At 43.1% G+C, this 72,089-nt stretch overlaps 1 pseudogene; it reads right to left on the reverse strand.

Annotated features, from left to right (window-relative positions):
• Positions 1–8,909: 8,909 nt before the first annotated feature.
• LOC126355328 (26S proteasome regulatory subunit 6A-A-like) lies at positions 8,910–12,178 on the reverse strand (annotated as a pseudogene).
• Positions 12,179–72,089: the final 59,911 nt, after the last annotated feature.

A 72,089-nucleotide genomic window follows, 5' to 3' on the forward strand; every position in this document is an offset into this window, starting at 1 on the left:
TTGTAGTGTCATAGAGCTGTTTAATATAAAATATAACTTTTGAGTATCTCGATATTTAATATTTTGATTTGCAAGCGAAGATACCTGCCATCAATATTTTAATTACCTTTTCTTTTGCTGAATTAAACAGTTATGCATTAATGTAAAGTATATTTCATACCATGAGACCAACTCGCCCACTTCCATCCGCTCAATATCGATGTTGACATTCTAATACTGAATATCAATCAAGTAAACAAACAAAGAGATGCTGTTGTGCTGCGATTCTTGTAAGAAAGCAAGAGGCCGACAGCGGTGACGAAACTGACACACCAAATGCGTGAGCAAAGCAGGGCGAGACGCACACGGCGCTGAATTTTCTCTGCACCGTGGGAGTAAAATGATGCGTCAGTCTACTTCCTTGGCCCTCATTCGCCGATGGAAACCAATAAAAATTAAAGTGTAAACTACTATTAATAATGGTTATCAGTCTTCACCTCCTCATTCTTGTAATCCAACGAGATTAGGGTTCATTGTTCTATCTGACAAACTGGTTCTACAAACAGTGAAATTAAACAATGCAGGGCGTCTAAAAAACAATGTCATATACTCCTGTTGTCAAAAGTAGAGGATAAGTTCCCACATACATCCAGTAAAGAATACCTATCGACACATGGGTTGTTTTACGAGAGGCGTTCAAAAAGTAATGCCAACACTTTTTTTTTCAACAGGTTTTTTCTGTTTAAGATTCCAATACTCCACATTAATTCCCACTCTTCTGGCTAAAACACCGTATTTTTCAACATCATATCCGTTAGATGCGACGGCCTTACGCCACCTGACTGGAAGGGCCTGAAAACCCCTATGGTATCACTCTACTGGCCGACATCGGAGCCAACGTCTTGCTGCGTCAGTAACCTTTTCATCATCTGCTTCCCACAGAGTGCATCCTTCATTGGGCCTGACAGACGATCCTTCGTTGCTCTTTGTGGTGTTCTGTTAGGCGGCGAAAAACAAAGCGAGTACACACTTCAGAATACCCCAACTGGTGGAGGAGCGCGTCGGCGCCACCAACAGAGAGGTCAAGTTGAGCAGCACGGTGTTTGCAGTTTGGTTGTGGTCCGTCGATCACCTCGAATGAGACTGTCCCCTACTTGCAACATTTGCAGGACTCACAGTTTTGTGCGGCCGGCCGACACGCAGGAGAATGGACAGGTTTGGACGACCTTGTTGCAATGATGACAGACGCCTCACCCAACGACCAACCGAACTTTTGTTCATTGCGAGGTCTCCGCAGACACTCTGCAAGCGCATATGAATAATCGTGATGCTCTTTCGCCAAAAGAAACTGAATGACCTTCCTTTGTTTGGAAGTCACCGCCGTTACAGACGGAATTATGAAGGCCACCATAACGCCACAACCTACAGGAAATTCATGAAACTATAGGGGCTGAAGCGGGAATATTCCACGATGTCCCACAACAATTTACGCACTTTTTTCAATATAAATTTGCCGACAAAAAATTGTTGCATTACTCATTCAGCACCCTCGTATTTGCGACGAATAAAGTGTAGTACTCGGTGGTGCAGGCCGTCTTACTGTTGCAGTTAATTGGTGATGTTTGAATGATTGTAGTTTGTAGGACACTGTTGGTGGCACTGGTACCAATCACAGCAGTGCAATGATCTGCTACTGCAGTCAGTAGAGTCTGTGCCGCCCATGAACTACGTTAGCAAACAAGGTTACCCATTGCGCGCAATCTCAACAAACTGTTCTGTAAACGGAGCACTGACGGTGTTTTATTCCACGAGAGAAACGGCAGACATGGTATTCTGCTACGAGACCTGTGAACTGTATGCCAAACGACATTCACAACGAGCCATTCCACCTGCAAGAACGTCCAGCAGAGACCTGCAGACACTGAAACATTCGTAGTGAGCACAGTGGACCGTGGTACGCCTTGCACAGTTCACACGGAGGAGACGGAGGAGCAGGTACTGTGACTTATAGAAGATTATCCTGAAACAAGTGTGCGAAGCATTAGAGTTGCACTAGATATCAAGCATAATCTTCCGCGTTCAGTTCTTCAAAAGCAGCTGTTTTCTCTGTATCATATGCGACGCGCTCTAGCTCTTTATCTTGCTCAACGCTACGCTGTATTACAATACTGCCACTGGTTTCTACTACAGATTGATGAAAATCTAGCCTGATTTGCGTAAAAAGATGAGGCAGCATTGACAAAAGGTAGCAGAGTAAATTACCACAACACGCACTTGATGAAAGATTCAAATCCATGAGCAGTCATGCTGATGCGACAGCAGTTTCGGTTTACTACGGAAGATGTGCAGGAATTGTCGGTGACAGACTCATAGGACCATGCATTTTGTTAAACAGATTCACAAGTGCTGTGTATCACCTATTTTTGTAGGTTGAGTCACCACCGATTTGAAGAAAGGCACCATTGCAGAGAGACCAAAACTACGGTTTACGCTCCGATAGCGCATCACCCCATTTTCTACGAAGCGCTCAATAGTATCTCACCGCAACGTTTCATGGACGCCGGCCGCGGTGGTCTAGCGGTTCTAGGCGCTCAGTCCGGAACCGCGCGACTGCTACGGTCGCAGATTCGAATCCTGCCTCGGGCATGGATGTGTGTGATGTCCTTAGGTTAGTTAGGTTTAAGTAGTTCTAAGTTCTAGGGGACTGATGACCTCAGAAGTCCCATAGTGCTAAAGCCATTTTTTGTTTCATTGACGATGGATTGTACGAGGAGGTCCAGCTGCATGGACTCCCCCTTCATCGGACCTGAATCCGTTCCATTTCTGGCTTCGGGCACACTTGAAGATATTGGGGTGAGTCCAAGCCACTAACAGTATGTATACATTACAAGGGCGCGTTACTAGTGCACAGATGCCAGGTGTGTTTAAGATAGGTTGTGGTTCACAGCGAACAAGGGGTGAAGGACGTGAATCAATAAATGGTAACAACATGTACCACTGCCTATACTATCTTCTGTGTAAAATATACATGAGGATGAGCAGACAAACTGGCCTATATCATAATAGATATTGGCTTGCAGGCATATCATTAGAAATATGTTTCTTCTAGAATGAGATTTTCACTCTGCACCGCAGTGTGCGCTGAACGATGGATTGTACGAGGAGGTTCGGTTGCATGGACTCCCCCTTTATCGGACCTGAATTCGTTGCATTTGTGATTCTGCTGACGTTTGAAGACATTGAGGTATGTCGAAGTTATCAACACTGCAGCGCACGCTCCGCTGCAGAATGAAAATCTCGTTCTGGAAACATCCCCCAGGCCGTGGCTGAACCATGTCTCCACAGTATCCTTTCTTGCAAGAGTAGTAGTTGTGCGAAGTTCGCAGAAGAGCTTCTGTGAAGTTTGGAAGGTATTGTCACAACTGAAAATGTGAGGACCGGCTGTGAGTCGTGCTTGGGTAGCTCAGTCGGTAGAGGACTTGCCCGGGAAAGGACGAAGTCCTGAGTTCGAATCTCGGTCTGGCACACAGCTTTATTCATCTTTCTTCTCGTTTTGTCTGCTATTACCTCCTGTAGGAACTCGTGTATTTTCAAACGCAGCACTTATCATAAGTAAATACAGGGTACTGAGAATGACACTTGCAACAGTCCCCGGAATAGTATAAATTTCTTTATTTCCGTCTACGATCACAAAAATTCTAGGTCTTTAGACAATTGGTTTTGGTCACGAATGATCATCTTCAGGTCTGCAGCAAAACATGGGAAAGAATACAAATACTACTAGTCGATTGTTTACCTCTTATAACAATAAAATAGACCATAATGAAAAGTATTATTGACATACATACGGAAATTATGTGCTTTAAATATGACGAGACATACCGGTTTTAAAAACATGTCCTAACGTATGGAGCCAAAGGATGAACAGGAAATTAACTAGCATTGTCAAACGTATTAGAGATTTAGTGTATAGTAGGCCACAATTTCGACGGAGTCATCTTGTTAACAGCGCAAATGTTCATAAAAAACTGCTGTACAGTAGCCACGAAATGTTCGTGTCTTAAGCTGGCTAGATGTCGCTAATGTAGGCCTGCGCATATTCATCAATGATAAAACGGTAAGCTGTGGAATAAAAAGAATAATTCAATAGCTAAAGCATATAGTGGTCTCACCAGGTGTATGATTCTTTACAATAATAATTAAATAAATTAAAAACACGACTAAAGTTAGATTGTTAAAAAGGAAACAGTTTGTGACAACAATTCTGATACGGTATTGTGGCTAATTTTATACAAAAATATAGTGACATACATAAGAACAAGTTTACGTAGTCAGCAGATAAATATAGAAATGATACAATAAAAAGAGGATGAAGCCAAACTGATGAACCAACAGGCTGCAGTAAGTAATCAGCGCCCTCTGTTTGCGTGACCACCAGAAGGCCGCATAGGCAAGAAGTGGTCAGAGGAACTGAACCTCAACAAGCCCCGTCGTACAGGGCCGTTCCAAGAAAAGAATGATAAAACACCGTACCACTCAATTAATAAGATTATTTGGTTAATGAAATATATTATATAACCGGAGAAGAGGCAAAGAAACGAGAGACTAACACGTTCAACACAAGGAAACGAAGTAACTGCATAAAGCACATTTACCAATACGAGGTAAGTACAAAGGTAAGGTATGTATAACATAGGCGTTCAGTGACTGAAGTAGAACATTAGAAACCAATGCAAAGTAGGCATGGGGTATAAAATCGCCTTGCCCATTGAGCAGATACGTTGTCTATTGGTTTTTCGTTTCATAAATGTCAACCATTTCTGAGAAGCTGATAGCATGGCCTTTCTGCAGCCTCTTAAGAATTCTCTTATTATTCTCACTGTTCGGTATAGTACGGCCGGTTTTTGATAAATGCAATCGCAAAGCAATTTTGTTAAGCGGCTGCAAATGCTCCTTAAAACTTACCTTAAAATATCACCCTGTTTAGCCGATATAACATTTATCAGTTATTGCAATCAAACTTTTATACGCCTGAACCATTAATTTTGTCGTACGTCCTTTTCAGTTTATGTTTTACTTGCAATTTTAGGGTTATCCTGATCTCTAATGACCATGTCACAGTGGCAACACCGGTTCCCGTCTGATCGCCGGTGTTAAGCGCTGTCGCGCTGTGATAGCATTTGGGTGGGTGACCATCCGTTCTGCCGAGCGCTGTTGGCAAGCGGGGTGCACTCAGCCCTTGTGAGGCAAACTGAGGAGCTACTTGATTGAGAAGTAGCGGCTCCGGTCTCGGAAACTGACATACGGCCGGGAGAGCGGTGTGCTAACCACATGCCCCTCCATATCTGCATTCAGTGACGCCTGTGGGCTGAGGATAACACGGTGGCCGGTCGGTGATGTTGGGACTTACAAAGCCTGTTCGGATAGAGTTTAGTTTTTAATAGCCTGACTGCCCCATCTAACATAAGATTTTCAGAAACATTTCTCCATTTGCTGGGAAATAGTTTTCATTGGTTCGTTATTAGTTATAGTTTCTGTTTGAGTGCGCGTTTGACTTCTCTCTTGGAGATAGAGAATGTTTACAGCAGTCTAAGTAGTTGGAGCCCAGCCTTTCAACGGTACTGTCGGTTGTAGTATGAGCTCCGAAGGAGTTACAATTTGCAGGTTTTAGTTGTGCTACATGTTTCAAAAGTGAAGGCATTTTTATTCCGGTGTGTTTTTTTTAGAAAGTACGGATTTTTTAAGCAATTTTGTCTATGAGAAAGGACAGTAATTCCTCGTGGCATATTGAGCAGATCGGTGACCGAAAACTTGAGTGTGTTAGACACTGATAAACATAATAGTATGGTGAGCATTTTCATTTAAGAACAATCCGCGCTTAGCAGCTGTTCAGATTTCGGGAAATACCTTACGATAAACTTTGTAACGTGAATGAAAGGGTTTGTGCATGATTGTGTTAGGATTAACAGGGGTTGGCAATAAACGTGTAATTCTTGACTTCAGAATACACCGAATTTTTTCCAGTATTTCTACCTTTCATTCAAAATCAAGACCTTTTCCAGATTCTTAGAATAGTTACGTTGTATGAAGCCTGGTGCGAGTTCAGGTACGATAGGTTTCTGCTCGGCTTTCCTACCGGCGATCTGGTGCAACAAGTTCACAGGAAGGTGCAGGTAAATGGACAAAAGGAAACCGCGCCGCCGCAATGTTTCTGTTATTCGTAGACAGATTTTCCAACTATCAATTAGGACAGAAAATTCTTCCCTTGGACACCATTAAGGAACTTTGCTTAGTACAAAATAGCAATAATTATGATATAGACATTTTTATGTTTGTGCATGTAAACTGTACGTAGATCAAAAGTAACTGTTTTCGTTACATAAAGGCACAAAAGTAACGTGAGTAACAAATTTTTATTACCTGTGGAATGCAGTTTATATTCTGTAAGGATATAAAATACCCAAAAGACTTCTACTGAAGGATGTGTGGAACTATGTGCAAAACAAACAATCAAAGAATCAAAAAAAGAAGTCTTCGACTGCCAGTGCTCCTTTCACAGTTTCATTTATATTTCTTTCCCTACCAATAATACTAATAGTGCCTGTAACCTACCATTTACTATGTACTTTTTATAAACTGTACCAAAACTACAGAGCTGGTAGAGAGCAAATCTATTGCCACTTTAAGAGACAGTGAATACAAGGAAATCGTATGAGTAAAGGTACCACATTTCCTTGCTTGTACGTAGCCATGAGTGAGAATTGACGTAGCGTGTTGCCGTTGTAGAGAGCAGTACCCGCACACTCTTCATGAAAGAGGAGGAGATTAGCGTTTAACGTCCCGTCGACAACGGGGTCATTAGAGACGGGGCACAAGCATTGATTAAGGACGGACGGAGAGGGAAATCGGTCGTGCCATTCGAAAGAGCCACCCCGGCATTTTAAATAACTTAGGTAAAAAACGGAAAACCTAAATCAGGAAGGCCGGTCTCGGGTTTGAAACATCCTCCGCCTCAATACGAGTCCCACTCACTTCGTCATAGCTTAGGTTGGTCAATAGTTACATGAAGATATGCGCTCTGTGAATAAGTAACAGTAATCGGAAGTCAGCGAAAAATCTACACTAATGGCCATTAAAATCGCTACACCACGAAGATGACGTGCTACAGACGCGAAATTTAACCGACAGGAAGAAGATGCTGTGATACGCAAATGATTAGCTTTTCAGAGCATTCACACAAGGTTGGCGCCGGTGGCGACACCTACAACATGATGACATGAGGAAAGTTTCCAATTGATTTCTCATACACAAACAGCAGCTGACAGGCGTTGCCTCGTGAAATGTTGTTCTGATGCCTCGTCTAAGGAGGAGAAATGCGTACCATCACGTTTCCGACGTTGATAAAGGTCAGATTGTAGCCTATCGCGATTGCGGTTTATCGTATCGCGACACTGCTGCTCTCGTTGGTCGAGATCCAATGACTGTTAGCAGAATATGGCATCGGTGGGTTCAGGACGGTAATACGGAACGCCGTGCTGGATCAAAACGGCCTTGTTATCACTAGAGTCGAGATGACAGGCATCGTATCCGCATGGCTGTAACGGATCGTGCAGCCTCGTCTCGATCCCTGAGTCAACAGATGGGGACGTTTGCAAGACAACCACCAGCTGCACGAACAGTTCAAAAATGGCTCTGAGCACTATGGGACTCAACTGCTGTGGTCATTAGTCCCCTAGAACTTAGAACTACTTAAACCTAACTAACCTAAGGACATCACACACATCCATGCCCGAGGCAGGATTCGAACCTGCGACCGTAGCAGTCCCACGGTTCCGGACTGTGCGCGTAGAACCGCGAGACCACCGCGGCCGGCACGAACAGTTCGACGACGTTTGCAGCAGCATGGACTATCAGCTCGAAGCCAATGGCTGCGGTTACCCTTGACGCTGCATCACAGACAGGAGCGCCTGCAATGGTGTTCAAATGGTTCAAATGGCTATGAGCACAATAGGACTCAACTGCTTTGGTCATTAGTCCCCTAGAGCTTAGAACTACTTAAACGTAACTAACCTAAGGACATCACACACATCCATGCCCGAGGCAGGATTCGAACCTGCGACCGTTGCAGTCGCACGGTTCCGGACTGCTGGCCTAGAACCGCGAGACCACCGCAGCCGGCTGCGGTGGTGTACTCAACGACAAACCTGGGTGCACGAATGGCAAAACGTCATTTTTTCGGATGAATCCAGGTTCCGTTCACAGCATCATGATGGTCGCATCCGTGTTTGGCGACATCGCGGTAAACGCACATTGGAAGCTTGTATTCGTCATCGCCATGCTGGCGTATCACCTGGCGTGACGGTAAGGAGTGCCATTGGTTACACGTCTAGATCACCTCTTGTTCACATTGACGCAACTCTGAACAGTGGACTTTAAATTTCAGATGTGTTACGACCCGTGGCTCTACCCTTCATTCGATCCCTGTTAAACCCTACATTTCAGCAGGATAATGCACGACCGCATGTTGTTGATCCTGTACCGGCCTTTCTGGATACAGAAAACGTTCAACTGTTGTCCTCGCCAGCACATTATCCAGAACTCTCACCCATTGAAAACGTACGGTCAATGGTAGCCGAGCATCTGGCTCGTCACAATACGCCAATCACTACTCTTGATGAACCGTGGTACCGTGTTGAAGCTGCATGGGCAGCTGTACCTGTACACGCCAACCAAGCTCTGTTTGACTCAATGCCCAGGCGTATCAATGCCGTTATTACGGCCAGAGGTGGTTGTTCTGGGTATTGATTTTCAGGATCTATGCACCCAAATTGCGTGAAAATGTAATCACATGTCAGCTCTTGTATAATATTTTTGTCCAATGAATACACGTTTATCATCTGCATTTCTTCTTGGTGTAGCAATTTTAATGGCTAGTAGTGTATTATTGCTGGTGCTTTGTCTTTGGCAAGGAAAAATACATCACGTACAATTTTAGCGCCATCTCCAGTGAACATCTGTACGAGATGTGGCCCAGAATGCTTCAAAAAAGCGTATTTTGTCTGTGTAGCACACGCTCGTGCCAGCAGCGTCATACCTGTTCCGGATGGATCGTATAACAGAACACCTTTTGGAGGCTGTATCGCACGGTTCTCAAACCTTTCCTTGTGCGTCATTCGCAGTACCACTGCTTCAATTAACTTTTGAATTTGTATGTCAAGTCCACCTGCATCAGAATACTGTTCTGTAGGTCTTTCATCAACTTCCATTGCTTTAACTGTGGCGTCATATTCTGCAGGTAGTGTCTCAAGAATTAGGTACGAGTCCTTATTTGCACCAAGTTCCCTGGCTTCAAACGTTCTGCATCAACAAGTCCAGTAACAGGTAGGAAATAGGTCTGTCTTGTTGATATTTTTATTAGAGCACATTTTCCTTTCCTTTGTGAATCAAGGTCAGCAACTGCCCCATCTTCTTCCCCCTGATTCAGAGGATCAGAGTCTATCAGCTCTGTAAAATTTGATACAAGGTACGGAAGTGTCTTGTTATCTTTTATTTCCTCAGTATTTTCTTTAATTTTTTCACTTTGCTGTTGAAGTTCATGAGTTATATTCATCATTTCACTCTTCATTATTTTTATTTCATTATCCAAAAGCCTCGTCCTACTCACGAGTTCATCTCTTGACATGCGGAGGACCTCCTCTCCCCAGGCCTACCTACAACTGTGAACACAAAACTGTGTGGCTGATCCCGGCGGAGACTCGAGTCCTCCCTCGGGCATGGGTGTGTGTTAGGATAATTTAGGTTCAGTAGTGTGTAAACCTAGGGATTGGTGACCTTAGCAGTTGTGTCCCGTAAGGTTTCACACACGTTTGAACATTTTTGTAAAAACGCGCTTACTTACAGATGACACTTGTTAACCTATAACCGACACCGTAAATAAGCCGAAAAATCGCAAATAATAAGATATGTTTCTTAACCTATAATTACAGTGGTTTACTAGACAGGTGCGGTAACCACTGCGCCAGCAGGACCCGGTATAAGCGCAACTGCACGCACTATAGCGCCACGCCTCACGATCGATCAACTCTGCCACCGCGCTCCACCTGTCCGCACTCTCTCTCCATTATACTCACCTTCGCTGTTCAGAGATTCCGACAGTAGGTCGGGCGCATTCATGCATTCGCACCGAAGAAAGGATCCATTGCCAGCGGGGCTTATCAATTATATGAATGCGTGGATTCCGTCCGAAAGAACACACCACACAATTTCATAGCTGGGGATTCTGCGTTGCGACAGACACCACGCATACATATAATTGATAAGCCTGGCTGGGCAATGGATGCGATCTTCAGTGCGAATGCACAAATGTGTCCTCCCTCTTCTGGGAATCTCTGAGAAGCGAGCAGGAGTGTACTGGACAAGGACTGCGGAGAGGTAGCGCTAGGTGGGAGTGTAGATTGGCCGCGAGACGTGGTGATATAGTGCGTGCAGTTGCGCTACCAACGTGTCCTCGCTGGCGCAATGGTTACTGCAACTGCATACTATTCAGGAGGTCCCGGGTTCGATTCCCGGTGCGATATGTATTTTCTTTCATCGCCGTTGATTCCGCTTAATGTCCCACTGCAGCTAACAGCAGTAATTCCCCTTCAATTTACATATAATTATTTAACATATTAACTAATTTGTAATGTAATCTGACGTATGATACCGCTTTGCACACAGGGGAACCATTCTTCGGGCTTAAAGGTCCAAACCTAGATGAAACTGTGGTCTTTCACACCGGTTTTACGTATTCTGCCATCATTAAGTATTGAACTGTAAATCGAATGTCATTGTATCAAAGATAAAGGGCCGCACGGTGTGGCCGAGCGGTTCTAGGCGTTCAGTTTGGAACCGCGCGACCGCTAAGGTCCCAGGTTCGAATCCTGCCTCGGGCATGAATGTGTGTGACGTCCTTAGGCTAGTTAGGTTTAAGTAGTTCTGAGTTCTAGGGGACTGATGACCTCAGATGTTTAGCCTCATAGTGCTCAGAGCCATTTGAACCATGTCTAAAAGATAAATCATGCCGCTGTGTTACAGATGGGCGTTAAAATAACAAGGAAAGAGTGAAGGAAACTGAGCGTCATCCATTGTTAATCATGCCCCTCGAAACCTGTCGTTCTCGACAGTCCCAAATTTCTCCGGCAGTTCCCCCGGAGTCTCTGGAACCATTAAGTGGCGCTCCTATTAGAACCCAACGTCAGGGCGCGGCGAGTGGTACATTTCGTCAACTGCTCGCAACTTGGTCTCCCCGGCGCCAGTGTTCACCGAATATTGCAGTCGGCGCAGCGCCGCCCATCCGATGAACACACGGCGCAACGGAACGCGCTCCCGGAGATAAGGGAGCGGATGTTTGCAGGAAATTTATGGAGCGGAGCATTATTCGCCAAGTTATGGAACGAGGTATTACGCACGAATTTACGACCTCTCGTATTACGCTGTAATTTATGACCCGAGGTTGAGTGATTCTACCCTTTCTCAGGAGCAGACGAACAGAAGGAAGCGGGCGCAGCAGATTTATGCTTCTGTAGCTGCGTTGTTAATGCATTTCAACAAGCGGACTTTGTGTAAGCTAGGGGTTTCATCACTTGCTTGCCCCATCCGAGGCTATAGTGTCGTAACAGTGACAAAGGGGAAAGAGCGCTCTCTGAAGCAGTTGCTCTGATTTAATTAACGGAGAAACGTCAGTGTGGCTTTAGCCACTCTCGTCTCGTACGTGCAAGGTTAATGAAAAATCTAGTCCAGAATGCAAAGTGCTTCTGTTAACACTGAAACGCCCGTAAAACTAACACTGTTAAAAAAGTATTGGCGCCTGGGGCAACTTTTTTACGCTCTGGCCGCTCTCCAAAAAATGCGAGACACGCTGGGAATAAGCTTAGAGGAACAGCAGAGTGCAGAGAAGCCGAGAAAAAAACTTTTCCACCAAATATTTCAATGAATTCCACCACAGAATGTATCTTACTCTTCAAAGAGGAATGAAAGCAACAGAAACCAAAAATTAAGAAAATATTTAGATTTTCAGAAAGGGACCTAACCCGAAATTTTTTGGACAAACTAGTAAGTCCATCGACTTCACAACTATGAATCTCAGATTCAGAACTACTCCTCATCATTTACGCCATTCATTGTTGCAGATCACCAGCCGCAGTACCTGTATCATCATTTTCTACCGTTTGAATTTTTATTTATTTACACCTCAAGTTCCGTAGGACCAAATTGAGGAGCAGATCTCCAAGATCATGTAACGTGTCAGTACAAGAAATTGCAACATAAAACCAATAACTAACAACATGAAATGTTTCTGAACCCGAAAAAAGTCAATCCATAAGGTTAAGTAAACGCGATCAACAATATAACAAGAATCAGCTTACTTTTTCAAGGAAGTCCTTGAAAGAATACAAAAGTGACCCATGAGGGTACTCTTCAGTTTTGATTTGAAAGCACATGGACTACTGCTAAGATTTTTGAATTCGAGTGGTAGCTTATTGAAAATGGATGCGGCAGTATACTGCACACCTTTCTACACAAGATTTAAGGAAGTCCGATCCAAATGCAGGTTTGATTTCTGCCGAGTATTAACTGAGTGAAAGATGCTTGTTCTTGGGAACAAGCTAATATTATTAACATGAAAGGACATTAAGGAATATATATATCGAGAGGCCAATGTCAAAAAACGCAGACCTGTGAACAGGGGTCCACAAGAGGTTCGATAAATTACACCACTTATTGCCCGAACCGCCCGTTTCTGAGCCAAAAATGTGTTGTTGTTGTGTTCTTCAGTCCTGAGACTGGTTTGATGCAGCTCTCCATGCTACTCTATCCTGTGCAAGCTTCATCTCCCAGTACTTACTGCAACATACATCCTTCTGAATCTGCTTAGTGTATTCATCTCTTGGTCTCCCTCTACGATTTTTACCCTCCACGCTGCCCCCAATGCTAAATTTGTGATCCCTTGATGCCTCAAAACATGTCCTGCCAGCCGGTCCCTTCTTTTTGTCAAGCTGTGCCACAAACTCCTCTTCTCCCCAATTCTATTCAATACCTCCTCATTAGTTATGTGATCTACCCATCTAATCTTCAACATTCTTCTGTAGCACCACATTTCGAAAGCTTATATTCTCTTCTTGTCCAAATTATTTATCAGCCATGTTTCACATCCATACATGGCTACACTCCATTCAAATACTTTCAGAAACGACTTCCTGAGACTTAAATCTATGCTCGATGTTAGCAAATTTCTCTTCTTCAGTAACGCTTTCCTTGCCATTGCCAGTCTTCATTTTATATCCTCTCTACTTCGACCTTCATCAGTTATTTTACTCCCTAAATAGCAAAACTCCTTTACTACTTTAAGTGTCTCATTTCCTAATCTAATTCCTTCAGAATCACCCGATTTAATTTGACTACATTCCATTATCCTCGTTTTGCTTTTGTTGATGTTCATCTTATATCCTCCTTCCAAGACACTGTCCATTCCGTTCAACTGCTCTTCCAAGTCCTTTGCTGTCTCTGACAGAATTGCAATGTCATCGGAGAAACTCAAAGTTTTTATTTCTTCTCCATGAATTTTAATATCTACTCCAAATTTTTCTTTTGTTTCCTTTACTGCTTGTTCAATATACAGATTGAATAACGTTGGGGAGAGGCTACAACCCTGTCTCACTCCCTTCCCAATCACTGCTTCCCTTTCATGCCCCTCGACTCTTATAACTGCCATCTGGCTTCTATTCAAATTGTAAATAGCCTTTCGCTGCCTGTATTTTACCCCTGCCACCTTCAGAATTTGAAAGAGAGTATTCCAGTTAACAATGTCAAAAGCTTTCTCTAAGTCTATAAATGCTAGAAACGTAGGTTTGCCTTTTCTTAATCTTTCTCCCAAAATAGGTCGTAAGGTTAGTATTGCCTCACGTGTTCCAACATTTCTCCGGACACCAGACCGATCTTCCCCAAGGTGCTCTTCTATCAGTTTTTCCATTCGTCTGTAAAGAATTCGCGTTAGTATTTTGCATCTGTGACTTATTAAACTGATAGTTCGGTAATTTTCACATCTGTCAACACCAGCTTTCTTTGGGATTGGAATTATTATATTCTTCTTGAAGTCTGTTGGTATTTCGCTTGTCTCATACAGCTTGCTCACCATATGGTAGAGTTTTGTCTTAACTGGCTCTCCCAAGGCCGTCAGTAGTTCTAATGGAATGTTGTCTACTCCCGGGGCCTTGTTTCGACTCAGGTCTTTCAGTGCTCTGTCAAACTCTTCCCGCAGTATCTTATCTCCCATTTCGTCTTCATCTACATCCTCTTCTATTTCCATAATATTTTCCTCAAGTACATCGCCCTTGTATAAACCCCCTATATACTCCTTACACCTTTCCGCCTTCCCTTCTTTGCTTAGAACTGGGTTTCCATCTGAGCTCTTGATATTCATACAAGTGGCTCTCTTTTCTCCAAATGTCTCTTTAATTTTCCTATAGGCAGTATCTATCTTACCCCTAGTGAGATAAGCCTCTACATCCTTACATTTGTCCTCTAGCCATCCCTGCTTAGCCATTTTGCACTTCCTGTCGATCTCATTTTTGAGACGCCTGTACTCCTTTTTGCCTGCTTCATTTACTGCATTTTTATATTTTCTCGTTTCATCAATTAAATTCAATATTTCTTCTGTTACCCAAGGATTTCTATTAGCCCTCGTCTTTTTACCTAATTGATCCTCTGCTGCCTTCACTACTTCATCCCTCAGAGCTACCCATTCTTCTTCTACTGTATTTATTTCCTCCATTGCTGTCAATTGTTCCCTTATGCTCTCCCTGAAACTCTGTACAACCTCTGGTTCTTTCAGTTTATCCAGGTCCCATCTCCTTAAATTAGCACCTTTTTGCAGTTTCTTCAGTTTTAATCTACAGTTCATAACCAATAGATTGTGGTCAGAGTCCACATCTGCCCCTGGAAATGTCTTACAATTTAAAACCTGATTCCTAAATCTCTGTCTTACCATTATATAATCTATCTGATACCTTTTAGTATCTCCAGGATTCTTCCGTGTATACAACCTTCTTTTACGATTCTTGAACCAAGTATTAGCTGTGATTAACCTATGCTCTATGCAAAATTCTACCAGACGGCTTCCTCTTTCATTTCTTCCCGCGAATCCACATTCACCTACTATGTTTCCTTCTCTCCCTTTTCCTACTGACGAATTCCAGTCACCCACGACTATTAAATTTCTGTCTCCCTTCACTACCTGAATAATTTGTTTTATCTCATCATACATTTCCTCAATTTCTTCATCATCTGCAGAGCTAGTTGGCATTTAAATTTGTACTACTGTAGTAGGCGTGGGCTTTGTGTCTATCTTGGCCACAATAATGCGTTCACTATGCTGTTTGTTGTAGCTTACTCGCACTCCTATTCCTTTATTCATTATTAAACCTACTCCTGCATTACCCCTATTTGATTTTGTATTTATAACCCTGTATTCACCTGACAAAAAGTCTTGTTCCTACCTGCCACCGAACTTCACTAATTCCCACTACATCTAACTTTAACCTATCCATTTCCCTTTTTAAATTTTCTAACCTACCTGCTCGATTAAGGGATCTGACATTCCGATCCGTAGAACGCCAGTTTTCTTTCTCCTGATATCGACGTACTCTTGAGTAGTCCCCGCCCGGAGAACCGAATGGGGGACTATTTTACCTCCGTAATATTTTACCCAAGAGGACGCCACCATCATTTCATCATACAGTAAAGCTGCATGCCCTCGGGAAAAATTATGGCTGTAGTTTCCCCTTGCTTTTAGCCGTTCGCAGTACCAGCACAGCAAGGCCGTTTTGGTTATTGTTACAATGCCAGATCAGTCAATCATCCAGACTGTTGCCCCTGCAACTACTGAAAAGGCTGCTGCCCCTCTTCAGGAACCACACGTTTGTCTGGCCTCTCAACAGATACACCTCTGTTGTGGTTGCACCTACGGTACGGTCATCTGTATCGCTTAGGCACGCAAGTCTCCCCACCAACGGCAAGATCTATGGTTCATATCCTTTTGGAATGGGAAGAGTTACCCCAGAATATAATACCAGACGACATAAGCGAATGAAAATAAGCAAAGTAGACTAGATTTCGTGTCGAACGATGATTCACTTTAAATACCATTCGAATAGTAAAAATGGCAGAATTAGGTCTTTGAGCAAGGTCCTGAACGTGGGATTTCCATGACAGTTAACTATCTATCTGAACACCTAATCATATGCCCATGCTGTGAAATTAAAACGCCTGGTTTTGTTGAATTGTGTGTTAGAAACTGTAAAAACTGATTCTTACTGTGATTCAGCGTTAGTTTATTTTCTACAAGCAAATGAACTTAGGTCATGAACTGCACTATTTGTAACCGAGCCAATGCTGCATACAACTTCCTTTCTTACCAAGCAAGTGTCATCAGCAAACAGAAATATTTTAGAGTTACCGTTAATACTAGAGGGCATATCATTTAATAAATAAGGAACAGAAGTGGCCCCAACACTGATCCCTGGGGCACACCCCTCCCCACCCCCACCCCCACCCCCACTTGATTGTACCCCACTCAGACGCCACATCACAGTCGTTATCAACATTGTGAATAATGACCTTTTGCTGTCTGCTGAAGTAAAAAGTGAACCCATTGTGAGCTACTCCCCGGATTCCGTAATGGCCCATCTTCTGGAGCAATATCTTGTGATCAACACGATCAAACGCTTTAGTTAAATAAAAGAAAATATGCCTAGAGTTCGAAACCTTTTGTTTAACCCATCTAGTACATCACAAAGAAAAGAGAATATATAATTTTCTGTTGTGAAGAAACTTCTAAAGGTTACGGAGTGTTCATTTTGTTAGAACAACACTTCTGTTGGCAGAATTACTGTCGGTTTAATACTGCGGCGGGAAATCGAAAACAAAACAATTCCATTCACAGACACAACAGAGTTCCGGCATATGTCTTCCCCACTTAACCTCTTTTAGAGCATTTAAATGAAATGTTTGTGCCTTGAACAAGAATCCGGTAGTTACCAACTACTCGCAGAGGTCCAGAGTGGGACGTAATTATCGTATGGCAGCGAAACTTGGTAAATATTCCATTGCGTTAATTAGTAACCGATTTACATTGGAACAAAGTGGTTCCAGTTTTGGCTACCAGGTGCAAGTCTGGTGCTTTAAATGCAAGAAAGATGCGTAGATATGTTTCCAGATGTAATGGATTATGAACCAGACATTGGCAGAAAACGTCAAACAAGCGAAAAAGGAATAATGTTGATTTTATTATTAACCACCGCTCACATAATTGTTCAATATGAGCAGCGAGGACGTCGACGAGATACAGTGCAGCACCAGATTTGCACCTTTCGGCCAAAACTGGACCTTTGTTTTTAACGTAAATCGGATCCGCGTTAGCATATCTTCCTAGCTTCGATTAGAGATGGGTCGTTTGCGAACTAACGCGTATAAGGAAAGGTTCACCAAGATGAACTGAAGGAGCGGAGAACCAGATCTAAAGTTAACTTCGGTCGCCGCTTTCTTCTTATAGTTCCCAGGGAAGGGAAACGGCCGGTCTGGTTCCCCCAACGGCACGTCGGCCGGTCTCGTTCCAGTCTCGGTCCTGTTCCCGTCTGTCTCGGTCTCGGTCTTCTTCGGCCGTACTCGTCCTTCTTCGCGTGGTCACTCGTCTCAGTTCCACTGCCGACTGTTCCTAGTTAGTTCAGTATCCAGTTGTTCGTTTCGTTCGCTGCGCACACCCATTCTAGATCAGTTTCAAACCTTTTTGAATTCTGGACTTTGGTTCTGTTTATATCCTCTTCAGCGTCCACGACCGGTAATTAAAATGTATTTTATAATTAAATTACATAAAAAGTACGTGGTATATAATACTTACCTCTACATATTTTCAGGCAACAAAAGGGCGTATCAGCTTGCTTCACTATTTCGATAAACGTCAAAAGACATACTTATAAAAAGGCAAGTTTCTTTGTTATTACATGTAGAAAGGAAGTCGGCACGCCGCACAGAGGTGGCAATTTTCCGCTTTTTTTATGATCCAAGGTAAAACAGCATGTCCAGTGTTACGGAAGAAAGACCGACTTACAACCTAACGAAGCCCGCGCTCCACAATCTAGTGTCTGGTGTCACATTTTGTGAAGAGAATACGATAATTTCAGCAATATTAAATACAGTGGTACAAGGTGGCGCACGGAAAATCCGCCCCGAGTACTAGACTGCTCATTGTCGCCCACCAGTCGTCATCTATTATTTCGAAGTTGTTGTTTGCATCAGCTTATTTGTTGTTTCTTTAGTGTCTAATTATTACGTGTTTATCTAATTTATTTGTAGCGTCAACAAATCGTGCGTAATTGGCGAGCAGTCTGTACTCGGGGCAAGGATTTGGAGGGCCACCTTATATTATTTCACCTGCCATCAGCCACGTAACGCAACAGTTGGGTAAATGAGAGGTTTTGCAGAATCACGAAAGTTACAAGTGTGTGACACTTCTGCTATCAATAAAAACTCTGTACTCCAGAGGGAAGGCAAGTGCCCCCTCTTGGCGACTTTCAACTTCAGTCACCTATGCCTCTTACATCAAGTTTTTCATAAGAACCACATATAACATGTGCAAATGAACGGAGAACGAGTAAAACTAAACAGTTCCCACAAAGAGCGATCACCAGTGAACCATTTCCCAAGGATGAACAAGTTTGTGCATCTCTAGTTTCGATGCCAAACGATAATTACGTATACCTCCGTGAGTAGATCCTCTTTATTTGTAACCACATGCTGTTGAGATCTTTGAGTGAGAGTGAGCGGCAAGGAGAAGCATTCTTCATTCCGGGCGACAGTGAATGCGAGTGCATAACGTGTGTAGCAAGCTGAAAACCAAAATTATTTTTTGGACTCAGACGAACGTAAGGAGCATACAGGTACTGTTAAAAGTAGGGAGGGTTTGCTGACGATGCTACTTTCAAACCGTTTCTTAAATGTATTTAAACCGAGAATGATAGTAGTTAAATTGTGTTTAATGAGCTGCTAATGAAACAACTTTGACAAGTACCAACTGAACTGTGAACAGGAGAGCTAACCAGACATTATTCTAACCGAAATATTGCAAAGAATCATTTAAGCTTCATAGTGAATAATAAATTTGAACCAACAGTTAATGTGGAGGTTTATAATTTCACAATGGTCGTACGTGAGTAAAACTGAACAATGTTTAACTGCCACACGCGTTTGGCTTCATTGTGGGAATTATTATCATTGTGAACCTTGTGATATTGTGGGCTGTAGACTTTGGAACCCACGATTTCATACTCCGTACAGTCGTTCGCTGATAATATTTCTGGTTACAAATTCTTATCGCGAATTTATTCCTCAAGGATACTCTGGCAACCACTTCACGTTGAAATCTTATGTTACGAACGCTTTTCATATTATACACTCCTGGAAATGGAAAAAAGAACACATTGACACCGGTGTGTCAGACCCACCATACTTGCTCCGGACACTGCGAGAGGGCTGTACAAGCAATGATCACACGCACGGCACAGCGGACACACCAGGAACCGCGGTGTTGGTCGTCGAATGGCGCTAGCTGCGCAGCAATTGTGCACCGCCGCCGTCAGTGTCAGCCAGTTTGCCGTGGCAGACCGAGCTCCATCGCAGTCTTTAACACTGGTAGCATGCCGCGACAGCGTGGACATGAACCGTATGTGCAGTTGACGGACTTTGAGCGAGGGCGTATAGTGGGCATGCGGGAGGCCGGGTGGACGTACCGCCGAATTGCTCAACACGTGGGGCGTGAGGTCTCCACAGTACATCGATGTTGTCGCCAGTGGTCGGCGGAAGGTGCACGTCCCGGCGACCTGGGACCGGACCGCAGCGACGCACGGATGCACGCCAAGACCGTAGGATCCTACACAGTGCCGTAAGGGACCGCATCGCCACTTCCCAGCAAATTAGGGACACTGTTGCTCCTGGGGTATCGGCGAGGACCATTCGCAACCGTCTCCATGAAGCTGGGCTACGGTCGCGCACACCGTTAGGCCGTCTTCTGCTCACGCCCCAACATCGTGCAGGCCGCCTCCAGTGGTGTCGCGACAGGCGTGAATGGAGGGACGAATGGAGACGTGTCTTCTTCAGCGATGAGAGCCGCTTCTGCCTTGGCGCCAATGATGGTCGTTTGCGTGTTTGGCGCCGTGCAGGTGAGCGCCACAATCAGGACTGCATACGACCGAGGCACACAGGGCCAACACCCGGCATCATGGTGCGGGGAGCGATCTCCTACACTGGCCGTACACCTCTGGTGATCGTCGAGGGGACACTGAATAGTGCACGGTACATCCAAACCGTCATCAAACCCATCGTTCTACCATTGCTGTTCCAACAGGACAATGCACGTCCGCATGTATCCCGTGCCACCCAACGTGCTCTAGAAGGTGTAAGTCAACTGCCCTGGGCAGCAAGATCTCCGGATCTGTCCCCCATTGAGCATGTTTGGGAGTGGATGAAGCGTCGTCTCACGCGGTCTGCACGTCCAGCACGAACGCTGGTCCAACTGAGGCGCCAGGTGGAAATGGCATGGCAAGCCGTTCCACAGGACTACATCCAGCATCTCTACGATCGTCTCCATGGGTGAATAGCAGCCTGCATTGCTGCGAAAGGTGGATATACACTGTACTAGTGCCGACATTGTGCATGCTCTGTTGCCTGTGTCTATGTGCCTGTGGTTCTGTCAGTGTGATCATGTGATGTATCTGACCCCAGGAATGTGTCAATAAAGTTTCCCCTTCCTGGGACAATGAATTCACGGTGTTCTTATTTCAATTTCCAGGAGTGTATATCAGTGTACGACTCGTAAATATCTCACGTGACTCAGAGACTCTACAGTCCATGTCTTTGTCTGATAGAGAGGTCGTGAGTAGTTCAGTCAGTATATAGTTCGATTGAAGAGTCTTGCCAGCCAACCACGTTGCTTAAGGCGGTTTCTATTTCGCCAGGGCCATGCGGACAGAAGCTGTTAACATAGCAAGCCTGCAAGCGACTTGTAGAGTTCAGATATTTGTCTTGCTAGTTCAAATGGTTCAAATGGCTCTGAGCACTACGGGACTTAACTTCTGAGGTTATCAGTCCCCTAGAACTTAGAACTACTTAAACCTAACTAACCTAAGGACACCACACCACACACATCCATGCCCCAGGCAGGATTCGAACCTGTGACCGTAGCGGTCGCGCGGCTCCAGACTGTAGCGCCTAGAATCCCTCGGCCACTCTGGCCGGCTCTTTCTAGATATTCAGATGGGCATTTCTAATCTGCGGCGTCCAGGATTATTGGCGAACTCGTAGCTTCCTTGCGTTGCATTGGTCTTAATTCAATATTATCTGATTTTTAGGCTTCTCTACGGGACTTGCTTTTGCAGTTACCTATCCATGACAGCAAAGTACACTACTGGCCATTGCTGCACCAAGAAGAAATGCAGATGATAAACTGCTGTTCATTGGACAAATATATTATTCTTGAACTGACATGTGATTACGTTTTCAAGCAATTTGGGTCCATACATCCTGAGAAATCAGTACCCAGAACAACCACCTCTGGCCGTAATAACGGCCTTGATACGCCTGGGCATTGAGTCAAACAGAGCTTGGATGGAGTGTATCATGCAGCTTCAACACCATACCACAGTTCATCAAGAGTAGTGGTTGGCGTTGTGACGAGTCAGTTGCTCGGCCGCCATTGACCAGACGATTTCACTTGGTGAGAGATCTGGACAATGTGCTGGCCAGCGCAGCAGTCGAACATTTTCTGTATCCATAAAGTCCCGTAAATGACCTGCAACATGCTGTCGTGCGTTATCCTGCTGAAATATTGGGTTTCGCAGATATCGAATGTTGAGTAGAGCCACGGGTCGTAACACATCTGAAATGTAACGTGCACTGTTCAAAGTGCCGTCAATGTGAACAAGAGGTGACCGAGACGTTAACCAATGGCACCGCATACCATCACGCCGGGTGATACGCCAGTATGGCGATGACGAATACACGCCTCCAATGTGCGTTCACCGCGACGTCGCCAAACACGGATGCGATCATAATGATGCTGTAAACAGAACGTGGATTCATCCGAAAAAATGATGTTTTGCCATTCGTGCACCCAGGTTCGTCGTTGAGAACACCATTGCAGGTGCTCCTGTCTGTGATGCAGCGTCAAGGGTACCTGCAGCCATGGTCTCCGCGCTGATAGTCCATGCTGCTGCACACGATCCGTTACAGCCATGCGGATAAGATGCCTGTCACCTCGACTGCTAGTGATACGAGGCCGTTGTGATCTAGCAGGGCATTCCGTGCTACCCTTCTGAACCCACCGATTCCATATTCTGCTAACAGTCATTCGATCTCGACCAACGCGAGCAGCACAATCGCGATACGATAAACCGCAATCGTGATAGGCTACAATCCGACCTTTGTCAAAGTCGGAAACGTGAAGGTACGCATTTCTCCTCCTTACACGAGGCATCACAACAACGTTTCACCAGGCAACGCCGGTCAACTGCTGTTTGGCTGTTTGTGTATGAGAAACCGGTTGGAATCTTTCCTCATGTAAGCATGCTGTAGGTGTCGCCATGGACGCCAATCTTGTGTGAATGCTCTGAAAAGCTAATAATTTGCATATCACAGCATCGTCTTCCTGTCGGTTAAATTTCGCGTCTGTAGCACGTCATCTTCATGGTGTAGTAATTTTAGTGGCCAGTAGTGTAGGTATTTGTTCGGATAGCGTCTATGAATGTTGTTTGAATGTTACACTGAGTCATCCGATAAGAGGTCTTTTTCACGTAGCTTTGTCACTTTCTAAGAGGTATTGCGAAGATTGTAAAAATATTATAATTTTTTTGCTTTTTGTGAATCTGTGTCATTGCGCAGCCATGTGGTCCGTTAAAGAAGTTTTATTTCTGCTGTTTGAACAATAAATGTGGTTAATTTAAATTATCTCAGGAATTATTTTCCTCCCATATTCATTTTTATGTCTTACAAACTTTCATCCTAATTTGCATATGGGCCCATTCATCTTTTGTTCGTGCTAGTAGCCTTCAGCAGACATTGTATTCTCTTGCATGTATAATTTTCAGCTAAAAAGATACGTGCAGCTCTAAAGAGTCCTTCGCGACGTAACGTTTGCTTGTCATTATGTACTAGAATATGCTGTGTGCAGTACATATTCGTAGCATAAATTTTTACTACCAGGAGAGATGGATCTACACTGATAAACGGAATGAAGACGGTTCGTGAGCTTGGATGCAATTCATCCTCCTTTAATTTGTGTTAATTGCACTTTAATATGTTCCGTTGCGCCATGAAAGTTTGCTTACTACCTCATACTTCATTAACAGCAGTCAGACCTATCATTGTTCATTAATGAGTTCAATATTATGCGAAGTGAAGGGCATAAAAAATTTGTTCTGCTCTCATAAGTAAAAACTTCCAACGCTTGTCTGTGTCGTCATTGTCCATCCTGTCTTCCTCTACAGTTTCTGCGCTCTACGACAGGATATAACGTCATGGGAAGTAAATCCCCGATGCTTTGAAACAAGTCCTAAGAGCCTACTCTTTCTTATAGTTTTCGTTTTCGATACATTCTTTCCTCTCCAGTTCTGCGGAGAATCTATTCATTTGTTATCGTTACACTTAATCTTCAGAACCCTAGATCTCAAATGCTTCGATTCCATTTTTTGTCAGGTTTTCCACAATCCTCTTCAATGTGATGCTACGCTCCAGGCGTACGTTCTGAGGAACTTACTCCTCAAATCAAGAACTGCATTTTACTAGTAGACTTCTTTTGGCGGGCAGTGCCCTCTAAACCTATGGTGCTTGGCTTATTGTGCTCTCCTTGCTTCGTCATCCATGCTTTATTTTGCTTTCAGCGTCTACTGCTCAAATGTAATTTTAAGTTTATCTCTAATTTAATTCATGCTTCTCATCACTACTTCAGTCGTTCTTTTGTATACTTTCCGTTAATTTTCTCTGCTCAGTAGACCGTTAATCCCATCCAACATATCCTGTAACATACCATTGACGTAATTTCTGAGTGGCAAAACCTTTTCAGATATCCACCGTAGGCTATGTCACATTTAAAAATAGATTTTAATTATGATGCACCTTTCACCGACGTAATTGCATTTCAAAATGGCACGAGGTCGAAGCTGGCCAGTTGTGTATTCAAGTCCATCTGTACGAAAAATTTGACAACTTCTGGCCGACATTTAAAATGGTTTCAACATTCAGAAAAGAATCTTTCGACGGACATTTAACATGCTTTCGACATTCAGAGTGAGTGTTGAAAGTCTTCCTCATTTTCACCAACGATAAGAACATCGTCAGTGAATTTTGTCAGTCAGTCCTTTCACCCTGAACTTTGATACTTCTTCTGAATCTTCCTTTTATTGCCTTTATTGCTTCTTCGATACACTACTAAATGTTGCTTAATAAAACAACTGAACTGACAATAAAATGGTCTGCAAATCATCCTAAGAACGTCACGTGCCTTGATGATCATGTGGGCGGCAGTGTAAGGCAGGAAAGATTTGCATACCAATTTATTTTGGAACTATCTAAAGATTTAATCACAAATGAAAACAGGAGAGAAACCTTGTAATAATGATTTTCTGTATACACACGAACATCTGTAAACAGAGTGAGCACCCAGCAAGCTGGCACCAGAACTATAGTTTCCAGCCGCAGGCACACCTGTGTGAGGTGCAGGACAGCTGACAAAACCATTGAGCACCGTCGCTTCCAGACATCCCGCAACGTCTTCTCGCAAAGACCATCAGCTGCCGTTCACCCGAGACCGCCTTTTGTCTATAGGCACACTCTGCCATGCTGCGGTAAAGCTCAACCGTTCCTTACTTCAGGCTCAGTCTTGTAATAATTTTCGAATTCGATCGCCGTTTCGTGACCACGATTACTTCGCCATATTACGTGAGAGCAGTGCCAGCCATGCAGTAAGTTACCCGAAGTCTGCCATCCCCATTTTATGGCCTAAAGTAACTTTTCATGATTCAGTATTATCTCTCTAAACTGTTCTCGAATTTAACTTGTGTATTTACAGGTGAGTGACCTTTCTATATGTCGTTCTTCGAATGTTTCTGTCAGTGGAGATTGCCCTCAGCTAAGAGTACCTTGTTCTGTACTGGTTTCAGAATACGTATCCGTCTTTATTTTCTAAATCGTTCAGTCATTAGTGTTGGGATTTTCTCAGTGTCCGTTCAAATCAGTGGCTGGCTGCAGGTAACGTTGTAGTCCATATCTTCCCCACGGCCTGACGCTGAGTAGAGTGTTAATATGAGTTCCCAACGACCTATCAATATTTATCTCTTCCATTAGGTAATTTAAACTCTTTTTATTTAGGCCATCTCGATTTTCCGCGAGGAAAATATTGACTACTGTGCTGTCTTAGGGCTATTTGTTTCGAAGATTTATTAGCAATGGAAATTCATGGGACTTTGCTGAATGCTTTTGGGAATGCTGAATTTCCTTTCAACAGTTCTGAAAAGCCTGACTGAATTCAGAAATGCCCGTACTCCTTTAAAAACTCGTTCAAGTGAAAGTCGTCCTAAAATTCCAACCGAGGGTATAAAAATTTAAAAGAGCACAATGTAGTATCACATACCGATACCACTCCACTGGCATTGCAAAGTCCGTAACAGAACCGCAAGTTACCGTTAGACGCCAATAGCGGTCGTGTGGGATCAGGTGGAGCCCATGGTGCATACCCACTGAGCCACGCCTCCAGCTGCTCTGTACTTTGAGCGCCCTCTTCTGCCGCAAATATAGGATGGCTGGAGGCAGCCACTCAGCCCAGTACCATTTAAAGCCTCATAACTATGACATCATCGTTTGTGTTTAACAGAGCGAGTATCATCCTGGCTGTTATTGTATGAGTTAGACTCTGATTCTTGCTGCAGCATTTGTAGCGAGTCTTCGTACACTTGGACAAACACAAGATAAGTAAATCTACTATATCTTTTGTTATCTTGCTCTCTAATCATTTCTGCTCCTGTCCAGCTTTTCCATGACGACAGTTGCCACAGCATTCTGTAGCCCACCTCTCCTTACTGTTTCTTATGAAGTCACACTCAACACACAATATATCAGTAATTACACCAGTGTGAAACAGCTGATGCCATCGTAAATTCGGAAGAAAGGGTATAGGGCTGTGAAGTGCCGATTTAAAAGCTCCTTTTCGCGCTCAAAGAGAGTCGGTGGAGTTGCGCAGACTGACTGATTTCGCTGCCTTCACCCATCTGCTGTTGGACAGAACCGAAGGCAAGTCCATTTCTGTGCGTAAAAGATCATCCGAATGCTACCGATGGCTGCCGAAGCGTTTTCTCAGACATTTGTTTTCAAGGGACGACGATGAATAAAGCTGGGTTCTGCAAACGTTCAAATGGTTCATATGGCTCTGAGCACTATGGGACTTAACCTCTGAGGTCATCAGTCCCCTAGAACTTAGAACTACTTAAACCTAACTAACCTAAGAACATCACACTCATCCATGCCCGAGGCAGGATTCGAACCTGCGACTGTAGCAGTCGCGCCGTTCCGGACTGAAGCACCTCGAACCGCTCGGCCACATCGTTCGGCTCTGAAAAAGTGATTTAGAGAAGAAGGAAGTTAGAATATGGTAACTTCGTGCAAAGAGCACGTGAGTGTTTTAGCTGACAATATCAACTGTAGCAATGCTTTTTCAAATCCGAAGTAAAGATAATCACAACAGACACAAACCTGATACAGCATTAAACGAAATATGCTGTAACTTAAAGGAGTGAACGCAGTAGAAAATAGTGGATAAAATAAGACAAGAATTAAATGTGTTCACACCGTTGCCGAGGGAAGTCATGTAATTCAGAACTCGAGGAGAGGTGGCGATAGCAATGAAGTTGTTTATGCGCCTGAACTAAACTTTTTTGACAAATTTCGATTCACCAGTGGCATCGAATCTTAGAGTACCTGATAAATTCTCGGAAAAATAATTGTCTTTCTCACTGAGTTGTGATTTTCGCTAATTTCCTTGCACAAGGAGTAACACGAATGGCAAATTTGCTCGTCACCTCTCTCACACCTGGACCCCGCAGTCCGTGCCTTCTTCAGCCACTAGTTGTCGTAATACAGGTGGCCCGTAGATTTTCGGAAAGGAGGTTCCCAAAAGAGACCCTGTCACCGGTAGATTTTGATGACGGGCGTTTCTTCTCCAGACAAGTGGGCGGAGTCGAGGACCCTGAAGCTGCAGTAACCTCAAGACGGGATGTCCTATCGTCCTCACTGTCACATCAACTTGCGCGACTACCCGATGTCGAATATTAAATTCGTGAGGCACTGTTGACTACCTGGCCATAGTGGCGCCAAACGTCGGTATCATGGACACAGGATATGAAAGATCGTACGTTTTCCCAGCTTCAAAAATGGTCAATGATCGCTAAGCTTCAGTTCCTCGATTTTGTGTTCCTTAATCAGGATCGTACGTATCTGGATTGGTACGGTTTATGGTTTCTGAAACTGACACACAGGTGGCAGGTCGAATGGTACATTCTCAAGAAATGGCCAACGGCAACGACGAACTAGATAGTGGTGTACACCCAGAAGATATATATGCCAAAGCGTTTGCATTTAAAGCAACACAAACGGGGGGGGGGGGGGGGGGGGGTAAAAAGGGTTTCATATCATCACTCTAGAATTGAATCCCCCCTCAAAAACGAGACTGAATGCTCCATTGTTTACCTTCTCGCCTGACGATGCTGGACATTTATTACGAATAAAACAGATCACTCGTTTCTATAAGTGATCGCTTCGTTTTTCATCGATTTGCAGCTTTTAGTTCCAAAGAAAAATTAGACCCTTGCCATGTTTTAACTCTGATGGGGTATTACAGTAGCAGTTACATCGCCAAGATTTTTTTTGTAAGAGAGTAACGCCAGATGCTGGTTTCATCATTTCACTTAAAATGAAACCACTTCGTAATTTACTAATAGACGAGATTTCCTCAAATAATTTCCAAAATTCTTGAGGAAGAACATTGGCTTCGTAAAGAGAAAGGACCATCTATGTGTCTAGTTGCAAATCATTAATTGAGAGGAGTATGTTTCTGCAAATCGATTGCTTTTGCTTTCCTCTTACAATATTGTCACAGAGACAGAGTTGTTTGGGTTGTAACGATACGTACTGAAGAATTCTGGTCTGTCTGAAGACACTGCTGGAGCCTCGCTGCCTCTGACTAGCGGCTTATGTCTTCTCAGTGTGGCAAATATCCACTGTGATGTCGCCTTCTGCGATAGAGGGTTCTGCCCCTGGAGTGACACCCATTCAGAACAATGACCACCTGGCTTGACGACAGTTTAGTCATATACGGCTACCTGGTAATCCCCAAACTACTGTGCTGGTCACAGGGCGACCATCTCACACCGCCACACTTATGTGAAAATGTCTGCAAGGTGGGGGTCATATCCAAATGTGGAGATCATATATAAATTAACCCAAACAGCTCGTTCAAAATAATGTTCAGAGTTGAGAAGGTAGGTTGTAACCAGTTTGTCCTAGAGCATGTCAGAAAAAAAGCATACAGTCAGAGAGTAATACTACAGCACAGCAAACGAAGAATTAATATAACGGCTTGGGGCTCCATGCTCTCTATGCGCGTATTCACGAAAGAGTAGTGAGCCGATTGTGTGACATTGTTTACTTCCTTTTTGCACTCGACGCCATGATTGGTTACTCCCCTGCAGCACTGACGCGGCGCATCCAACCACAAGCGATTGTTTCCCTCTCGCCTTAGTGTGCGCTTCGCCACATTCTTTAAGCAACCTGAACATGGGCACTAAGGCGATTAAAACTGACTTTGAGGTTGTCCTAAGGTTCCCATAATCTCTGCACCATTTCGACTTGCATCCTTCTGTGAGTGCCACATAACAGCATAATTTTCTTTTAATATTTAGCGTTTGGAAAGAGGTGCAGAAATTTTCAGCTCAGTCGTAAAGGAGATGACTTTCATTCTGTATAACTTCATGAAAGTTAATTACACAAATGAATAAGAAATCCCACTGCTCAGAGGATCCCTTAAACAAGGCTGAAAGTAGGTCAACGCATGGAAGAAATATTTTCCTGTGCAACCACCCAAGCCGCCCGACCACTAACCTTACATGCAAGTTAACGTTTCCACAAGCCGAAGCTCAAAAAGTTGCTTACTATGCTTACAAGATGACGAAAAGTGTAGTTATTCGTGCTGGTGTTAATACGGCTGTGCAGCTTTTAGCTGAAGAGCTTGTGGAGGTGCTGACGAAGAAATATCTGATCCACAAATGTTGGGCAGCTCATAGGAATCTTTTGAGTTCACTAATAAGGTACACTAATAAGGGAGCTAGCCACTAAGGAGTAAATTTCGTTCTAAAATCATTTCCGAATGAGTGAAATCAATTTTGAATCTCTTTTCAGTCACATTTCTGGCTCTATACAAAAATTTAACAAGCGCACGAAAGATACCGTACCAGCTGATACTAAATTAACAGTGATATCGGACAACTGTGGACTATCGTTACTGTAAACACACGTATCGAATTCGGAAGAAAGCTATTTTTAAATTTTTGCGTCAAGATCTGGATCCTGTGTAAAATCCACTGAAGGAACATGTAAAAATCTGTGTTATACACATTATCTGCTTTGTGCTTATTGTGCATTCTAAAATGACACAGAAACAGTAAATATCACTGGTCCAGATCTGAATGAATATATAACAAGGCTTTACGCCAGTAAACAGACTGTATTGTTTGTGTGTACATCAAATTTTGATTTCTGGCCAACAGTAGTGTATCTGATGTCACAAATAAATTTTATATCGGCATTTAACTGTCAACTTTATAGTCATTATAATGGAGTCTCAATACTTCGTAATTATTGCACTTTTTCAGACCTGTGGTCCTTAAAAACTCCACATCCTAAGATCAAAATAACCTGGGCTTCTACAAGTCAAGTATGTTAACACTGAAAAGTGATTAAAAGAAATTGCTGGTATAATAATATTTCTATCGCTTACAAATTTAAGTGGATTTGACACTTTTCAAAATATTCATTTACACTTCATCACTGGATAACAGTATTATAGATTGAGTTCCTGCTCATTAAATAATCTGTGATCAGTCACAATACTGGACAGTTTGTGCAATAACGTTTAAACTGGCCGCATACTTGAGCTTTCTTTTGCTTAATGTGAACTATAGGTTTGCTTCTTCTGCAGTTTCGAAAAGCCAAATGTTACTTTAAACTCAGTGTGAACCATAGACTCATTCACAGTAAAATATTACATAATACTTTGTACTTGTACCAGTAATAAAATGCCCAGTTCTGAACAGTTTTTATCACAGTGGTACGTCTTGCAAATGGAAAAACCGAAATACTTGTTGGCGCCAAGCTTTTCAGGCAACATTCGCTTTGTAGGTGGTCAAACAAGTATATTTTTGCAATGGCTGGAATAGCAACAAACGCACACACTAATATTATTGACAAATGCAGTAATACAAAAAGTTATCAGTTTTCTTTGATATCTCTAGCACGTATTAAGTAATGGTAATGAACGCACACATAGGAAAAAATAACAGACTTTTATAAGAATTAATTTAGTTTCAAAAAATCGGAATTGTTCAGGATGCGTCACGTCTTAATATTAAAGTGTCACATTCATAGGATTGCACACTGGGCCGGGATGCCTCCGAATCAAAGGAAGTGATAATATTTACATCCTTAGAAGCATATTCCTTTGTTTCCCTTTGATATAATCAAATCTGTCTTAATAACAATCTAAAGAGATACCCTTGAACAATCTTCTTAAATGCCATACAACTAATATTCTGAAGGCATGCGTTTTATCACCTTGTGATACTGTCTCTGTTTTCTTCACGATTTCCTGTAAATATGTTACTACTCAAGTTACAACATCTGCTTGTAGTTCCTTCCCTGTTTGCCTTTCTTAACACGGGTACTTTTAATTTTTCGTATATGAAATACATCACTAGCATAAGCCCCCGTGGTGAGGGTCACTGGTAGAAATAATAGTCCATATCTCCTCTATCTAGCATCACACCAATATTACCAGGCTATGCTTTGTCAAGCTTTTGTCTTCGTTTTCCGTGTCCTGAAACGGGAAGAGGGAAGAAACTGGAACTCCACAAGCTGAACCTTTATTACAAAGACACCTGTTATTACAGAATGATAATTATTGAACTATATTTTTAAAAAAACATGAATTAGTTACAAACTACGGCGTGCACACACTTTATTTGACATGTAAACATCACTACAGATATTTGAATTTAGGTTATGTCAATATGGCTGCCATCATTGGCGATGGTGAGGAGCAGAAGAATAGCGAAATTCTGCATGAACCGCTGAAGTGGCGGGACACCGATGCTGTCGGTGTCCTCCTGAATGGCTCTTTTCAGCTCAGCAATGGTTTTGGGGTTATTGCTGTACACCTTGTCTTCAATATAGCCCCACAAAAATGAGTCGCATGTGTTCAAATCAGGAGAATATGGTGGCCAACCGAGGCCCATGTCAGAGGCCTCTGCATATCCCAGAGTACTCCTCCAGGACATCAAACGCTCTCCTGTTTCGACTGGGTCGAGCTCCGTCTTGCATGAACCACATCTTGTCGAAATCAGCGTCACTTTGGATAATGAGGATGGAATCGTCTTGCAAAATCTTTACATACCGTTCGGTGGTCAGCCGGCCGCGGTGGCCTCGCGGTTATAGGCGCGCGGTCCGGAACCGTGCGACTGCTACGGTCGCAGGTTCGAATCCTGCCTCGGGCATGGATGTGTGTGATGTCCTTAGGTTAGTTAGGTTTAAGTAGATCTAAGTTCTAGTGGGCTGATGACCACAGCTGTTAAGTCCCATAGTGCTCAGAGCCATTTGAACCATTTCGTTCGGTGGTCACCGTGCCATCAAAGAATATCGCTCGGATTATTCCGTGACTGGACATTGCACACCATACAGTCACCCATTGAGGGTCAACAGACTTCTCGATCGCGAAATGCGGATTCTGTCACCAAACTGCGCCAATTTTGGATCCTGAAGTGCCCATCCAAATGAAAGTGGGTTGCGTCGCTGAACTAAGCCATACAGCGCATACTAATTCCCATAATGCCCCGCGGCCAACCGTGCAGTTTGAACGTCCTAACGCCAACCGTTCAGAAGTTATGTCGATTTTATTTCATATAGTTCAATGATTGTCCACGTGTATATTGTAACGACCGCAGGAATCTGATTGCATGAAGTCTGAAACAACATGACGTAAGTGAGTGTGTGTGTGTGTGTGTGTGTGTGTGTGTGTGTGTGTGTGTGTGTGTGTGAGTGTGTGTGCGTGTGTGCGTGTGTGTGTGTGTGTGTGTGTGTGTGTGTGTGTGTGTGTGTGTGTGCGCGCGCGTGCGTGCGTGTTCCCACACAAACCAAAACAAAAAAATGAAGCAAATATTTCATTAACTGCCAAAGCACAATATAATTTTCGAAATGTAAAATGTCAATGCCGTGTGGCTAGGGCATCCAGTCGGGTAGATGCTTGGTGCAAGTCTTTCGAGTTGATGCTACTTCGGTGACTTGCGCGTCGATGGGGATGAAATGATGAACACAATACCCAGCTGGGGATCGAACCGGGGCCAAGAGATATGACATTCCGTCACGCAGACCACTGTGCTACCAGGGACGGACATTTTAGAAATTCATCGATGCGACAGTGACGAATATTAAACAAGTGGTGTGAAACGTGTGTACCATTAATACTTTTTCTCTAGCTGTGTTACATTCAAATCTGTGTCTGATGAGAAAATGAATGTAGAGATAGCTTACCTTTCCGGCCTCCGTACACAGAGAGCGAATGGTTGGAAGCAGGAAAAGTATTTCCTGCATGTTAGTTACGTTGGATCCATCGACGTGAAACACGTAATTACAAGGAGTACAAAAATTGAGCTACTAAAAACCTTTCAGCAGAATACTGTTGACTTGCTTAACAGCAGCTATTGTTTCACTTATATAGTTGTGGATACAGCAGCAAGAGAGTGAGACGGTGGTGTGTTTTCACGATCTGAGTTGAAGGGAATGGGGTATGACGCACTGCATGAAAAACTTTCCGAAAACTTATCTACGCTCAGTAGACTTTGAATTATCACCTGTGCAGTGCTCGACAAGTAGCAGAAAATGCCTTTGCTATTTCAGCAACTAAATTTCGTACATTTGTCTTGTCTGTTGTGCGCTCCATAACACGGCGTGTAAAAACAACAAACTAAAGCAGTATTTTATCAGACAATGAAAACACTGAAGTCAATATTTTGTAACGACAGTTAGTGCGCCTTGGGAAGACAGCATTATTTAATTTAGCGATATTGTCAAATCTGTACGAATTTTCAGTAAGTATATATATTCCCAGAGAACTTTTTGTGTCTCAGTCCCACAGAAACTGCACCTGAGTACTACACCAAAGTAGGTTTGTGAAAATAATCTACTGAAGCTCCACTGTCACATGGTCGCAATATCTTGGTGTGCTTGGCGATAAACACATCTTGATAATGTGAATTTTTGCTTTTATGATTTTCATCTCGATACTTCGCTCATCGTAACCACTATTACTTGAATTGAAACTTCCCTCTGATTCCTATCTTTGTAGTTACAGAGACAAGTGATCCATACAAAGTGTTAATTCAGAAAGTCTCAGTCACTCAGAAGGAAGTTATGTAGTGATAGGGGCCCAACCCTAATTCAGTCGTATGATACACGGCATGACTGAATACGCCTGGTAACAGTTTACTTGCAGGGTTACTTAGCAGAAGCATCCCGTCTGGCCATGTTAGTATCTATCCTACGCTAGTAAATTCCAGTATGTGCCTTAGGACTTTTTACGGGTAAATTCATCTTGTAACGTCCCCTTAGAAAAATTATACATGACTGTGCTTAAATTGACACACAATACTTTTAGCGCAACGCAATCTGACTTCCAAAAATCCCTTCAAAAGAATGGCCCTGACTAATATTAACCTATACGTTTCACAAATCACTTACCTCACAAAAATCTTCGTTACTCAAGCTACTGCAATACAGCGAGCGCCACTACTGCCAGCTAAATAAAAGATTCAAACTACTGAAGGTACTAACTACTGATAGGCATAGTTCGCAAATGAAAGATTTTAATACAGAACAAACAATTTATTTACCTTATATATATAATATATATAGCAGTTCATGACATCCAGTCTTACAAATTTCAAAACTCCGCCATCTCTCTTCCCACGTCCACCACTGCTAGCTGCTCACCTCCAACTGCGCAACGCTACGCGCTGTTAGCATCCAGCTGCCGCTGCCCAACACTACAATGGCAGACAACAATGCAAACCAGCCACAGACTGCACACGGCACAGCCAGTGATTTTGATACAGAGCGCTACGTGGCGTTACCAATAAAAAAAAGCTATTCAGCCTACTTACGATCCGAAAGACAGAGTAGAAGAATAAATATAGTGACAGTTGAAGCACTCCTTAGCAATACAAAAGACTGCAGTTTGCAAAAAAGCATAGATGTTACACAAAAATCATGTAGTATCATCCTTCAGAACATTATAAGCCTAATTAGTAAAAAGAATGATCTAAAATACACACGGAAAAGACAAGGTAGGGATAGAATATTTGCAGTTCTTTTGTGCTTATCAGAATATCACATGGAACTGCTGAAACCGAATAGATACAGCTGGTCGGATAGAAGCTAATACAGTAAAAACTGATACAGTAAAGTCAGTAAGAGGAAAGGAGTGGCTTTGTATGCAAGCAACAGAGTTAAATCCTAGGTGTTTCAGCTTAAGGAATCTTGTGTCGAACAGTTCACTGAGTGCCGTGCTGCAATAATGACGGCCTATCCAGAACAATGAATTAACTAACGAATCTTAAAAAAAAAAATAGTTAGATGAGCTCGTAAGAACACTGCTTACTCATCGCACTGACACAGCCAGAGAGTAGCCTTCCAGCTTTTTATAAATCTAAGTTAGCCGCCATCCAGGCATCACGTCTTTACAGAGTTGGGGCGTGACCAGTCGGAAAAACGCTCAGATGGCACCAGAAGCCTATCCAGTTGCACGGGAGATAGCAAACCACCAAAAAAGTCGTTTCTTGATTCCACTGAAGTTTAACATACAAAGTTGAAACATAAAAATCAGCGTAAGTTTCCACAGGTTCCAACGTTTGTTTTTACTTAACTAATGACAAGGTGTGCTTTTGAGAAGGGCGGAAACACGCTCTCCCTGGCCACCTCAGGCCTGAAGCCCGTTTTCGAAACAAAATTCAGCTGAAAGTTATTCAGCATTTACAAATCAAAATAATTCAGTTCTACTGCCCTGATTCTCTAGTTACAAGTGTTTATTCAATTACTCACTCGTCGACATTTTATAGAGATTATCGATATTGGGAACTATGGAGACACAATAACAAAATTCGCTAATGTAAAATACAGAAAAATAAAACCGGTATGCGATGGTTCCCTACGTAATTCTTCAGCTAAAGAATAATCTGCTAGACCTGTGAGAAGTTACCCCATGAGTGGTAAAAAGAAATTTTGTGCGTGGTACAAATGAAAGGTTTCGATTGTATTTCGGTCACAAAACTCAATAATGTTTAAAAGATTATTATCACTTTTTCATCAGGCTGTGATACTGATACATAAGTGACCAATAATTTGATTTTTTTCAACTACTTGCATAAACGCCTGACACAGGGTGATGGAGATTACAGATTGGGATAATTACACATGAGCAAGATATCCATCGTGTAGTCCACCCACTACAGAAATAGTTTGTACTTTTACCATGCATCTAAGACTATAAAATTGAGACATGTACGTCACATATGTTTAAATATTTCGTGAAAATGCCTTCTCTGACCCACAGATAGTTCCTGTAAAGGAACAGAAATAGCTTCCTTTTTACTACGTGGCGGATAAACGAACGTACTGGCAGCACAACAGTAACTTCTTAATGGCTACTACACAGCTGTAGGGCCTACACAGTTATTATTATTACTATTGTTGTTATTGTTCTTATTATTAGAAGTAGTAGAAGGAAAAGAAGAATAACTAGCAGTGGACAGAAGACTTCCAATTTCTGTCAATTAAGTAGTAAGAAGTCCTGCAATCAAGTGATTTGCAAAAAGTAAATATAGTGCACCCAATTTAACATGGTTGACTTTAAAGACGGATGCAGGTTGTGAGTGAAACAAGTGTTGCTAGGGAGAGAAGTTGTGCAAAGGAAGCATATTTTGTAACGAGTGTCTTCCTTCAATGTGGAAGGTTACCTTTTCTTTATGAGGACTCGTAGGTACCACTCATAATGCACCCACAATTCTTTCATCATTCTTTAAACAAATATTCTAAGAAATAATCATTACCAATTGCTTTGTTAATTTGTGCTTTAGTAAAACAGATACAAAAGCTAAATATAATTTATCTTTCGCCCTTTTAAAAGTAGAAGTATTCAAAGAAAATTATTTTTCATTTCCAAGTTAAGAGCTAATGTTGATCATAGTGGTGTATTGGGGGGGGGGGGGGGATGTACCAGGAAATATCTGATTGCACTCTGGAGTAATCGTCTAGACAGGCTGGAACCAGTGTAACAGTAGAACTGAAAGCGAATTAAGTACTCCATTTAACAATTACCTGAAAATTTCTGTGATAGGAACCTTTCTCAGATAATATAAATAACTATCAATGAGCACAAAAGAAATAAAAGTCCATGTGTAAAATTATTAGGCATCCAGATGGATAAGTTAACCAAAAACTGCACTTCTGCATGTTTGCAGTCATAGATGTGTGTTATACAGCAATTTAAGAATCAGTCCCATATTTACCAATGTATTAGTTTAGCACTGGGTTTACTTAATTGGTAGTAATTCATAGAGGTGGCCTGAACTGGTTGTATCCGTCACTTAATATATTTGACATATTTTCATGGTGAAGTTTACAGCACTTGATGAATGAAAGAATAAATGAATGAGTGTCTGCTCCTGTTCATAATCCACATAAATGTTCTCCGAATGAATTTACGTGATGGTTACACATGTAATGTTGGCTGATTTGTAAGTTTGTAACCAGGCTTATCACAATAAACACATTGCTTTGTGTTTGCATGGAATTTTGCATTCACGTCAATAACAGTACATCTTACAGCGCAAATAAATCTTCTGTTGCTACTTCAAGAGAAATTTACAGTTAGTGACTAGAATATAAGTTTATGAACAGTATGTTGGAGTCTCAACGCCTTGAAATTGCTGAAATATGTGCAGTAATGTGACCCTTAGTAAATACATACTGTAAGCTACAAAATATCTTGTGTGCCGGCCGGTGTGGCCATGCGGTTCTAGGCACTTCACTCTGGAATTACGAGACCGCTACGGTCGTAGGTTCGAATCCTGCCTCGGGCAGGATGTCCTTAGGTTAGTTAGGTTCAAGTAGTTCTAAGTTCTAGGGGACTGATGACCACAGATGTTAAGTCCCATAGTGCTCAGATCCATTTGAACCATATCTTGTGTTTCCGGAATTTAACTACGTTATGTTAATACTAAATAAGATTAAAATGAATTGCTTAAGCTCTGAAGGATTATTCCTATAGCTTGCAAAGTTGAAGTATGTTATCACATTTTGCCAAGTTTTTCTTTACACTTCACACATCTGAAACTGGGATGACAATAATACTTTAGACCTCTGTTGTCAAACAACAGAAAGCGGAATGAAAGAACACCCACGTAGCGGCAGCTGCTAGAGCTCGTAGGCAACGGTCGGGGAAGCTCCGCTATGCAAGGAAGTTAAATGACTTCTAACCTAGGTACACTTCATGCAAACAGAGGAGAACACTCGTATGGGCAGGAGCAGGTACGCCAAGGAGAGGAAATTCCAAGAAGGGGAAGACGTATTGCACTGTAATGTATGAGCAAAGGAGGCTAGAGGCAGCACGAGTATACATAAGAAGATGTAGGCGGGTTCATTATAGAAGCTCAGCCATGTGAAATGTACAATTTCACTGTTAAGAAGACGTTCACAGGTCTTTAGAGCAACTACAGACACAATTGTATATTACAGGTAATACATTGTTGGACATAATAGCATGGATCTTTCATTGTAACTATTTCCACGCTCAAAACACATTTAGAAAGTGGTCCACCCTACATTTCTGCATTTTCTTTGCCGTGTGTATTTCGTTTCCACTGCCATCGCTATGACTGTCACTGTTCGAGTCTGTACCACTTCTTACATGTGTTATCACTTCCGACCTTAGTCCAGTAAACACTCATTTAAAGTTTAGTGCTCTGGAATTTTATTTACACCGTCACTACGTTTATTCCAGTCTTCTTTTGTCCTGTATGCAATTACGTCATTTATAAGTGTTAATAATGTGTTGTTCTGAATGTCATATTACGTTCATAAACACCGTACTTGAGCCTTGCGAATATCAGGTTAGGGTGAACAATGAACGGTTAAAATACTCTCTATTTTAGAAGTTATATGACCTGGGTTGCTCGTTTTGATTAATGAATTCAATTAGTGTCGCAGCATGTCCTTGTGGAATGGAGTTCCCTTTTCTTTTAACCAAGACATCATTTCTCTCCTCGTGGAGTTTGATGCTGGAGCAAGAGTCAGTTACCTATTGCAGTAAGGGGCATCATTTCTAACGAGGACGGAATAAGATAGCATATTTGGTATTAATCTCTCCCACAGCCACTTAACGTAATTTGAGATGTTTATGTCGTTGTGACAGTCCCTTAGTTTATGGCCAGATTTCAACTTATCGTCGTTACGAAGCCGCCATCCCACACAGCATGGATGATGATAATTCTGCCCCTGTTCTAAACAGGTTTCAACAGACACTTTAGTGAACTGTACGCTGCTGTGCGACGAATGTGAACATGTGTCTTGACCATGTAGGCAATTGGACGACATTGATTTCAGTACACTCGGATACCTTTTAAGTAAGTAATTCATTTTGCCATGGTACTTCCTACAGTGCGATGAATTTTACAAAATGTGTCTATGCATCCTTCAAAATTTATTAAGGTCCAAAACTTTTTTATGAATTTCCTTTATACTGGGTCTTCTTTTGTCTGTGATGTAGAAATTATGCACCACGCGGCGAAGGTTATGCTCACTAAAATTGTATCAACTGGCCTTACAAGGCCTGGGCCTTTCCTTGTGAAGTGTTGAAAATGACGAAGATTTGCATTCCTGGACTTTTTACAGCTTTCCTGTCCAGCAAACGGTAGTAAATTATTCACCAGTAGCTTGGGCCAATTGTTTCAATGTGGTTCTCGGTTATAATGGAGCTACCACCGCCTCTTTCTTCATAAACTGGTAGACATTTGCAACCACTTCACCTGTTTGGCTATGAAGAACTTCAACCTATTTTGTGTCGGTGGTATCTTCAACTTTGAATGTGTTCTCCCAGAGCATTTACTAATGGAGCGGTGCGCCTTACTCGATGGTAACAAGTGCGGCACTGCCGACCGACCGAACTGGGTTTACTGCGCATCTTGTTTACGACGTTCACATCTGTTTGATTGAACTCTAGTGCTTAAGTTGGTATGATAGTGTACAAATACGCTCTTTCCACTTATAAGCTGGATGAAAGAAGTGGTGGTGGTGGCATGCACGAATATGTAGTTTGTAATTCATGCCTGCGGAAACATGGTTTTATGTAGCTTGGAATGTGTCAGGAAAACTGCTGTATCTGCAGCTTCCGCTCAGTGCTCAGTGCGTCATGAGCTCTTTTCGGCAAATGATAGAACAATATGGGACGATTACTTCCGTGTGGGTTAAAGAGTCTTAACTCTTGTATCGATCGAGATATGGAAACAAGTATGATTTTTTTTAAACGGAATGATGTACTTCTTTAACGATATCTGAAAGCGCTCAGAAAGAAGAGTACGATCATATGATGCTTGTTAATGTTGAGTTTGAAACTCTTCGCAAAAGAACCGAGGAATATTTTAATGTTGAAAGGCAAATGTTTCAAATGGCTCTGAGCACTATCGGACTTCTGAGGTCATCAGTCCCCGTAGCGGTCGCGCGGTTCCAGACTGTAGCGCCTAGAACCGCTCGGCCACCCCGGCCGGCAGTTGAAAGGCAAGTCGCTGGGAACAGACTACCGTATTGTAAACAAACTATATACCAAAGAAATTTAATTCAGTAAATTCAGTAGTTTTCTTTTCCCCTTGAATAAGGTTGTTTATCATTGTAAAGTATGAATAACTGACGTTTCTGTTTCGGCTTTGACAAGTAGGTAGAAACGAGAAAGGTTAGAAGGAAAACTGCCTAACACCAGGCGCAGTTGATTCCACAAAAACCTGAAAACGTACACACATTTTAAATAGTTTGCCGAAGACCCATCTGATGTGCCAGAAGCTAGCGTTTGCTGTAACTTCATACTGGCTGGCTGGCCCTGTACCTATGTCGTACAGGAAATAAGGCTCTATGCTAGTAGCATGCGCTTGCCTTGCTATATGTAACGACGGAGCCACTCATTAGAACTCTGCTCACTCTGGCCACATTTCTTTCCTACTTCAGTACATTTATCGGATTCTTTTGCGAAGAGTTTCAGTCTCTACATTAACAAGCATTAGAATAATGCACTCATCTTTTCAAGTGCTTTTGGATGCAATTAAAAAAGGATATCATTCTACTTAAAAAATCATACTGGGTTCAATATCCCAATCGACACAAGAGTTAAGGCACTTTATCACATACCGAAGTAGATGCTCCTTAGCGTACTATCGTTTACCGAAACCCTCCTTTCGATGTCTAGAACCGTTCACAAAATAAATGGGGCGTTACGTCTTACGTTACTCACCCGGTATACATTCCTCTACGTGATATACTTTATGTTAATGGCTTACTATACGTAAAAGTTACCCAAGTGAACGAAGCACGATAAAACGAGAGTACAGAGTAGGTTACAACGAAGTTCGAGCGCAAGTACTATGAAAAAGCAGTTCAAGAGACTTTTATCTCTAATTTGTAACGACCGATACAAAATAAAAGACGGACAACCAGATGTATAAAAAGCCTAGCAATGAAGAAACTACTCTGCTTGGATTGGTAACAAACTATTTACTGTATCGCATTAATGGGTTGGCGCTTACACGTCCTCCACTGGTTTCTCAGCTTGAAACAATTAATTAAAAATTACAAGCTCAGTGTCAGTGGACAAACAGTTTCCCGTGAACATGTTAGCATTATAACACTGCCTGACAAGAACATAAAGCACTCAGAAGAAATGGTCGGATGAAAATGTAGCTCTGTAAACATACATAGCAACGGAGGGTATCTAAACGATCAGAGTTGAAATTCTGAGGTAGAACGGGCACTAGGTTGCATTATCGTTGTTCGTGATCAGTGTTGTACCAGGCAATTCTTTGGATGTCGCGTGGAGAAGTAAAGTTTGAACAGCATTTGAGTAATACCGGACAACATCTCTGCCAAAGATTTTGCGCTGCAAGAGACTGTTAGTAGAACCTTCGCTTACGAGTGGAGTGCAGTCTTGGAGAGAGAGAGAAGACAGAGAAGAGGAAACGAGTTGTATCTTGTAATGGAGTAAGATATGTTTAGGCCGTTCTGTGTGCCAGTAGTTATTTCCTTACATTATTTGTCATTTATAGAGAGATCTTTTGCAAATTCATTCAGAAGACTTCAAAAAGCATAGTAATAGCCCATTTGCCGAGACATCCAAGCGTAGTAACTAATTTGGTTATGGATTTAGATTTGGAGATTTTTATGACAACGTAACAATGTGTGATTTACTGATATTTCTCGATCGATGGAGAGCATACGTGTTTATAAGAGAGTAATGAGAATTTGTTCAGGTTTTTCCAATGTTAATGTACAGTGAATTTCTAATATTTCATGTGTCAAAATATTCTATCTTCGTGATGAAAAGTTTTGTTAATACAGTTACTTTATTGTTTTTCTATCAATGAGCATTCGCCTCTTTATTTCAAGTTTAACATACATAATTTTGCTTGCCCGAGTTTCTCAGAAATAGAACTTTAATTGACAACGACGGTTGTAGTAATGTAATTTATTAGCACACAAGTATTAAAGCATGCAATGCGCATCGGTATGCTATTAGTTTGAGTTTTTATTTTTTTAACTAGCATAGAAGCAGTAAGCCACAGTAGTTTGGAGATAGCAGCAGCACAGCATTTATTCATAGCGCAAAAAGGTAAGTCATTTATAATCTACGTGTGTCATAATTAAGATTTCAACACTGACATACTTTCAGACAGGGCATTTCTGGTAATTACTTATGTTTCCTATTTTTCTCGCATTCAGATTGCTGACAGGAGAGTTTTCTTAAATTTAATGGAACTGACTGTTCTCTCGCCACGTGCGTTGCACTACACAGTTTAATGTTCCATATCTGATTAACTTTTTGCACTGATGATCACTTTTCAAAAATTAAGAGATAAATTACAAACTGAAATACGAGCTTATCTGTTTCTCTCATCACGTGGATAACTTCACTTTATGGATAAATAGAACTATACGTTACCATGCAACAAAATCCAATTAGTCAGTCACGTTCAGTAGAGATGCCATGTACTCATGTGAGCGTTATCAGCGTCTGACAGGTTTTTAAAGTGGCCACACGGGACCTCCATTTGCCTGGTTAATCACCTCGTGCTACATATAGATTTATGGGGCGTTCTAATGTAACAGTGGCCTAATGTTGGACTGCTTGAGAACTAAAGGGTAGGTATACACGTCGCCAAAATTCCGGTCGACCTCATCGGACTACCAATTAAGAGGATCTTCTTGCTGGCCACTAAGCACTTCTTAAGCCCTTTGTACCTGCGGTGGCCATCCGAGAGCGAGTAATGGATTCCCGGTAACATTCTGTGTAATACCGTACTGTCGGCCAGAGACTAGGCGCAGCCGGACCGAGGAATTAGCGTCCCACGCAGAAGCTGCCGTTAACACCACAACGCAATTGGCTGCGTTTGGAGAGGTACCACGAAGACGAAAGATGGACTGTTAATGTATGACATCGCATTGTGATCAGCGATGATCCGCGGTTCTATTCTAGCCCAAATGACTCTCATTGGCGAATTTAGTGACGACTTAGAGAGAGGTTCAATTTTCCCAGTGTTTTCGAGAGGCACGTCGGTGTTATTTGTGGTGCCAAGAGGTGGGAGTTATTGGATATGTTTTCTGGCCACAAATGGAAGCCGCGCGGAGTGGCCACGCGGTTTGAGGTGCCATGTCACGGATTGCACGACCCCTAACAGGAGCAACGTGGTTTTCCGATCAAAGGAAAATGTTCATTATCTGCAAGAGTTGGGAAGAAATCTGCTTCATGTTATAATATGCACTGGGCTGTCATCGATGATACCCAGTAGAGCGTCCTCTTGCATTGATGTATGCCTGTATTCGTCGTGGCATACTATCCACAAGTTCATCAAGACACTGTTGGTGCAGATTGCCCCACTCCTCAACGGCGATTCGGCGTAGATCCCTCAGAGTGTTTGGTGGCTCGCTTCATCTATAAACCACCCTTTTCAATCTATACCAGGCATGTTCCATAGGGTTCATGTCTGGGAAACATGCTTCCCACTGTAGCGAAGCGATGTCGTTGCCCTGAAGGAGCTCATTAGCGAGATGTGCACGATGGGGACGTGAATTGTCGTCTATGAAGACGAATGCCTCGCCACTATGGTGCCGATATGGTTGTACTATCGCTCGGAGAATGGCATTCACTATAGCGGCGTACGTCGGCCCCACATAATGCCAACCCAAAACAGCTGGGAACCTCCACCTTGCTGCACTCGCTGGACAGTGTGTCTAAGGCGTTCAGCCTGACCTGCTTGCCACCAAACACGTCTCCGACGAATGTCTGATTGGAGGCACATGCCCATCGGTGAAGAGAACGTGATGCCCATCCTGAGCGGTCGATTCAACATGTTCTTGGACCCATCTGTACCGCACTGCATGGTGTCATGGTTGTAACGATGGGCCTCGCTATGGACGTCGGGAGTGAAATTGCGCATCTTTCAGCCAGTTGCGCACAGTTTGAGTCGTAACACGACGTCTAGTGGCTACACGAACAGCATTATTCAACATGGTGGCATTGCTGTCAGGATTCCTTCGAGCCATAATTAGTAGGGAGAGTTTATCCACTACAGTAGTATCCCTTGGGCTGCAGTATGTTCTCCAGAAATGAACCCTATCGAACATGCCTGGGATGGATTGAAAAGTGCTGTTTATGGACGACGGGAGCCACCAACCACTCTGAGGGATCTACACCGAATCGCCATTGAGGAGTGGGACAATCTAGACCAACAGTGCCTTGATGATCTTGTGGGTAGTATGCCACGACGAATACAGGCACGACGAAGAGGACGTGCTACTGGGTATTAGATGTACCGCTGTGTACAGCAATCTGGACCACCACCTCTGAAGGTCTCGCTGTATGGTGGTACAACATGCAATGTGTGGTTTCATGAAGAATAAAAAGGGCGGAAATGGTGTTTATGTTGATCTCTGTTCCAATGTTCTGCACAGGTTCCGGAACTCTAGGAACCGAGGTGGTGGAAAACTTTTTTTGATGTGTGTAGTATAGCATAAAAGGAGTAGTATCGATTTATTAAGTGTTCCGTGCTTCTGGATTCTAAAACACCTCTTCATATTCAACAACGTATTGGAAGTTAAACAGAAGATCATTTAATGAAGGGAAAACTTTGACAATACCCATATATCAGAAATGAGTTGTTTGACCATAAGCGCAATGCTTTCAAAACTGCTCTCGAACGAAAGCAAAGACCGTGCGTAAAGTATGAGGATGTTAATGGCTCTGAGCACTATGGGACTCAACTGCTGTGGTCATTAGTCCCCTAGAACTTAGAACTACTTAAACCCAACTAACCCAAGGACACCACACACATCCATTCCCGAGGCAGGACTTGAACCTGCGACCATAGCAGTCGCACGGTTCCGGACTGCGCGCCTAGAACCGCGAGACCACCGCGGCCGGCCTATGAGGATGTTTCTCAGGTCTTTATTAATAAGTAGAATAAAATTATTGATATTTCACTTTCGAGACAGACAAAAACGAGATGTTAATATATAACAAAATTGATTAATAGTGATAGTAACCAGCAAAATACGTTAACATATGAATAGTTCACAGCATAATTCACAGTAACCCTTTTTCTGTGAATATTTTTGTTTAAAATTTGGTGTATGCTTGTGCAGAGGAAGATATAACTGATCTGTGGATTGAGGATCAAAAGTGTCTTTGTGGCAATATTTACATAACCTGTACAAATAAACGCCGTCTCGTAAACTGAAATACGGACGGGAGAGCGATGTGCTGACCACATACCCCTCCACATCCGCATCCAGTGACTTCTGTGGACTGAGAATGACACGGTGGCCGGTCGGTACCGTTCGGCTTTCATGGCCTGTTCGGGCGGAGCTTAGTTTAGTTGTACAAATAAACGAGAGCGCAGCCTTGAAATATTTTAGTCGAAGTCAGTTAGCAGACACCTGGCTATTCGCTTTTGTCTTTTACCAATCTTGTCTTGTCATCTAAGCCTCATTGTCTGTAGATGTGAATAATTTCCAATATATTAAGCTAATTTTCATTCAAAATGCGTTCGAATACTTTTCTACACCAGACCACATTTTTGTGTTAATAAACACTTTGCTACTATTTAGGTTTTGCAGCTCCTTTTTTGATAGGGGGCAAAGGATGAGAGGCAACACACTGACGTGGCACCGATCCGCCGTTACGATAACTTTGTTACTAATTTTCAGTATCTTTTTCTCTTATTATAAAACATGAATTTGCAGTCATTCACAGAAGTAGTCTGAGACTTTTAACCAATGACACAACATAGAGCGGTTATCAGACCAAGATACGAAGTTTTCATTTTATAACAATTCCACCGGACCACATTTTTAGTTGCTCTGCTCCCAGCACCTATCTGGTACAATGACAACGTTCATTCTTAAACTGCTTCGGAATTCAGTTAGTGAGTGGATGTGGAAACCAGTTCACAGAACCCAATAAAACTACTGCAATTCATAAAGGTACGGTACTCCAGCAGGTCGCTGAAAGAGCTCCATCCACTTCTAAAAACAATGAGGCTAACTGTTTTAGCGGCAGTTCAAACTAAGGAATTAGACATAGCGCCTTCAAGTTCCATTCGCGGCCAACAGGTGGCAGGAAAACTCTTAGCAGCCGCTTGCCGCTGTGAACTACTCACTAGATGGCAGGACTGAGCAGCCGCTGAGATTGTAGCAGTTGAGGGACCGGCTCGAAAGTAAATTGGCGCTCTTTCTTGATTACTTTCCCTTTTGAAAACATACAGCTCGTGAGGACATAAGAGGAGCGGCGTAACATAAGCGAGAGCAGTTTACAGTCTCGTACTCAAATCTGCTCCTTTTTACCAGTCGATAGTCTTCTTTCGTTACTAAACAAAACTGTTGGTTGTTTGTGTGTGTACAATTGCGGCGGTCTGAGAGACTGTAACATGTCTTAACACAAGGTCATGATAGGAAGAAATGAAGAAAAGAGATAAGAAATTTCGCATCAAACGCGTTAGTATAAAATGCTAATTGGGTTTTGTTCTGCATGTCAGTTCATGCTTTCATCATTAGTAACGGAATTAAGGGTCTTAAAATGATTTTTCCTTTGCGTAGCTTTTAATTTACCGTACAGATAAAAATCTTAAATGCATAAAATGTTTAATTAATTGACAGCTACAACTTTTGTATGTGACACTTTCTTCTTTCCGTCTTTTCAGAAGTATTTTCACCTTTTAGAGCATTAGGACGACATTGTAGACGAAAATGTTCACGTTTCGGTCATTTTAAAACGGTATACGGTTTCACTTTCATTTGACTGAGATGCCATTCTTTCGGCTGAGCTAATGTCCCCCTCTGCTCTACTATGAGGTACGTAGACGCTCAGCGAACGAAAGCAAGTTTTGATTACAGCACGGAACTCGCCGAATATTGAGAGTGTGGACACGCAAAAGTTTTTTTGACGTATTTTGTTTTGTACTGTGGTTTGTAGTACTCATAAGTAGCGCTCATAAGGCAGACGAATAGCCTGATGCACATATGGCTTCGTAGTAAGTTACCTTTTGTATTGTTGCACAGTGTTAAAGAGTTTTGTTATAACGGAGACCAATGACCCGAGTGTGAAAAAGTGCTTCTGTGGTGCATCAATCATAAACGAAAGCGTGCGGTTCAAAATGACAATGTCTCAGAAAGGGGCAGCATTTTTATCTTTGTGCCATTCGTTAAATCAGCTGTAGCGGGGGAGTCAGAAAGACCTGCAAATCACATGGAGGTTTCCTTTAATCGATAGTAAACAGTATCATGACTCTAGGACACAATGTGCATCGTTAGTTACATAGTTCCAGTTATAACAGACTGTGTGTTGTGTTGTAGATATTTAATGACGACCCTCTCACGTAAAAAATAGTGACGTTTTTCAAATTTTTCCATACTTTGTGTACAAGAAAGACGTTAAGAATCATCTGTAGCATCGGCGATGCAGAGATCGGATTACCTCTTTCAAGAAGGGGCGAAAGTAAAGGTGACATTTGCGTTGTGGATGAACGGATACAATAAAAAGTAATAGTACTCGAAAATGTGACAGTAACAGCGACGAAACAGTTCGAGAGACTGAAGGCGTTTCCACGGTTTGATCGACAGGGAATGAGAACCTTTGAGGTTTCGATATCGTTGTGCGAACACCGTTAAGACTGCCGCAGGACCGAAAATGTAATCAGAATTTCCTTTCAAATTGGTAGAGCGCATCTTAAAAAACGGTGAAATTTCAAAAAGGGACTGGCTTCTTTGGAGCAATGGAAAGCAATAATTGTACTAATTTGCTTGCACTGTTTTCGCGGTACACGGATGTCTCCAAGTCTGACCTGCCGAAGGCTATGGCTTGGAATTATCAAGAGTTGGGAAAAAACTAAAACACAATGTGAATTAACATGAAAGCGGCGCTGATCACAAAATGTCGTACTCAGAATGGCAAAAATTTGAACATGCGTTTAATAGTAGTTCAGTCAAAGAAAATCTTTTAGAGCCAAACATTGTAATTAGAGCCGTATTGGACGAAAGTTGTGCTTCACCTAATGGAAGCGTTTCTTTTTCTCGCTGAAAGAGGTTAGTTTCTAGAGGTGATTGTGACAACTGGTAGTGATTTTGTTTAGTATCTGGGACCTGAGTTTCAAACCGAAAGATTATTTATGGAAGATTGGTGACTTGCACTTTGACAGTATGCGTGTGATATTATCTACGAGTCTTTTGGTAAAGTTAACTACAGTAGTAAACTCAGTAGGAACTGCTGTTGTGAACAAAAGCAAGTTACAAAATAAACGATGACAGGACTGTAGGCATTGTGTGTTTATTTTGCGCTACTAAAAATTGAAATTAAAGTTTTGCTTTGAATTCTAAGAGAAAATTATTGATATCAAATTTATCTTGTGATGTATTTATTAATAAAGTCAAAAGATCACTACTATAGTGGATATTAATAAACTCGAGAGGTCTTTGATTCAGCAACTGGCCGAAAACGACAGTATAGCAACGTCAAGCTGAAGAGGGCGGTAAACATGAACGGTTAGCAGAGAAAGAACATAAAAGACGGGAAAAAAGCAAGGAAAAGACACGAGGGTGAAGAGGCTTTTAATGCAGCTCTTTGCAAGAAATGAAATGACTTCCTTAGAGTAAAGTGAGAACAAAGTGAAGGCCAAGTTCAGGTTGTACAACACGCTTTACAGAAAGTTACTGTGATCGTGAGTGAAAAAAATGTGGGGAACAGAAGAAACTTCAAAGACTTGTTGACGAAGCTAAAAAGAGAATAATATATATCTAAAGGAATATTAGCAGTTGATACAAAGTGTAAAAGCCTGACCCATGCTGTCTCGAGTATTAGCCACCACACAAAGGCTACAGGAAAAAATAAAAGGTCAGTTTCCCAAAGGTTGAATCTTAAAGGTGAATGTGTTAACTCCGAACAGGTGGAGGTAACGAGGGGAACTAATTTAAGTAATGTACCTTTAATTAGCACAATGACCAATATTAAAGTTAGAGAAAATTCTGAGAAAATTTACGCTGTGAAGTAGGTAAAAGTCATGAAAATTCCTTAGATTTGATTCTGAAAGCAAAACTTATCAAGGGAAATGTTTCTAGAACGCCATTCCTAGTTATTGAGACGAATAAATAAAAATCAGATTTGTAGTAAAACATAGGAATAGCTCTACACTTCAGTGGGGGCTCCAAAACATGAATCACTGATAGTGACTTGCGCATTTTAAACAACGTTTCAGAGCTAAATTTCAATCTCGAGACACACAAAATGTACTTAGATTCACGTATGTGAGGTAGCATCGGAAATTTCACTGAATAGCATCTTGACCAATCCTAATTTCTGGATGGGCCTATACTTGAAGAATCGTCTTGTTCAACACATGAGAGCTAACGTCAGTGTAGCGAAGTGTAACAAAATAGTCATGGGGAGACGCTAAAACTTCGCTTGATCTTTTGAACAGGCTAGATTATTTGAACATCGCTCAAGATAAACCACGGAGAAGACGGGAGGATGGGTATTAGCCATTCTGTCTGTCACAGGGAGGGAATAACACATAATCAAAAGTTTAGTGTTCACTACAGACATAAGTTTTATTATCAACAATTGTTATTATTATTGGCCTGGTGAAAGCTTTATATCAAAAAGTATTATTACGGCAACAAACGTACGAATAATGTGTGGTAGGTCTGTCTCTGACAATCAGTATTCTGATGGAAATTAATTATTCTTCCTATAAATCATAAACTATCAGGTCTCTTGTATCTGACAGCGATTTGTAAAATATTCTCTAATATCTTCTAACAATTAATATTCCTGCCGCAACAGACAACTTAGCTCGGCTTGCCGCTGCAACTGCGTGATTATTCTGCATACAGGAACGTGCTAAACTCATTCAAAAGAAATATCGTGATCCACGCAGTTTGCAATGCATGGTCACAACTATTGATTCAACTACCGCCTTTTTTTTTCTTTTTGTAGAAACTGAATGATCGGCAGGTGTTTGCTCAACAAGTTTTAAGCGGTGTAAAAAATGAAAGGAGGCAATAAAAACTTTTGATTTACTATATTCTGAAAACGCTGACAAACTTTACTCAGACCTTTCTTTTTCTTCGACAGTTTGATTAGCAAAAACCTGAATTATTCTACTTTATATATTATATTTTGCCAACAAGTACCTCACCTACGTATCACTGGAAAATACTGTCTACTACATTCATTGATTTGCCTTAATGTAGGCCTATTTATGTTCTTGTCTCTGAATTTAATCACACTTTTAACTCGCAGTAACTCAACACGTCCTTGTGCGTTAGCACCTTTTAGCACCATCCAATTCAATTAACATACTGCGATACGGGATTGATAAAAAAAGTTATCAATCGATATACTTAGAAATGATGGAGATCTTTAGAACGATTATAACTGTTGGAACTACAGTTCTTATTGTTGGTGGTCTTCAGTCCGTTAAGACTGGTTTAATGCGTCTCTCCTCGTTAGTCTATCTTGTAACAGCCGCTGCATGCTACAATCGTTTGAACTTGTAGCTGTGGTCAAGACTTGGCCCACCTCTACCATTTTAACTCCTTACACATCCCTTCACTAACTTCCCGTATTTAATTACTCCTTGACAACTCAAGAATTGTTCTATGAACCATCCCTTCTTTTATCCAAATTGTCTGGAAATATGTTTTCTCTCTAACTCGATTTAGTACCTCTTCTTTCCATATCATGTCTACCTTGCTTATTTGACGACAACAGTGACCTGTACACCTCATTTCAAAATCTGTCTGTAATGTTTATCGTCCACGTCTGACATCCATGTACGTATTTGAGAGGCGCCCAGTAAGTAATGAAACACTTTTCTTTGAGAAAGCAAGTTGGTTTTATTCAGGGTTCCAATACACCACACTACTCTACACTCTTTTCGCTACAAACCCCATTTTTCAACATAATCCACTTTCAGTTCGACACATTTTCGCCACCTTGCTGTTAGGACGCGTGTGGCATTAATAATCTCCCCATCATCCACGTATGGAGTACATCCTTCACTGTGCCGAACAGATGGAAGTCAGAAGGTGCGATATCTGGGCAGACACCTTTGAGTAGCCCAACTTGCGGTCGAGTGTGTCAGCACTGCAAACAAAGACGTCCAGCTGAGCAGCGAGGTGTCTGATTGTGATCCGCCGAACTCCGTCAATGAGAGTGTCCGCACGTTCAAGCTCTTCAGGAGTCACACGCGGAGCCGCCACGCGTGAGATTGGACTGGTTTGCGAGAACTTGATGCCATGATGACAGACGCCTCGCACAACGAGTCACAGTGCTTTTGTCCACTACCGTGTCTCCATAGACGTTCTGTAAGCGTCTATGAGTTTCTGTTATGCTCTGGTTTTCCATCGAAAGAAACTCAGTGCCAGTTCTGAGCTTGGAACGCACGTCTCTTATAGGTGCCATTTTGAAGGCTACGTATGGCGCCGTCGCCAGTCGAAACTTTATGAAACTATAGGGGCTGAAGTAGGAATGTTCAACGATATTCCTGAACAAATTCCGCATTTTTCAACCAAAATTTGTCGACATAAAGGGGTGTTGCATTACTTACTGACTTCCCGCGTAGCTACGCTCCGGAGAAATAATTACACGAAAGTCTTCCTAATACTTATGTATTTTCTAAGTATTGCCAGTCTGCATTTTCTGTGTTCCTTACTGCAGCTAATCAAACAGCACAACTCATCTACCACGAGTTCCCTTAGCACCTCATTTATAATCTAAATCCCCTCAACGTCATCCGATTTAACTCTGCTATACTCCATCTCCCTTACTTTGCTTTTGTTGATATTCACTTAACAATTTCTTTTCAAGGCTCTATCTGATACATTCAAACCTTCGTTCAAGTGCTTTGCCGTCTCTGCCAGCATTACAATGGATCCTTCGACAGGAATTTGTCGCCAGAACCACTTCGCTACTCATTAATGTTTAATTCGGAAAATTACATCTGACGAAGTAAAAAGATTAGACTTAAGATATTAAACGAAATAAAAACACATATATTTTTGTCTTTTTAGGTGCTATTAGCCATCAATCGAAGTAAAAGAAATGTTCACAGAAAACAAATATAAAATATTTTGTATCAAATCACGTCTTTCACGCAACAGACTAATAACAGTGTCAATAATTGCGACATTTGAAACAGTTCCACACTGCTGAAGTCCCTGACAACAGATCCGCCTTCCAGGTAAAAGATCCGTGCCAAGCTAAGAAACTGGCAGACGGCCATGAGAGCCAGTTTCGTGGAAATGATCAGTATGCCGTGTTTGCCGACAGCTGTTACATGATTTGAAAGGGTCGACCAAAAAATAAAAATGAAAACCAACTACGCTACAATGTTATTGACGTCTGCATACACATTTGTAGATATGCCCGCAAGACTCTACTGACACCAGTACAATAATTTTACTGACACGAAATGGATGGAATGTAGAGGGATGAAATTAATGAAATACTATGTCACATGATATCATCTCAGTAAAATCAATTCAGAGATGCTGTGCCTGCACTGCGATGAATTTCAGTAGCCAACGAAAATTTGTTCCAGAATAAAATTTGAACCAGGATGTTCTGTTTATCGTGAGGAATACTCTCGATCGCTTATTTCATCGGAAAAAGCCTCTAGGACTGAGGCAAACTTTACTGACACTCATATTAACTAATAAGACTGATTTCTGTAGGTTTAGTGTTTCCGGACATATAAACATCCCTGGGTCAATGACACTGCCAGCTCTTCCAACAAATCCGTTTCCCGAGAATCTTTTTCACACACTTTTTGTTAATAATAAACCACGTCCCTGATGCTATAAGAAATAAACCGAGATATACTCGTAAAATGGGAAATTATGTGCTAAATATTACATGTTGTGCTGATGATGCGGTACTAGTAGCAAATAATGAGAATAATTTGCAATGGTTATTTCACCAATTTAATAAAACAGCTACGAAATGTAACATGGAAAACTTATCTAACAAAAAATACCCTGAGAATATGGTAATATCAAGAACACCTGTATACTTAGATTAGAAGTAGATGGTGTGTCAATTGAACAAGTGATGAGCTTTAGCGTTAATCATGTAGGCGCTGTTATGAGCATCTATTAAGACTTGGCTGTGGAAGTGAAAAATCAAATCACAAAGAGAGAAAAGGTAGCCAGATGCAGGCAAAATACTAAGTGGAGTAACAAATTTGTGACAACTGAGGGGAAAATAAAAAGATAGAAAACAATGGCGCGTCCTGTAATGAGATATATGCAACAGAAACTAGAGCAGCTACGAAAAATATAAAATAAAAGTTAGCGGCACTGGAAATAAAGATACTAAGACAGACCCAAGGAGTAACCATGTGGGACAAAAAAAACAAATGCATCGATAAGGAAACAGTTGGAATACAAGATAAATAAATGGATGAAGACAAGAACAAAAATTGAAGGATCCCGTGAAAAAGATGCGTCCACAAGATGAGCTAAAACTCGCAGACACGTGCGACCACAAAGGAAACGACCTGCCGTACGACCATCCAAGAGATGGGAGAGCAGTTGCTCCCAGGAGTAAGGCATACAGCAAGGGGAAACTCCAGTCAGCAGGACAAGAAGAAAAACATGAAGAAGGAGAAGAAGAAGGAGGTAGGGGAGGGTCTCTGACTAGAGTGTAACGGAGAAATACGGGAGAAACATCAGCGCCAATGAATCCCTGACCTGTTCTGCAGGATATTCGAATGGCCTAATTGGTTAAGGTGTATCCTAGTGATAAACAGGACACATGCATTTGAATTATTATATAGTTGAATATTGATTTATTACTACATATGCAAATCAAAACCATTATCGTTGATGAAGTATTGACATAAAGTGGAGAAACAGAATGATACATGGAACTATTGTGACAGTAAGATTTGCAGATAATATTTCCGTGTCTTATGAATTAAGATGAGTTTCATAACCGGATACGGTCAAAAAGCCTGTTTCGTGGTTGTGTTGTCATCTGCTGCTAGAACTGAATGAGTCGTGAGAAATGTAAAAACACCTAAACACGAAGTTATTTGTTGTCTATACACATCTCTACAGATACGCATCTACGTACGTACTGTGATATAAACTAGCGTTTATTGGGTCATAAATACGCAACCTGTCGCTTTTTTGCGATTTATTCAAGCATGAACATATTTTCGAGCCGCTGCAGGCTCATCTTCAGATGGAGGTGCTACAGAAACATTATTTTGTGGACCAAGTGTACCTAGATGCAGTGCTGGCGGAAATTACAGAAATGTTAGTAATCGTGATGAAACATTTAGGAATCCGAAAGTTTTTTTTATGTTTTAGGTACTTACAGTGCACTTCCTTGCGGTATTCACACCAGACTGCTTCTGATAACGTGCATCATTACGCTATGTACACAAATAAACACAGTATGTAGCTACGTTTGGTTTTAAACTTACTCACAGAATGCAAACATCCGATGTTTCTACAAAGAATGCGGATATGACAGATACTGCACTTTTACTACATAATAGTCATTAGCAAGACATGCATTGTATTATGATACAAATATTTCTAGTACAGGTTTTACATCTCAGTAAATGTTGCTTGCTGCACAGGAAAGGTAAAAACCTAGAGATGAATATTTAATACATAATTAAAAACTTTTTATAAGTTACAGATTCTGTAACTTACAAGAAAGTTTTTGATTACGTATTAAATATTTATCTCAAGCTGTCATACCCGTATTCTTTATGAAAACATTGAATGTTTGTATCCTGTAAGCCAGTGTAAAACCAAGTGTAGCTACATACTGTGTTTATTTGTGTACATAGCTTAATAATGCACGTTATCAGAAGCAGTCTGATGTGAATACCACAAGGAAGGGCACTGTAAGTACCTGAAACATAAAAAACTTTCCTATTCGTACATGTTTCGTCACGATTACTAGATTTCCGTAATCTCCACCAGTAACACCAGCACGGCAACTAGCTACACTTGGTCCACAAGATAATGTTTCTGTAGCATCTCCATCTGAAGATGAGCTTGCAGCTGCTCGAAAACATGTTCATGGTTGAATAAATCTTAAAAAAGCGACTGGTTGTATATTTATTACCAAATAAACGTCAATTACTAAACTGTAATCTCAGTCTACACTTTCGGGCCAAAACATTATGACCATCACCTAAAAAACTTATTGGTACATCTTCGGAAAGCAGTACGTCAGTCGTTGAGTGACTGTAGGAGGATACAAGATGACTTGGACTGGATTTGTCATTGGAGTAAATAATGGCAGCTAACTCTAAATATAGATAAATGTAAATTAATGCAGATGAATAGGAAAAAGAATCCCGTAATGTTTTAATACTCCATTAGTAGTGTAGCGCTTGACATAGTCACGTCGATTAAATATTTGGGCGTAACATTGCAGAGCGATATGAAGAGGGACAAGCATGTAATGGCAGTTGTGGGGAAGGCGGATAGTCGTCTTCGCTTCATTGGTATAATTTTGGGAAGATGTGGATCATCTGTAAAGGAGACCGCTTATAAAACCCTAATATGACCTATTCCTGAGTACTGTTTGAGAGTTTGGGATCCCTATCAGGTCGGATTGAGGGAGGACATACACTCCTGGAAATTGAAATAAGAACACCGTGAATTCATTGTTCCAGGAAGGGGAAACTTCATTGACACATTCCTGGGGTCAGATACATCACATGATCACACTGACAGAACCACAGGCACATAGACACAGGCAACAGAGCATGCACAATGTCGGCACTAGTACAGTGTATATCCACCTTTCGCAGCAATGCAGGCTGCTATTCTCCCATGGAGACGATCGTAGAGATGCTGGATGTAGTCCTGTGGAACGGCTTGCCATGCCATTTCCACCTGGCGCCTCAGTTGGACCAGCGTTCGTGCTGGACGTGCAGACCGCGTGAGACGACGCTTCATCCAGTCCCAAACATGCTCAATGGGGGACAGATCCGGAGATCTTGGTGGCCAGGGTAGTTGATTTACACCTTCTAGAGCACGTTGGGTAGCACGGGATACACGCGGACGTGCATTGTCCTGTTGGAACAGCAAGTTCCCTTGCCGGTCTATGAATGGTAGAACGATGGGTTTGATGACTGTTTGGATGTACCGTGCACTATTCAGTGTCCCCTCGACGATCACCAGAGGTGTACGGCGAGTGTAGGAGATCGCTCTCCACACCATGATGCCGGGTGTTGGCCCTGTGTGCCTCGGTCGTATGCAGTCCTGATTGTGGCGCTCATCTGCACGGCGCCAAACACGCATACGACCAACATTGGCACCAAGGCACAAGCGACTCTCATCGCTGAAGAAGACACGTCTCCATTCGTTCCTCCATTCACGCCTGTCGCAACACCACTGGAGGCAGGCTGCACGATGTTGGGGCGTGAGCGGAAGACGGCCTAACGGTGTGCGGGACCGTAGCCCAGCATCATGGAGACGGTTGCGAATGGTCCTCGCCGATACCCCAGGAGCAACAGTGTCCCTAATTTGCTGGGAAGTGGCGGTGCGGTCCCCTACGGCACTGCGTAGGATCCTACGGTCTTGGCGTGCATCCGTGCGTCGCTGCGGTCCGGTCCCAGGTCGACGGGCACGTGCACCTTCCGCCGACCTCTGGCTACAACATCGATGTACTGTGGAGACCTCACGCCCCACGTGTTGAGCAATTCGGCGGTACGTCCACCCGGCCTCCCGCATGCCCACTATACGCCCTCTCTCAAAGTCTGTCAACTGCACATACGGTTCACGTCCACGCTGTCGCGGCATGCTACCAGTGTTAAAGACTGCGATGGAGCTCCGTATGCCACGACAAACTGGCTGACACTGACGGCGGCGGTGCACAAATGCTGCGCAGCTAACGCCATTCGACGGCCAACACCACGGTTCCTGGTGTGTCCGCTGTGCCGTGCGTGTGATCATTGCTTGTACAGCCCTCTCGCAGTGTCCGGAGCAAGTATGGTGGGTCTGACACAACGATGTCAATGTGTTCTTTTATCCATTTCCAGGAGTGTAGAAGCAATTCAGAGGCGGGCTGCTACATTTGTTATGGTAGGTTTGATCATCACGCGAGTGTTACGGAAATGCTTCAGCAACTCGGGTGGGAGTCTCTGGAGGAAAGGAGGCGTTCTTTTCGTGAATCGCTACTGAGGAAATTTAGAGAACCAGTATTTGAGGCTGACTGCAGTACAATTTTACTGCCGCCAACTTATATTCACCGGAAAGACCACAAAGATAAGATAAGAGAGATTAGGGCTCGTACAGAGGCATATAGGCAGTCATTTTTCCCTCGTTCTGTTTGGGAGTGGAACAGGGAGAGAAGATGCTAGTTGTGGTACGAGGTACCCTCCGCCATGCACAGTATGGTGAATTGCGGAGTATGTATGTAGATGTAGATGTAGTCTGCTTATCATGGATTCGACAGTTTGTTGTTAGGTTCGTGGAGGTATATCCCGCCAGATGCCCACGCTCAAGTCATGTATTTAAACAGAAGACCGCTGATCTGTTTACTAGGTGATGGCGCCTGACAGCGACACATATGGGTTCCATTGGATTCACAGCAAGCGAATTTCGTGGCCATGATATCAACGAGAGTACATTATCGGCTCCTCAAACCAATTATCCTGCTGGAAGACGACATCGTCAGGGAAGACATCAAGCGTGAAGGGGAGAAGGTGGTCCACAGCTGTCAGCCTGTCTTCGATTACTACCCCAGGTCCCAGGCGAGTGCAGCAGAATGTCTCCCGTAGCATAATAAAGCTCCCACCAGCCTGGGTCCTTGGCGTGGTGCACATTTCGTACTGCTGTTCGCGTGTGTGACGGCATTTGTGGAGACGACCAATGACCTCGTGCAGCGGGAACGTACACTACTGGCATTAAAATTGCTACACCACGAAGATGATGTGCTACAGACGCGAAATTTAACCGACAGGAAGAAGATACTGTGATATGCAAATGGTGAGCTTTTCAGAGCATTCACAAAAGGTTGACGCCGGTGGCGACACCTACAACGTGCTGACATGAAGAAACTTTCCAACCGATTTCTCATACACAAACAGCAGTTGACCGGCGTTGCCTGGTGAAACGTTGTTATGTGCCTCGTGTAAGGAGGAGAAATGCGTACCATCACTTTGATAAATATCGGATTGTAGCCTATCGCGATTGTTGTTTATCGTATCGCGACATTGCTGCTCGCGTCGGTCGAGATCCAATGACTGTTAGCAGAATATGGAATCGGTGGGTTCAGGAGGGTAATACGAAACGCCGTGCTGGATCCCAATGGCCTCGTATCACTAGCAGTCGAGATGACAGACATCTTATCTGCACGGCTGTAACGGATCGTGCAGCCACATATCGGTCCCTGAGTCGACAGATGGGCACGTTTGCAGGACAACAACCATCTGCACGAACAGTTCGACGTTTGCAGCAGCATGGACTATCAGCTCGGAGACCATGTATGCGGTTACCCTTGACGCTGCATCACAGACAGGAGCGCCTGCGACAGTGTACTCAACGACGAACCTGGGTGCACGAATGGCAAAACATCATTTTTCCGGATGAATCCAGGTTCTGTTTACAACATCATGATGGTCGCATCCGTGTTTGGCGACATCGCGGTGAACGCACATTGGAGGCGTGTATTCGTCATCGCCATACTGGCGTTCACCAGCGTGATCGTATGGGGTGCCACTGGTTACACGTCTCGGTCACCTCTTGTTCGCATTGACGGCACTTTCAACAGTGGACGTTACATTTCAGATGTGTTACGACCCGTGTCTCTACCCTTCATTCGATCCCAGCGAAACCCTACATAACAGAAGGATAATGCACGACCGCATGTTGCAGGTCCTGTACGGGGCTTTTCTGGATACAGAAAATGTTCGACTGATGCCCTGGCCAACCCATTCCTCAGATCTCTCATCAATTGAAAACGTCTGGTCAATGGTGGCCGAGCAACAGGCTCGTCACAATACGCTAGTCACTACTCTTGATGAACTGTGGTATCGTGTTGAAGCCGCATGGGCAGCTGTACCTGTACACGCCATCCAAGCTCTGTTTGACTCAATGCCCAGGCGTATCAAGGCCGTTATTACAGCCAGAGGTGGTTGTTCTGGGTTCTGATTTCTCAGGATCTATGCACCCAAATTGCGTGAAAAAGTAATCATATATCAGATCTAGTATAATATATTTGTCCAATGAATACCCGTTTATCATCTGCATTTCTTGTTGGTGTAGCAATTTTAATGGCAAGTGGTGTAATTTCATTAGTTCATGAATTTATTGAAATGAAATCAATCGTATTTCATTTCTTCGCCAATAATTCGTTGTTATTTTTAATGTGTGATCCCAACGCTTGGGAATGAACGTCATTTTTTTGTCATTCCGTGCCGAGAGAAAAGGAATAGCGCCTATGATTTACCGATTGTCGAGCACGTCACAAATAATTGCTCGTGGGAAAAACACGGCGATTCGAGGTTTATTCTACTCTCTTCCAAAGACAGGTCTTCCTATCATTAATTGTTATTGCGAATGCAAGGGAAACCGGGAACTGGACGTGCTTTAATTCAAACTCCAAGTCGGTTGGAATTCGTGGTATTCTTGAAATCAGAACATAATGGCCTTTGAACTTTCCTACTACTATAGTTCCTTCAGCCACATTGTTCGTCGGCTTGTGAACAGCGAGTGCTTAGTTTCCGATGCTTCAGATTGGGTAACATGATTATCACCGAGCCTACATTAAGCTGCAAATTGGGTGATGGCTGTCTGGGCTTTCAGTGAACTCATGAACTCATATGGATAATTGATGACTTCGTGTGGCTCAGTGATGGAATCGATCGAATTAAATGAATGCAAATGGCGAGCGATTTGCGTTGAATTTTCAATTTGAAATCTACTCCCTTATGTTTCGCTGAAAAAATGGCTCGTCCGCTCAACCAAACGCGGTTTTTGTAACTTGCAGCAATATTCGGGAACACTTTTGTATTCTATTCTTATTTCTATGATGTAAATTGAAAAAAATTAGGTGGAAACGAAATGAAGCTCTTGAAGCGTCAACCGGAAATTTTTCCATTGCCATCGAGTCGTTATTTTGTAACGCGGCTCGCACATTCGTTTTAACATAAGAATTTTTACGTATCTGCACAAAGTCGATGATTTCAAGCAGATGTTGATCCTGTAATGACCGGCAGCGTTTGGCGAAAATCGTACCTCTAAAGAAGTGCAGGTTATTGTGAAAATCTCTCAATTTTCGATCGAGTGCTCCCAATGCTCGTTTGTAGGCCATCGTACACTCATCTCAAATTATTATTTTGTAATTGTGTCGCACTTTCGCCATTGCATTGGTACTGTTGCACGACGGTTTATCTACCGTTTGCAGATTTAGTGGCACTTTGAGCTCAAAATGAGCCGTTTGTTCTCTTTCCAACAATGTGGCACCGATCCCAGATGGTACTACGGCCAACGCTGCTTGACTTTGTGAGCGAATCGGAGCTAAAATCATTAAATTAGAAATGTTTTGCAGCTCCGCCAACTGCATCGAGGAACAAGATTCCTCCATATCCGTTGTTGACTGCAGTTATCAATGAGTCGCACGTGGTTTTCTGCTACTAAATGCCGACAAGAGTGGCCGAGCGGTTCCAGGCGCTTCAGTCTGGAACCGCGCGACCGCTACGGTCGCAGGTTCGAATCCTTCCTGGAGCATGGATGTGTGTGATGTTCGTAGGTTAGTTAGATTTAAGTAGTTCTAAGTTCTAGGGGACTGATAACCTCAGATGTTAAGTCCCATAGTGCTCAGAGCCATTTGATCCATTTGCTACTAAATCAAAAGTGGGACGTGTTTTCGTACTGATTGACTCAAAGCATCTCAATGGTACTGTTCAAGTTCTCGAAGGCGGTTCGATGGCAAACATTTTGAAACGATAATAGCACAAAGTAATAGAATCTGATACACAGGAGACGAAATAACAGCATCAGCGAGTGAGTGATCCCATTGAATGTCATACTAGAACGAATGTAAACAATGACAGGCTTCTCGATAGGTTGCGCACAACCATTAACAGTTCGTAGAACTTCAAATGAAGTCGGTCCAAGATCATCAACCAACAACAAATGCAGGTAAAAACATTCTTCATTGCTAGGATGAACTGTGTAAATGCATCCAAAAGCACCGGTTGGATATAGATTCAAGTGTCTAGGAACAGCTTTTCTGTGTTTCAACGGAATTTTGTTGATGATGTGTTCCGTGTGAAATATCTCGGCATTTCGAAGTAAAACAGTATTCTTGCAAATAGATCGCATGTGCATGTCGCAAAGAAGCATGTCAGCGTTATTGCTGATGGTAGTTCAGTTCTCTGTGCTGTGTTTGCTGCCGTGAAATAAACTCGTTGTCCATTATCCATGTGCCTAGCTGAGAGGACCACAGTGTGATGACGAAGAATTCTCCAGACCGCCTCACTGTTGCTGATGGTCAGAGTGATTACAATTGAAGTTAAACTTTCAATACGCTGTAGAAATAACACCACTCCTCTGAAAGACGTCAAATTCCAACGGAATATGATCGAAGAAGGGGGAAAACGTATGTCAGAAGAAAAAAAATAGTATTAAAATTGATCACAAGATGGCGCTTCTAACAATATCACCACTTGCAAAGTACGTTAGAAATCAGATTAATAATGTTGCTCACGCAGCAAATGTTCGCTTTATCGGGCAACAACAAAGTTATTGATTGTGGATGGTATCGTCAGAATGGAAATAATGAAATCACTGTACAAAAGTCATTAATTTTGGCAATTATCTTGAATTGAATCCCACATATATTTCGTCGAAGTTGTTATGGCTCATCTTGTTGATTCTAGGGTGATTCCACTTTGAATGTTACAAGATCCAGATCTGTATTTTAGCAATATTTGAAGACCTAACAGATGCGTTTTTCAGGAAATTCTTAATGATGAAACAATTCCAGGTCAGAACAATGGTATGGTAGAAATAATTTTTGACATGGTGTTCACCATCTACATTTTTATTAAACTTCTCGTAAATTCACACATCTTTCTTCTTAATTGTCACATCATCAAGAAAACAGTTTTGTATCAATCTTCATATATTTAATTTCCACTTTAACCAAACACAAGACTTGACTGTTCTTTTACAAAGCGAAATAACAATTTAACTTCTGCAAAGTGAAAAAAAGACTGCTCTGTGCACATTCGCGCCATAACGGTTATAAGTAAGCCAAAGATTATCACAGTCCCACAGAAATTAATACACAGAAGAACAATATCACTGTAATATATCGATTCATCGGAGTACCTACACATTAACAAAACCAAATGTGAATATTGTCACAAAAATATATCTGTTACTTCGCAGAAAAGTTGTACGATATTGCTGGTATCGAGAACTGGGTTGGAGTGCCCTGATGGTCACGTAAATAAAGAACCGTTACATGCTTTATGTGTCAGAGTACATAAATGAAAACGCCTGTCATGCGCTCGACTCATTGAAGTTGGTATAAACGCGGCGAGTACACGGATTTTCCTCCTTTCGCGTCTGCGATGTTCGCGTTGACAGTCTCAGTTCAGGATCGCGCTCTGCTTGTAAAGCTGTGTGACAAGAATGAACGCTGTACACACGTCACTCTGCAGAAGTTCCGGTCACTGAATGGTTTCAAAACAGGCGTTGCTCCGATGATTGGCGTGGATCTCGAGAAAATAATTCGGAAATTCGAAAAGACGAGGTCCTTTGGTGGTCCCTGGTAGAGAGACGAAACTGATTGATCCGTCGTTAGTGGAAGCAGTGGCCACAGCACTGCAGGAAGAGACGGGAGGTGGTGTGCAAACGTCTAGTGCTCGGAGAATTGCCCGAACATTGGACATAACGGTGAGCAACGTGCATAAAATCCTACGATACATCCTTCTTTGCTATCCATTCAAAATTACCCATGTGCACGAGTTGCTTCCTGTTGAGTTGTCAGCGACAGAGACCTCTGCTGTAGAATTTCTTGCACGCATGGAAGAGGCCAATGATTGTCCATCTGACATGATATGTCAATACACAGAATTTTCGAATGTGGGCAGCGGGAAATCTACATGCAACCAGTACCACTTCATGGTGAAACGGTCACTGTATGGTGCGGGTTTACGACATCATTTATCATAGGGCCATATTTTTTTCAAATAGACAGGTGCTTCCGTTCCTGTTGCCTGTACCGTCGCTAGTAAGTGCTATGAGTGTCTTTTGCGCAACCACGTCATTCCAGCTCTCCAACGGCGTGGATGTGTGAATGGGATCATTTTCATGCAATATGGCACACCTCCTCACATTGCAAATGAAGTTAAGCAGCTACTGAAGTGCCATTTCCGATATGCTAGAATTATCAGCCGCCATTTCCCTACAGCCTGTCCGTCCCGATCACCTGATCTTAATCCGTGTGTCTTCTGGCTGTGGGGCTATCTGAAAGATGTTGTATTCAGTGTTACGATTTGCAAACTTAGCTGCATTGAAGCCATGCATTGCGCAACACATTCCGAACGTGACTCCGGAAACACTTCGATCTGCTGTGGAACATGCTGTTTCTCGATTTCAACTTGTTCCAGAAAACAGTGAACACCATATTGAACATGTTTTTCGACAGTCAAATGGAGATTAATAATCAGATTTGGTTTTGACTGATGCTTTTTATGCGTTTTTTGGCCTCGGGACAATCAAACACCGATGTGATTGATGCTTTTTATACCGTTTTTGGCCTCAAGACAATTAAAAACCGATGTTAGAGATGCTTTTTTTGCGGTTTTTGGCCTCAGGATAGTTAAAAACCGATTTTTAGCGATGTGATATGACCTTGGCGTGGTGGATGGGCTTATGTAACCAACAGTATTACACCTATATACCCATGCAGTATTACAGTGTGTTTAACGTCAAACGCTCACCTTTGCCATTGTTGTACGATTCGTTTGTCATTTGCAGTCGGCCACTATTAAATTATGATCCATTGCTACATTTAATACATTTTGTAACTATTTATTTTTCTTCTTCTATACGTTTTCCCCATTCCCCGTTAATATTCCGTTGCAGTTTGACGTTACTCTAACGACTGGTGTTATTTCTACGGCAATTTGAAAGTTTAACTTCAAATATAATCATCCTGTATTTTCCTATCCAATATTGCGAAACTTAGTCGCAGGCATCAAGCCGCAATACCAAATACAGCCATGTCGCTTCCTTTAGTGACGTGCTTGCAAATTTTTGTCACGGACATGATAGAGGATTTAGGGTAGACACCATTAAAGGAAAGGCGTTTTTCGTTGCAGCCGAATCTTCTCACGAAATTTGAATAACCAACTTTCTCCTCCGGATGCGAAAATATTTTGTTGTCGCGACCTACATAGGGAGAAACCATCACGATAATGAAATAAGGGAAATGAGAGCTCGCACGGAAAGAAGTAGTTGTTCGTTTTTGCGCGTGCTGTTCGAGAGTGGAATAATAGGGAAGTACAGTGCAGGTGGTTCGATAAAGCCTCTGCCGGGCACTTAAGCGTGATTTGCAGAGTATCCATGTTGATATAGAAGACGTATCTGGAGACAAAACTTCCTGACAGATTAAAACTGTATGCCCGACCGAGACTCGAACTCGGGACCTTTGCCTTTCGTGGGCAAGTGCTCTACCATCTTTTTTTTTTGTTTCTACCACTTCTTTTTTTTATTTCTTTTTTTACATTAGTTAACCCTTTTATAAAATGGAACTAAAAAAAGAACCAAGTGCCACCGCCACTTTTCATCCTTAAAAAAAAAAAAAAATCTGTTCCTCTTCAGGCGTTGGCTCCTGACTAAACCTACCCCAGAGAGCTGCCTATCTACCAGGGTAAATATAGGAAATCAAGGTTAGGGCTATCCTTACAAACAAAACAAAATCTTCTTTTTTCTGAATTTTATTTTTATTTTTATTGTTGTTATGTTTTTATTTTTTTTGTTTTTGTTTAGTTTTGTTGTGTCATTGATCAGAGGCCTTCTGCGACCCGCTGGTAATATGTTGAGTCACGTCTTTTCGAAATTGATGCGTTCTGTTCAATTGTTCAGAAATGTTCATTGGTTCAAGCAGGAAACGTTCTTCTCTCTTGGCTTAACACATTCCAGCTGCGAGGCGGGTCGTGGAAAGCACTCCCAAGGAAGTTCGAGAAAAATTGTCTGTATTTTGGGTGACGGACAACGATATAATGACGGTCATTGAGGTACGTCCAAAAATCGAGTACAGAGTCTACAGTTTGTCCAAATAGGTAGTGAATGGCATGTCCGCGAATCCAATTCACAGCATTGGTCTTTGTCCGAGGAAAATATTCACGATCCGGAAATAATAATGAAAGGGGAGTAATCCGATCCGGAATGTCCCGCGTTAGAAAAGCGACAATAAGACGAATCAAGTGCCAAACCTCCTCCGCCGGTCCGCAAACAAACCGATGTTCATCATTGTCTGGGACTCCACACGTGGAACAGAGAGGTGATTGGGCGAGGTGGATATGATGAAGGCGAGATTGGTTGATTTGCTTACCATTGACAGTTAGGTACCAGACAGATTGAACATTCGTGTCAAGGTAACGGGCGAAAACCGCGCGCCATACATGACGCCAGTCTACCTGGGGGAACTTTTGTTCAATCGGGTTAGGTGGACGACCTAATTGGAGGACATTGTATACTGCCTTTGTCTTGAGTAAAAGCTGTCTTGGTAAGGTGAGGCGTAGATAACTGAGTTCAAGAAAGAAGTATCGTATATAATGTAACTGGACCGGAACGTCCGAGATCATCATTGGGGCTGACAGTGAGACCGGCGTATATGCCGTCAGGAGGAGACCAGTGAGGCTCGTTGGGCATCGTGTCCATACCGTCATCTGGGAGCTGACAAATAGGGCGCGAGCTCTATCCGGCACGTGAAACAGACCTATCCCACCTCGTTCACGGGGAAGAGTAAGGATTGCATAGTTAACTTTGAATAACAGCCCAGAGCTGACGAAAGATGCCATCGCTGCCAACATGCGACGTGCCACAGTAAGCGGGAAAGGTAGAACTTGTGCTACATGGGGAACTCGGGATGCGATATATATATTGACATATCGAGCTCGTTGGAGAATATCTAGGGATCGAAGGCGATGGTCCATAAGACCTGCTCTGATCATTAAAAGGAGGCGTCTGCAGTTGATGGCGGCTGAACGCCGGAGATCAGATGAAAAGTCTATTCCTAAACAGCGAATGGTATCAACGGTGGTGAGAGGTGTAATACACTCCACAGGGAGTCCCGTGCCAATGAATGTAACTTGTGACTTACGTACGTTTAAAGAGCTACCCGACGCCTCACCATAAGTCGCTACCCACGTCAAAACAGCTCGAACCTCGTCGGCATTACGTAAACAGATGACTACATCGTCAGCATAGGCCGTGCAACAGAATCGGTATCGATCTATGGACAACCCTACCAAACGTTGTCTGAGCCCACATAGCAAGGATTCCAAGGAAAAGGCGTACAAAATCGCTGATAGAGGGCAACCTTGACGTACGGATCGACCTATTTTTATCGGAGGAGTGAGTCTGCCATTGTACATAATCCTGGAAGAGGCACCCCGCAGAAGGCGCATCGCTACCGTGATAACGGCGACTGGGAAACCCATATGGTGGAGAACGGCCGTAAGGAACGAATGGTCAACCCTATCAAAAGCTTGACTAAAGTCCAAAGAGGCAAGTGCCCTAGAGAGACGTTGTGCCTGGGTAACGGCATAAAGCCGTGCGGATATTATTATCCCCTCCCAAAGATGCTTGGTCTGGCGACACAACATATCGGGCAACGGTTTTAAGTCGTGCCGCCAAAAGGCGAGTGAAGATTTTCATATCACTGTTAAGGAGGGTGAGGGGCCGATAATCACTGATATTGTTGCCACCATGCCTTCCATGAAAGAGTCCGGCACAGGTACTTCCGGAGACATCAGTTCCCGACATATGGAGGTGAAGGTGGACTCTAACAAATCACGGAAGGTGCGATAAAATTCGAGGGGAAGACCGTCGGGTCCTGGGGAGCGATTGATGGTTCCTGCTCGGATCGCATCGCGGACTTCATCGTCAGTCACCTCTGACACCAAGTCAATCGCCGCATCTCCTGGGAGACCACCAAAGTTGAGCTGTGAGACTTCCTCGATCAACTCTGGGGAATGTGGAATTGCGGCGTAGAGCTGCTGGTAGTGGGCGTGAAGCACATTCCCTATTGCAGATTGGGTTACGTAGCGACGCCCATCTTGGTCTGTTAGGATGGGAATAAATTTTCGGCGACGATGTTGGCGTTCTTGGATGATATGATACATAGATGGATGTTCATGAGGCATGCGATCAGCAGTACGAGATCGTACTATCGCTCCTTCCAAATGCCTTCGCATGAGATTGGAGATTTGGGCCTTAGCATGGTTTATCCTTGTATGGCGCTCAGGGGAGGCTGGCATCGTGGAGCATTCTCGTAGGATACTGTAGTAAAAGTCCATAGTGCTCTTCCTCCAGGCGACAACATCTTTGCCATATCGGATCAAAGTTTTTCGAAGAGCAGGTTTTGCACACTGGATCCACCAGGATATGGTAGACGGATACGTGAGACGGCGTCTATTACATGTGATCCACGTGTCTTCTATTAGAAGTCGACAGTCAGGTGAATTAAGAAGTGCCGTGTTCAGTTTCCATAAACCACGTCCGTGCCATACTGCCTGTCTTGTGAGAACAACGTCACAGAAGTAAGCCTCATGATCTGAGAAAAAAACATGCCAGATTTCAGCCTGTCGTGTGTGTTGAATTAGGGATCGCGAGATGTAGATGCGATCCAGTCGGCTAGAGGAGTGCGCAGTGTAGTACGTAAAGCCCAAACGATCACCATGAACATGTCTCCACGTGTCGACAAATTGTAGCCGCGTCACGACTGTTTCCAGAGCTGCGCATGGTGAGTGACGCGGCAATTGATCCTGATGTCGCTGGGTGCAGTTGAAGTATCCACCCATGACCCAGTCATCGTGTGGTCCCATAAAAAGGGGTGTAACTTCATCTGCAAAGAAGGCATTGCGTTCACGACGGTAGCTGGAGCCCGACGGCGCATAAATGTTGACGATGCGTACACCAAAGAGAGTAAGGGCCATACCTCTGCCGTTGGGGAGGTATAGGACATCTTCGGCAGGAAGACCTTCTCGTAAGATGATGGCAACACCACTACCGGTGTCCGAAGCGGGAGAAAGATGCGCCGTGAAGCCATGTGGTGGTGAAAAATCGGCGACATGCACTTCCTGAAAAAGCGCAATATCAATGTCCGCATCATAAATCATATCGCGGAGCAGCGCTAGTTTGTGGGGCGCACGAATGGTCGCGAGGTTAATCGTTGCGACACGATAATGCTGGTGATGTAGTCCCACAGGCACAGGTGGGGCTGCTTCTTCAGGAGCGAGAGGTCGTCGATCTTGCCGGTCCGCGGAAGAGGTTGCTATTGTGGAGAGTTTGCGGGCGCGGGCGCAACCGATGGGGGCGCCCCATCATCAGCACCGTCTACCTCAGTCCCTTCGATCTCCACGTCGTCTGCCCAGGAAACTGATACTGCGGTAGGGTACCGACTGTGTACATCATCCATGTGGAGAGGAGACGTATTTTTCGGCTCAGCATATAGACTTTCTTCAACGTCGACTTGTGGGGGCGACGGCGCCAGTAAGGAGGGGTGGTCGTTGCCAGTGGTCGCCTGTGGCGGGTCGTTCGCATCAGACGTTTGGGCATCATAGAGCGGTTTATCATCCGTCTTCGGTTCTGCATCTCTGGCATCCATCCGGAGAATGGATTCATCAGGGGGTGTACGGCTACGTTTCTTTCTCTTTCGTGTCGACCCTTGTTTTCGAACAGGTCGTTCCGAGTCTGATTGCGGGTGGCCTTCGTCTGACTCCGGACCAGTCTGAAGGAAAGCAGAAGTAGGTACCACTCCCGGATCAACGTCCATCTCAGCAGCATTTTCAGTCACAGTGCTGCGATGATGTGGAAGGTCAGGATCTGGCGTCTGTGGCACCTCAGAAGGAATCTCAGTAGCGGTTGCATCTGCCTGATCAGACGACGTCAACAGAGCAGGAAGACCATGTGTAGAGGTCCTACCTTCCTGGGCAGCCTTGGCATATGTGACCGGGATCTGAGTGATCACCGCTGGGGACGCTTCCTCGCCGACCGGCGTTTGGATCAGGCGGCGTCGCATGCAGGCGGATCTGACGTGGCCTTCTTGTCCACAACCCGCACATGTTCGGGGTTGGCCGTCGTACATGACAATGGCTCGCACACCGCCAATTGTCAGGTATGATGGTATATGTTGTTTCAGTTCAATTTTTACCTGACGCACACCATTAAGGACATGGTAGGTCGTGAAGGTTTGCCATTTTTCCTCTACGTAACCGATGACGTTACCGTATGGTTGTAACGCAGAGACAACTGCGTCCTTCGGCACTTCAAATGGTAGTTCAAACACCCTAATCGTGCGTTGACCGTACTCTGCGAGTTCAAGTGTTACTGCACGGACGTGACCATCAGAGTATTTGAACTTAAGTCCATTGGTATGGCGGCGAATAACATCTTCACACACCTCGGTGTTTGTCATTTTAATATGAACGACACTACTCGTGATCGAAAAATGGATTCCGATAACGTGGTTAGGATCTAAACGAACTTCTTCACGTAGGAACGTTTCAACTTCATGTGCACGAGGTCGCGCATGTTCAGCTGGGAAGGAAACTTTAAGGGTCGCACGGCGGTAAGCGCTCGACATGTTGCTCGCGGTGGACGGACACAAGCCTTAAAGCTACGACGCGGAAGTAAACAAACCTGCAGCGGAGCACGGGGCCGGCGCGCGGGGCCGTCCGCACGCTGCCACGGCTGAGAGCCGACTGAAGCCATCTGAGCTACCCAAGCACGACTGAATCCCCGTGCTGACAGCTTTACTTCTGCCAGTACCTCGTCTCCTACCTTACAAATTCTACAGAAGAAGGTACTGGCAGAAGTAAAGCCGTGAGGACGGGGCGTGATTCGTGCTTGGGTAGCTCAGATGGTAGAGCACTTGCCCGCGAAAGGCAAACGTCTCGAGTTCGAGTCTCGGTCCGGTGCACAGTTTTAATCTGCCAGGAAGTCTCATATCAGCGCACACTCCGCTGCAGAGTGATAATCTCAGTCTGGTATCTGGAGACGGTCGGACAGGGGTGTGGTACTAACCTCACAGTAGCCCACCATACGGCCCCCCAATCATGAGTGACGGCCTGGCGTGCTATTTCTTTTCATAGCAGGACCTGTAACACCTCCGATTTTATCCCGACCTGACTTGATCGAATAGCAGCCCTGTATTTACTATTAACATGATCGTGAACCTAATGGGACTGGTAATCGGAATTGACTGCTACAGAAGTCGTTACTTTCCAGTTCGTCCTGTTCAGTACTATAATACTGAATGTCTGGTAATAAAGAACACCAACACAGTTTTACTAATTACGACCTTATATTCTTCTCAAAATACAAAAGGAGACAGCCACTGCCTTCGTCATACATATCTAATTATGGCTAATCTCAGCACAGCCTTTCTTCTCTTTTCCCTTATCGTCATACGCTAATCCATCACTGCATACAACACTGCAATCCAAGGTTAGGCCGCCGCGGTAGACGCGAAAACAAATATCGGCACTAGTAACGAATAAAAAAAGGTTCAAATGGCTCTGAGCACTATGGGTCTTAGCATCCATGGTCATCAGTCCCCTAGAACTTAGAACTACTTAAACCTAACTAACCTAAGGACAACACACAACACCCAGCCATCACGAGGCAGAGAAAATCCCTGACCCCGCCGGGAATCGAGAACGCTACCGCACGACCACGAGATGCGGGCACTAGTAACGTCACTGATCACTTTCATAATGATACTTCACCACTTTCACGGTATTAATCTATTATTTAGGGGTCTAACCATGGCGATGGTGACACACTTTTCGATTAAGGACCCTGTATTTCAACAATGGCCTCCACACACACACCATTCCCGCCAACCACTCTAGCGCATCTCGACACTCGCTCTCGCAACACGTCACGATCGATTGTTCGCCCTATCGACCTGTGCCGAGTGTAAAGTTATAGTAAGGGCCTACGGAACCCTTACAGACCGCACTGGTTGTCATTCGCGGAACCCTTACAGCTCAGCGGTACGTCGACGATATTCTACGCTCTGTTTTGTTGCCCTAGATGGCAAGCCATCCTAGTCTTACATTTCAGCAAGATAATACCCGACCGCACGCGGTGAGAGTTTCTACTACTTATCTCCGTCCTTGCCAAGCTCTACCTAGACCAGCAAGGACACCGGGTCTTGAATGGTTCGAATGGCTCTGAGCACTATGCCACTTAACTTCTAAGGTCATCAGTCACCTAGAACTTAGAACTAATTACACCTAACTAACCTAAGGACATCACACACATCCATGCCCGAGGCAGGATTCAAGCCCGAGGCAGGATTCAAACCTGCGACCGTAGCGGTCGCTCGGTTCCAGACTGTAGCGCCTAGAGCCGCTGGCCACTCCGGCCGGCGACATCGGGTCTCTCCCCAACACAGAAGGTTTCCAGCATTATGCTCAGTGTCCTTCAACCAGCTGGGGATTTACACGATCTACAGCCCAATTCGGACAGAATTTGGCACAATATCCGTTGGGAGGATATCCAACCACTTTATCAGTCAGGGCCATGCCGAATAACTGCTAGCACAAGGCCAGAGGTGGACGAAAGATCTATTGACATACCCAATTTCTGAAGCTCCTTCTTTTGAATAAATCCTTTAATAT

Source organism: Schistocerca gregaria, chromosome 3, assembly GCF_023897955.1.
Source record: "Schistocerca gregaria isolate iqSchGreg1 chromosome 3, iqSchGreg1.2, whole genome shotgun sequence".
Lineage (NCBI taxonomy): Eukaryota > Metazoa > Arthropoda > Insecta > Orthoptera > Acrididae > Schistocerca > Schistocerca gregaria.